Raw genomic sequence first — 53543 nt, 5'->3', positions numbered from 1 at the left:
TCTATCTCTCTTAACTTACGTCTATCTGTTTTGTTAAGTAACAAAATAACGTAAGCTAATAATTTATGACACCAACTTAAAATTTGATGGAATAATCATATAATTTTATTAACTAGTCTAGTGTCAATCAATGATATGAACATATAAAAAATATAATTATGTGTGTGTGAATATATATATATATATATATATATATATATATATATATATATATATATATATTACAAGAAATTAGGTCCATGAAGAAATATTGGATTGACAGAAGAAAAAGAGTAGGTACGTGTAAAATGGAATGAATTAGTTGGTATCTGACTAAAAAATAAAAGAAATGTGACATATATAACCAGACCAACAGGTTTCAGAATCCCTGCAATGTTTGGGAAATCTACAAAGGTAGAAAGATAACTTTAAGCATGATGATCTTAGCTTTGGCACTCGATGTAGAAAGATTGTAAAGGTAAGGGAAGGGGGTTTAACTGCAGTTCAAAAATTCTGCTTTTAGTGAACTCGACTCTCATGAATCTCATTCGTTTATTTTGGTTCCAAAAGCCTTCACTTTTGCTTACTGATGACGACGGTAAGAAGAATATATTATTTAAAGAAATAAAGATAACCAAAACATTGATTTTTTCTCGTCGCATGGTTGAAAAATTGGAAGAGCGTGAAAATGAACAAAATTTAATGTAAACATTTTTATATTTATGAAAATATTTTATATTTTTTTCCTAACATGAAATTTTGTAAAACCTTTCATTGTTTGTTAGAAGAAATTTTTGTTTTTCAAATAATTTAAATACGAAAAGGAATCATTTTCCGCAATGCCAATTTAAGCCTCACAATGTTTGTTTGTTAGGCTTAATTACTTTTTTATTATTTTGTTTATTTTATTAAATTTGACCTTTTTATTAATAAAATATTGAATCAAGCTTTTCTATTTATGAAAATAAATAATCATACGACCCTTTCAATATTCAATCAACTCCTTAATTTTTTTTCCCAAAAATGTAGCAATGTGACATTTGGGTACACTAAAATTAATAATTAATTTTATGGATTTTCATCTTGGTTACAAATTGCGTTATGCTTAAAATAATTTTATCAGTATTTATTTGTCAACAATTTTACATTAGTTGGATGAAAATAAATGGTTACTTTTTCAAAAATTGAGAAGCTTAATTGAATATTTTATTAATGGTGAAACTAAATTGAATAAAATAAACAATTGAAAAAATAATTAAAATTCTCAATCCAAAAACTTTGTTTCTTTTAAATAATTTTTTTAATGCAATTGTTATACATATATTTGGAGACAATTCTATAGATCAGTAATGGTTAAATATTTAATTATGTTTTACTAATTTTTTAATTAGAAGTTCTTAGTATACTCATTTAACTGAAGACATTTATTAATAAATTGTTTTACGGGTCTTTTAAGGAATATGACATACTTTATGGTGTCAATTTTTTCTAACTTATCTGGGAGAATATCAACAACACCTGTGTTTTTGTAATATTAAACTGCACGCAGCTAAGATTGAATCTACGAAACCCAAATTGGTATACTGATTTATTTTTTTGGTATTCGACAACGGAAAAAACAAAACAAAATTCACACAACCACAACTCCAGTTAAGAAAAACACTGATACCTCAGTATCAGAGATACAGTAATTCGGTACCATCACAATGTTACGGTTGTGACGGTTAAAAATGAAATCCAAAAGAACTTGAATCATTTTTACAATGATTTATTTACATAAGAGAGTATGTTAATATAAAAATTATAAATTACATTAATACATTAATGTATGCCGTCGTCACATTATGTTTAAAATTAAAAAAAAAAATGTTTATGAAAGTAGAATCTGTTAATTACACTCATTTAAAATAAAGAATGCCAATTTAAATGTCAATATATAATAATCTGTGCTATGAACCAAAACAACAGACAAAATTCTTTTTTTAAATTAAGATTGCACATTGTACTTTCAAGAACAAAATATTAATTTATTCATTTAATTCGAAAAAGTAAATATAGAAATATCATATAAATGAACCCATAAGTTAAATAAATTATAGTAATATCTAAATCACATTGGATGAAAAGGAAAATAAAAATGTATATTGCATTAATCATTATCTCTCCATTTGTCCTTCCAAAATTTTTGCCATTTTTAATGCCATTCATGCTATCTTACATTTGTAGAGTGAAATAATTTCGGGATGATGATAGATTACTTATTTTAATAGCCTTTCTTTTGGGATGATGTCAAATTTAATGCCAAGATTATATCAACTGTTCATGTTATTGATAAAAAAGAAAATGGTATTAAAAAGGTGTTAATTTTAATTCGAAATTTGATAATATTTTAATGTTTCATAATATTAATCAGAAACCACTTTAAACATAACTTTTAAAGAAATCGTCATAAAATGAATAACTTATGATCAAATGATAACATAAATTTCTTTGAAGTTTTTTTGTATCATATAAATGTTTCTGTAAATGGGAAGACAAACATCCTTACAGTTTGTCGGCAAGTTAAACTGTTGATAATTAATATATGTTTCAGAAAAATGATACAGTTTGTGTTGTGAAACGGAGAATGAGTCAAAAATTATATCCATGGCGATCTCCAATAATAAATGAAAAAAGGTTGTAAAAATATTTAGAAGAATGCTCCCTGCGTTGCACGGGTTCCTTGAAAAGTAATTGTCATATTTCATAAAACTTGTTTTTTTCCTTCTATTGAGTCGAAACTGTGACGCATAGTGCGCCCCATGTGTTAAACGATCATAGGAAACACCACAACAACACCATCCATCAATACATCGTAAAAGTCATCTTTTACAACGATACAAATTAAGAACAGCACTGTTTCAAAGTAAAATATATATATATATATATATATATATATATATATATATATATATATATATATATATATATATATATATATATATATATATATATATATATATATATATATATATATATATATATATATATATATATATATATATATATATATATATATATATATATATATATATATATATATATATATATATATATATATATATATATATATATATATATATATATATATATATATATATATATATATATACGAAGCATTTCTTTTTCTTCAGAAATTCTTAGATAAACACGATCTGCTACACTAGATCACTTTATCAAGTACGAGTGCATTCATGGAGTTGAATTCACAGTCATGAAATGAAAGAAATAGATTAGTATATATCTGCGAAATGACGTGTAACGATAATTAATTTTTTCTTTTTTATCTCTGCTACAGTCCAAACGAAAATAAATTAGTATTTTGTAGTTGTGGCAGTGACATAGCAACTATAGGCTTTCTTACAAATGTAACAGCTTTTTAAATAAAAAGAAAATGAATATGGGGCTCACCTCAACAGCAGCAAAAAGAAAGGATAAAAGCCGCCAATTATGCAGTTCTTTTATCTGCTTTATTGTTTTTATCTCTTTGCAACACACAGAAGGAGAGGGTCTTCACTTCTATACAGTATTCATAGATGAATTTCATCAACTACAGATACAGTTCTTTTCAGGGAACTCGTTTGTTCTTGTGTTTAACTTCATTAAATTGTCAGAGATGTTAATTAATTACCTGAATTTCTGTTTCTTAACTAAGGTTTAATCAGGCTTAGTTCACCATTTGTTTATCTAAAGTGGTTGAACTTTTCGTACTGCATAATATTGGACTAACCGTTATGTGGGGTTGGATTTAAAATGTGAAATAAATATAATGAAAGATTAATTATTATTGACAAGTTCATTATTTATAGGTGTGAATGGAAAATGCTGAATCTCGTGGTGGAGGATGAAAGCAAAAACTACATGGATAATCGGTCATCCCCACCAATTGCTCTTAGAGGAAACAAGAAAAAAGAAAGAAAAAGGGAAAAGGTTATTGGGACTCCCTTTTCTGTTTATATCTATGGTTTTCAGCATGGCTAATATCCTGTCTCATCTTGTCGGGAGCTAATGGCTTAGAAGAAAAGAAAAGAACATTAGCGTACAAGGGTACCGAAAAATGAAGTGATTAAGTTGATGGAGAGGTCAAAATATAAAGTGAGTTTTTTTCCCTAATGATTGAGGAAGAAAAACAAAATAAAGAAGCCGTGCACCTTTTGAAAGAAGACCCTGAGAATAATGAAATGGTATAATTGAGAAAAAAAAGTTGTCTAATAATAATAATTATAATGTGTAATTAAAGAAAGCAAACGTGGAGATAGCGAAGCCCCAAGAGGATAATCGCAGAAGTGGTTTTAAAAAATAATTAAATGGGAAGTCAATTTGTTGTAACGAGGGTAGGCTGGGCCATGTAAGAAAGAAGGATAAAAAAATGAAGAGGAGAAAGAGAAAGAGAAAGAAAAATGGTTATAATGGTGTGGAGAAAAAGTGAGAAGGCATGCCCTAGAAGTTGGCATTAGAAGGAAAGAAAAGTATATAATAATGGTGGGATTATGAAAATGGATGAAGAAAGTGGGTTTGTTTGAGTTTGAGGAAGATGATTCACGCCGGCAGCTTTACCCTTTCACTCTCTATCTACCCAATTCGAACTTTGGCACGCCTGCTCCCACTCATCAAATACTCCCTCAAACAATGAAAAGGATCCCTTCTCCCTACCTTTTCCTCACACTTTCTTATTTTTCATCTTTTGTCAGACTCAATTCTATTCTAAGCATCACCTACGCCACACTTCTCACTCCCTCCATGCCCATCCTTTTTTTTTCTTTTTTCTTTTATCTTTCAATAAAACAATATTCTTAACCCAACCCCACTTCCCTCTCCCTCGCACATCGATTCCACAAAAAACAACTCCACCTCATCCCCCTAAAATTAACCCACATACATATCATTAACAATTATACGTAACTTTTGTATATAGAATTTCCTTTGGTAAGTATATGTAGTGTATCCAAACCCAATCCATTCAGAATTTCCTATTCCACCGCCACACCCCAATTCCCACCGTTAAAAAACCACGTTACGTCCATTCTGTTTGGTTCGTTGGTTCGTTGATATCCATGCGAGTGTGTGAATGAGTGAGTGAGTGAATGACCAATTGATATCCATGCGAGTCAAAGGTTAATAACCTTAAATGGATACCACGTTGTTTGGTGTAGTGAGATTCCAACATCAACTCCAACCTCCTCCTCAAGGTGATCAAGATCAATCCCTCAACAACTCCACCACCACCACCAGCTCTCCATCCTCCAGACAACACAACTATCCCTACCCACAAGAAGACGAAGAATGCTTCAACTTTTTCATGGATGAAGAAGACCTATCCTCGTCTTCTTCCAAGCACTACTATCCCTATCAACCCCACCCTTCCTCCACTACACCTACCACCACCACCACCGACCTCTCCTTCTCTCCCACCCGAGACGCCGCCTTCCCTTTCCAGCTCTCCGGCAAGTGGGCCAACGACATCCTCCTCGAAACCGCACGTGCCGTCTCCGACAAGAACACCACGCGCCTCCAGCAACTTATGTGGATGCTCAACGAACTCGCCTCCCCCTACGGCGACACCGACCAGAAACTCGCCTCCTACTTCCTCCAAGCCTTCTTCAGCCGCATCACCCAAGCCGGGGACCGAACCTATCGAACCTTGGCCTCGGCCTCCGAGAGAACATGCTCCTTCGAATCCACGCGCAAGACCGTGCTGAAGTTCCAAGAGGTCAGTCCCTGGACAACCTTCGGACACGTGGCGTCCAATGGTGCCATCTTGGAAGCCTTGGAAGGCGAGCCCAAACTACACATAGTTGACATCAGCAACACCTATTGCACCCAATGGCCTACGCTCTTCGAAGCCCTTGCCACTCGAAACGACGACACTCCGCACCTCCGTCTCACCTCCCTCGTCACCGCCGCCTCCGCGCACAAGGTCATGAAGGAAATCGGCGCCAGAATGGAGAAATTTGCCAGACTCATGGGCGTGCCCTTTCAATTCAACGTCGTTCAGCACTTAGGTCAACTTTCTGACTTCGATTTCGGTGCCTTGGATATCAAAGAGGACGAGGCTTTGGCTATTAACTGTGTCAATACTTTGCATTCGGTCTCCGCCATCGGGAACCACCGCGAAGCAGTGATATCCTCGCTGAGGAGGCTGCAGCCGAGGATCGTGACGGTGGTGGAGGAGGAGGCGGACTTGGACGTGGGATTGGAGGGGTTGGAGTTCGTGAAGGGTTTTGAAGAGTGTTTGAGGTGGTTTAGGGTTTACTTCGAAGCGTTAGAAGAGAGCTTTCCGAAGACGAGCAACGAGCGGTTGATGCTGGAGCGGGCGGCGGGGAGGGCGGTGGTCGACCTGGTGGCGTGTTCAGCTTCGGATTCGGTGGAGCGACGGGAGAGGGCGGGGCGGTGGACGAGGAGGATGCATGGAGGTGGATTCAATACGGTGGCGTTTAGCGAAGAGGTGTGTGATGACGTGAGAGCGTTGTTGAGGAGGTATAGGGAGGGATGGTCAATGGCACAGTGCTCCGACGCCGGAATATACCTTTCGTGGAAGGACCAGCCGGTGGTGTGGGCCAGTGCATGGAGGGCCTTGACGTAGTGTAGAGGAGAATGACTTGACGTGAGTAATGAGTTGAGGGACTGAATCCCACGTGCTCTCTGTTCTCAAAGCACGTGCCCCTGGCTCAGCCGAGGGCTTCTTTTTTTCTTTTTCTTTAAGCTAATTCATGTCCTTTTTTCCAGTTTGGTACTTAAGACAATGGTATTAATCGGAGGGTATGAGGATGATTGCAGCAAGGGGATTTGCCTGTATTATTCAAAAAGGAATCATCAGACTAAATTTATTTTCATCATTCTCTTTTTTCACATTTCCTTTTCATTTTTCACAATTTCTGTTGTACATACTTTATATATATTATATTTATATTTCGGTTTAATTATATCTCAAGCTATTCAAGTACTTTTCGTAAACTATTCAAGCAGTACCATCCCTCTATCTATTGATCTTTTCTCTCGTCCAGAATAGAATTGAAAACAAGAAGCTGTTGCTTCGTTATTCTGGCAGATAAAATGAAAAAGAAATTACAATCACACTTGATGGCTTTTTACTTGTCTCCTAAAATCTGGGACCATTTCCAGCTAAAAAGAACGTTCTTGCGTGACCATTCATTAACTAGGAAAATAGTAATGAATTGTCAATGATTGTGAAATTGTATATTCCTCTCGAGTATTTGTTATTTTATTTTGTCATTAATAAGAAATTGCTAACTTATTAGGCTAAAATATAACTTATTGTCGCAATCCAAATGTGTAGGTTGAAGCCTATTGATTATTGACTAAGTTAAAGCAGGTGGTAGTTGATCATTGATATAAATTATAATTATATATTATCCAAGCTGGTCCAGATTTGACCAGAGATGAGAAGAAGCATAATTGTTGTGCGTTTAACTAACATAACTTAAGAAGTAGAATTCCGCGATAATCTTGTATTTTAGAGTATATTTAAGATCATCAACAGTAGTGAGACATACAAAAACATTTAATTCATGTTGAATTTGGTGGAAAAGCAAATAGGATTTGGTGTTTTTTGCGTATGAAGATGATATTGAAAGTAAAAGTAAAGGAAGATGGAAGCATAAATAAAATGAGGTCGTTATCTAGTTTATGGGAAATAGAATCTTAGGACGGCCACCAAGTTGCGTAATTGGTTGGAATATATGTCATTAAAAGGTGCATAGTCATTAGTGGGTTTAAAGGTTTTAGTGGCCAGCACGCTGTCTTTGAATTGGTCTTATTCTTTTTTTTTTCTTTCTCTGAGCCTAAACTATACTAGTATCTATGTATCTATTATCTTTGTATATGGCACCTGTTTTAACTTTAGGGTCTGCATGGCCCCCACAAAACCCTGAGGTCTTTGATGGAGGTAAGAAAGATAAGGGGGGGCTCATGAGAGAGTCCTTTTTCCTAAGAAAGCCAATAAAATGGTAAGTACATAAACAATGAAAAGGAAATAATATGAATAGTGGGTTCATCTTTTTAGGGTTGCACATCTTGAACTTCTGATGAGACTTGCCCCCTCCACGTTAACATATCCACTCTCCACTCTTTCTGCATCTTTTCCCTCCCTCATTTTAAAACATTTATAGCTTCTTTCTTTTGGTTTTTTATTAAAGGGAGTTTGATGCTGGCCCATACCTTCTTCTGCAGGTTTAAGCTTTTCTATCCTTTTCTATACCATTGACAATGACAAGCTCTTCTCTTTATGTTTTTATGGGGCCATCTTCATGTAGAATGCTAACTTCACTCTATTCATTTCAAACTCTTAGTACCTCACCATCTCTCTTTTTCTAATACATTATACAAAAATCTCATCAAACTTCAAACTCAAATTAAAAGGATTTATGCTATCTATATTATCCTACAGCTCTCCTGAATAGCAAAGAAAACAAGGATCAAACTTGTAATTAAATTAAATTAAATGGATCCATGGCATCTACATTCTAGTTTTATGTATATTTAAAGTCCACACAAGATTATATGTTTGACATGTAAGGGCCAGCCACTAGGAACTCTATAGAGTTGGGCTACAGAATTGGGCCCAACGTTAGGAAGAAGAAGAGAGTGAGCGTGTTCCAAAAAACAAAAATCATTGTAGAAAGTTCGTCCTGGAACCCCTTACGTGTGTTTTGGAAGTTCATTCTGGAATACATTACATATATTCTGGAAAACTTGTTCTAAAAAATTCGTTCTGAAAAGTATTAATATGTTTCAGAAATATTGTAACTATACTTTAAATTTGATTTTGACTTAGATCATAGTTCCACTAATAATGTTTTTATCCATCCTAATATTCCGTGAAAGAAAATAATTGAGGTAGGGATAGGTCATCTCGTGATAGTATTAAATAACCAACGTATGACCTCCACATGTAAGCATGTACGTGAAGCGATTCGAAGGTGGTAACGAAGGATCCCGACCAAAAAACGAAAATAAAAAACATGGAGTATAGAGTTGTAAAAAGTACACACGTGAAAGAATCATTTACATAAGTGAGAAATAATTACATGATGCCGTGACACAAGTGATGAACAACGCTGGATTATTAGCAAAATTCCAATGAAGTGGATAATCTTTCTCGGTATACATGCGCTCCCTCGATCTAATCTCAACATAGCCTAAATTAAAGTGAGCAAATTATTGAGACTTAGGTTTCCATGTCCGATAGTCTTGATAGAAGTGAGCTTTCCAACTTGACATGCAAAACGGGGTAAGGTATATAACCGTATATAAAATGTTTGTATATGACAATGTACAAAGAGAAGTTACATTATTAGAAGCCGCTCGAGCCGTGAGGCAATCTCCATTTTCTGTGCCAATAGATAGACACTCTCGACCACAGAGGGAATTCAAAGCTGTACTCAAGAGGGTGATCAACAGGTCCTGCCACTATCATAGGCAACCACACGTATCTGGAGTCTCTTAAGTCGGCCGGATTCCACCGATCCGCCATGAAAATGAATGAACCAGGGAAGCCAGGTAGAGGAAGCACAAAAGTGCTCTGAGCAAAGAAGGTTGTAAGCCTAAACATTTTGTTTCCTCCGATGCATGGATTCCCAATTGTTTCCCAAGGCCCCAAAATGGACTCGGCTGCATGAGCCAGCGCCTCATTTGGCGCCCATCCTGTGCAGCCTGAAGTGATCATGTAATATGTGCCCTCGTGTTTGAACAAAGCTGGAGCTTCTCTGTGTTGTCCCACAAGAATCCTTCTCATCACAGATGTCACGTTCAGATAATCTTCAGTAAGGGGTCCGATGTGCAGTTCACTGTTGTCTTCGGAGGAGTAGATAAGATATGCCGTGCCATCATCGTCTTTGAACACTGTCATATCCCTGCTTTCATATCCATGGGGTCTTTGGCTGCCGAGATAATCAAATGGTCCATCAGGTGTGTCACTGATTGCTACTCCAGCAGCTGCTTTCGTGTAGTTGGCATCATCAATATGCATCCACATCACATACTTTCCGGTCCTCTCGTTGTAAATAACTTTTGGCCTCTCAAGCACATTAGACGTGTGCAGATCATGGGTTTCATTTGTTTCATCTGCTGCCAATACAATCCCCTCATGTTTCCATGTCCACAAATCCTTCGAAGAATAGCAACCAACTCCAATAATGTCCACCTAGTGCAAAAAGGAGAAAATCACTTCACTTTGCAGATACTGGAAACTGAGATCGTAAAGGGCATCAAGAATTATTTCAAAAACATGCAGGCTTAGAGAGCATACTAATTTATAGAAGAAAGTTTACTTTTCATAAATTTCAAGGAGAGAAAGCAAAGGCACAGATAAAAACAAACCACCATCTGGTGCTAACTATATCTTTCATATCAGCATCTATCTGGGCAAGGAATAAAAAAATTCTTCATGTAAACTGACTGGTGATACAATATTTTGCCCGAGTTATTCAGTACAAGAATTTTTTCTCGGTGCTTGCGAACCAGATGTATATGTCAATTAACATGGTAAAGTCTGAAACATGTGAAGGATATTTCCCTGACTATTGCCATCACTTAAAGTCTTACCAACTGGATGAGGTAAGGGAACACAGTGTGGAAGGTAAGAAGTCTGGATCATTTAATTTCTTTGCTTTTGAATACAGGAGCCCAGTAAATTTCTGACTCTAACTTGAATAAATTGAACTATTTGGGTGAAACTTTTTCTTGGATTCCGAATTGCAGAAAAACATCGATGTTATGGAAGTATAAACTTTTTACTCAGTGTCAATAACTATATTCAGTGGATTCATGAGAAGTAGCAATAAGAATTCTGAGCATTGATTATGTAATTTCAGTTGTAGCAGGCTTCATGTTCAATAGAAGGAACCACCAAATTCCACCTTCAAATTCAAACTATTGTATGAACTGCATCTTAAGGAATCCAAATCCTTTAGGTTAAATATCAGTCAAGATGACCTTTTTTTTTTCTTTTTAAATAAAAGCTCTTAATATGTTTGTATTTGATCCAAACGGAGAAGACTCTTACATTTATTAATATCTCCATTTGTGCAAATGGAAGGACACTTATATATCCCTTTATCATAGACCAACAAGAATATGGAAATTTTATGACAACGGTAGCATATTAAGAACAAAAATGAGACCTTTGAAACATGACATTTCTCTGCCAAAGACTCCAATACAACTATTAAGGAGGATACTAGACAGGTTCAGAAACAACCGGAGGTAAAGATACATATAAACAAATACTATAATCAAACAAACATCTCTAAGCTACGGAGTTCTTGTTAACCAGCCAGTCTTGTAATTTTTCTTTCTCAAAATAAACAAAAGATGAAACCATCTAAACATTGAGCTTACATAAAAAGATGGTAGACACTTTCAGAACCACTAAATGTTCATAAATTATAATAAGCTACATAACATACTACAGCAAAGACGACAATTATTAACTTAGAAACAGAACAGAAGTTCTACTGAAAAAAAAAATGAATTACCCGAGCAGCTCCTTTCTTGTGAACTTGGTAGGTAGGTCCATCTTTATATTCACCATACCAATAGTATGTTCTTGATTTTTTATCATAGACAATGCCGCCTCCATGAGCTTGAATAGGATTTCCATCGGTATCCAACCAAATTCTCCCAGGGTAATAGTAATAACTTTCATTTGCAGGAGTCTGTATTGGATCTATGGTTTTTTTATGACCAGGAAAAAACACATGTCTAAGTTGGGAATTTTCGTCCAGGAATTCGTCAATTAGTGTTGTTGTCCGCTTGGGTCTGCGTTTTGCTGCTCGAGGAGACCTCTTTCCCTTTGGTGGGGGGATTTGAATGTTCTCCTCTTCAACCTCTTGAAGTTCAATGAATTGGGGATGATGGTTCAAGCGCAGTTGAGACTGTCCACCAGTTCTATCTGTGTGATGGATATAGGTATATAAATGAAGCAAAATCAAGCATCCTAACAAGCTCAATACCACAACAGACGTTGAATATCTGCTCCCTGCATTGCAACCTAGTATCGTAGGTTTCCTGTATTTGTTCCTCGTCCTCATTTTCTCTTCCTTTTTATATTCAAAATAAAGCGGCAGCTAATCAAATGCAACCTGTGGAAACCTGATAGATAACACGACCAGATAGAAGTTAAAAACATAACTTCCCTATACGATAACAATTTCATAAACCAAAATCAGTTCAAAATCAATTTATCCCCCCTACACACTAGGAATTTCATAAATCAAAATAGGTGCAAAATGAAACTGCAAATAACGACACCGTATATCTCCCAACTAGGTTTATCACTTTATCCCTTTTTTTTCTGCTGGTATCCTCTTTGGAAGACAATCCAGTTCTCGATGTTCAGTTGGGCACCATTTTATCCCTTTCCAATTTCATGAACTTTTACACATACTGCAATACAAAAAGTAAACTGCAACAAGTTTCAACGCTTTTGATTGGAAACAATAAATTACCCTCTCTTCCAGGTTTGTTAGAAGTTAATTGAAGTTCAAACCACTATTTTTACCCTACTCTGTATCTAAATACTATAACAACTGCCACCAATTAATCATTCTAATCAACAGAGTTACATCCTCATGTGTCAGATCCATTAAGAAGAAAAACCTAATAGTTACACAATAAAAGCAACAGAATAATCAGAAACCAGGGAACAAAGGCAAAGTGTGAGAAGAAGGTCTCTGACCTGGTACCACCCGAACTGTGGAACAAGCAAAACACCCCGTCATGCGGTTTCGTTGGTGGCTTTTGAGGGTCACAGACACAGTGGCATGACGCAACCACCGAACTGAGCTTAGTCCAAATACGAGGTAAGAGAGAGAAAGCAGGAAGAAAAAAAATGAGATGATGTTGGGTAAGGGTAGTTAAGTTCCTATGCAGTTTGGATCTGAGTTTGAGGTTATGACATTGATTTGCAACCAAAGTTGTGCTTCCCTGTGTCTTTTGGTACCGACCCCAGCAACAGTTCTATTCTAGAACTTCTCTTTTACCATAAATGTCTCATCTTGCACTTCATCCTTTAACTAATTTCCTCTCTTTCCTTATTATTACTTGTATCAAATATGGAACCATTTTATGCCATTTATGTTCAATTCTTCACAGCAAGACTCTATTTTTATTGTTCCATAGTGACACCTTATCGTTTGAATTCACTTTATTTAATAACCTTAGAGCAAAACGTGATAATGATTGGTAATCTAACTCCATTCATTTCATGCTTGAACACCACAAGAGATGTTCAATAAATTGAAATTTGGGGTGAAAATTTTGTTACGTTGAAACGTTGCTATGTGATACTAGCACTAACAGTGCTGGTAACCAATGATTTAGTAGTTACAAAAATTATGAAAAAACAATTTTTTTATTAATCTGAGATGGGCTTTCCTAGATTTAGATTTAAGTGAAGTTAGAGCAAAATTTAAAGAATTAGCAAAATACACCAAAGTGAAACTGTTGAATCTAAGGATTTTCTATTTTGAGAAATGATAACGATCACTATATTTGTGTGAATTTATTTATATACAAGCAAGAGTATTGTAACATAACATGTTCGTTAAGGGATTGTTGGTAATTCGTTAACATAAAATCACAGTACGTGTACTGTTGCTAATATTACTCATTCTCGAAATAAATAAATGCAGTATTGTCTCATGATGACTTTTTGGTATTGGTTGAAAACGCATATTTCATGTGCACTTGTTTAATCACTTGACTTAGCTGGTCTTTTCTAACCATCATAATGGTCCTGTTAGCCTGTGGCGGTTACGAAAATAAATGAAGAATTATTATAAATATTAAAAAGGAGTGTATTAAAAATTATGGAATAATATATATCGTTAATAGAAAGAACCTCGTTCTCATCATGATAATAAAAGTTGTTGACAATTATCTAAATTGTAATGCCTACTAACTATGATATTTTTGTCTTAATTATGTTTGACTCAAACACTCTTGGTTTAATAAAATATTTGTTACAAAAATTAAATAAAGTTCAACAAAATTGAAGCCGCGAATATTTTGTCTCTGGAGAAATTGAAACAGATACCTGGCGCAATGTTAATAAATCTTGAGGTTTTTTTTATCAATTTAATAACAATATTTAATAAATCAACATTGTTAAATTATGTAAATTTTGACATGATAACTAATTATCATTTAAAAATATTTTATATACAAAAATTATAATATTATTTTGATAGTGGAACTTAATACTCAAGCAATATATTACTTAAATGGATTCACTTAAAAGAAGAAAAAAATTGCATACTAATATTTTATATTTATAATATTTAAATCTAAAATTTACTTATTAATCAAAGTTTCACAAGTAAAGGTTGGTATATCTTTATCGAGTATTTCTATCTTTTATAAAAATGACAAGAAAAGCAAAACATAGAAAAATAATAATCATCTTTTTAGTAAATTAATTTGAAATAACTTTCTCACACGCTTTCTCTCAACTTTTATTTTTAATCTGTGCATAAATTATTATTTTTTACAAACTTTATAAATAGTATTTTAAAATAATATTTCTAATTTATATATAAGATCATTTTGACTTACAAAGAAGTCAGCTACAAATTGTTTTTCATATCTTTCCTTAAATTAGCGTTTATAGAAAAGATATATTAAATACTTTACGAATTTATAACTTGAATAAAAAATCATATATATAAACTATCTCTACATCTCACCCTTAAATAATAATTTTAAGGAGTTATCATATATCATTTGTAGAGTGCTGTAATTTTTTTACTTGATTTTATGTTTTTAATAGATTTTAGTGAATAAATTGGAAAACAAATGCATTGATAATACTTTTCATGCTATTAAAATACAACTAGTAATGTATACATTTTTTTTATACTTTCTTAAAACAACTTAGTTTGTAACATAAGGACAATTTATATGGTTAACTTCATATAAGTGGAGTCAATAGAATATACTTATAAAACTGGAGTCAATTTGTTTTTCAAAATTAGCAATTTGAGTTTTTTTTATATATATAAAAAGGTTATTTACATAGTTAAGTTGTGTGTAAGCATGATTTTATTTTAAAGCAGTTATTATATTCATGAACTTTGATTATGAACAAAATTCATCATTCTCTGTAATGACTTTAATATAATTAATTTTAAAGTAAAATTGTTATTATTTTTAATAACTTTAATATAATTAATTTCAAATTAAAGTTGTTATTATTTTTAATGATTTTAATGTAATTAGTTTTGAATTGGAGTTATCATCTTCTTTAGTAATTTCAGTGTACCAAAATGAATTGCACTAAAATCGTCAAAGAAAATAAAAACTTTGATTCAAAAGTAATTAACTAAAATCATTAAAAAAGATAACAACTTTAGTTTAAAATCAATTATATTAAAATCAGGATAAAATAAAGGAAAATGTTTTTTTAACAAATTTTTTTAACATTTTTTTATAATAATTTATGTAATAATTTGTGATTGCTCCATTTTATATATACTTAGTCACACATAATATCCGGGGTTCTAAAATATATACTTTAATGTCATTCAAATATAGGATAGACTTTTTCAAAACAAGATTAAAAAACCTACTGTATGTCGTTACACTGAAATATAACACTTATGTACATTCCGACTTTGGTCTTAGTGTTATTTTGTTTGATAGTTATGAAACTATAAAGAAAAAGAAAAAAAGGAAAGCAAAAAAGTTGCACCTATGTTTGACATTCTACCTTTTTTAAGTTTGAAAATTAATAAAACTTCCTATATTGATTCTGGGGTCCTAGAATATATAGAAAGTGGTCTTTCCCATTGAAGAGCCTTTGCCACCCAGGTGAATACCAAGACTACCATAATAATGGAGAGAGACAACATAGATGACCATAACAATTTAGTTGAAACTCTCATTGGCTTGCATTGATTTGAGACAATTTCAGCAACTTTGTTCTTCACAACTGTGCATTTTGACAGTCTTTGCAATTCTGGATAGATATCCAGCAAATCCTGGATGGATCTGCTGTAGGCATGAGCCATGTTGTATGAGGCTTCAGGAAGAAATCTTCCCTCTTTTTTGCATTCTTCTCCTGTGCCCTCTTCGTGACAGGTGAATTTTGCAAGAATCTACACCAAAACGCCTTTTATGAACTATGAGTGTGGTGTTGCAAAAGTAACAAGAGTAACTAGTTTAGTGAAGACTTACTTTTGATAAATCACCAATCCTAATGACATTATTAGGGCAGCTTTGTGGAATGTAGTTAAGGTTTGAGGGTCCAGGGAAAGGGTCACAAATTTTTATGACTCCCAATAGTTCTTCATTTTCTGCACTTACTCCTAAGACCCGATAAATCACCGACATATTAGAATTCAACTGTTACACAAAACATAATGTATATTAGGACGTAACGGCACGTTAGAAGTGGAAGGAATTAATTATTTCCCATCTAATTCTGAAAGAAGAAACCAAGTTTTCTACCTCAACTACAAATCTGTGGATGGTGTAGCCAATTTGAACTATCAATTTCCCAGAGAAAGATTCATTCATGCATGGCAACATTGACCCCAGGCTACTGTTTTGTGGGTCTTTTTCGAAGTCTTCAAAAGCAGTGCATGCATCTTCTGCAAAGCTGCATGCATATTCACACAGCGTCGTGAGACTTGAAAAGAGGATTCTTTTAGCCGAATCAGAAGCATGATCATGAGAGGTTAAGGTACTTACGTGTGAAGGAAGAAATCAAAGCCAGTCAAGAACCAGCACAGGCTTGTTATGATCCAAAAGCAAAAAATTATGCTGAAAATAATGCAGAAAATAAAATTCATACGCGTTACTGTTTATTAAGTGTTAGTTAAGAAATTACGTGGAAAATGATACTGTATCTTACATTATAAACCCAGGACGCCAATACAGCAGCATTAGAACTGAGTCAAAAACAGCAAATTGAGCAAAAAATTAATCGATCTCAACCAATACTGTAACGAAATTAGCATCATAACCAATTGTTTAATGATTGGTACCTATTGCTGCAACCAGTGTCACCAAGTTGACGGTTAGAACAACGAAATGTGCTACATATCTATGTCACATTTAAGATTATATATAGGAAATACAAAAAAGTTTGAATTAGGAGCAAATTAACACAATCAGCATGAATAAAATAAGAGATGCTGTAAGGGAAAACATATATACGATGTATGAGTGGCCCGGTCGAATGATTGTTCACTTCTGTCAATAAAACGGCGTATCACACGCGAGTTAGTTCTGAGGTCTTGAGTGGTGGAATTCAAACTCTCACACATTTGCGGATTGTACGGAAGCAAAAGAAGCTGCATTTGGTTCGTTGTTCTTATTACTCTGCCTAGGGTCCCAAGAGCATCTTCTCCTATACCTACCACGGATTCTTTCAGTTTTTCTGTCCTCTTTAGGGTCTTCTGACTCGTTGCCATGACAAAACTTGAAGCAATTCTGTCACACCACCCCAAAATCGCCTCAATTGGAATTTTGTATAAGAATGTTACGTGTTTGTATAGTCTCAACGGATTTTCATCACGAATTTTCAGTTTACAATAAAGAATGTGGTGGTGTTGAAACTATTGTAATTTTGGATAATGAAATAATGGCGAGTTAAGAAAGGGAGACTTACATGGCGAGAGATGTGAAGAAGAGAAGTAGAAAGAAAATGTGGAGATGGTAATGGTCCAAACTAGTTAATGTAGCAGAGCCACCGCATAGACACTTCAGTATAAGGAAAATGGCCAAAACCAACCCACATAGCAACCAAACGCAGGCGAATGCGTATCCATGGACTCCTGTAAATGCCGCAGACTGAAAAGGATCAGAAAGCAAGTGTAGTAAACATAAATATGATGACCACACACACGTTATTTGTTTTCTAAATCTAGATTAAGTTAAACATATGGCACGTTTAAGAAATAGAAAAGAGAAGTTTGAAGTGATCAACAACTACTCACAGCCACGTAATGGTTGTTTCGAAGGTCGAAACCTCCATTGTAGTCTTTGAAATGTTGTAAGGGATCGGGTCTATGGAAGGTCCTTTCATGAACGGGGGACCCTGAGGCTAACGATGTTGTTTGAAGTACGAGGAACAAGAAGAAAAGAAGAAATAAGACGCGGTTGGTTGAGTTGAGCATGGTAGAGTTAGTCTCTTTTCTGGTTTTTTAGCGAAGGGATAAGAAAAGACGACATGTGACTGAAAATTGTGACAACTTTTTGTGTGAGAAGTGTGACTTACTAGGTAAGATAAGAATAGAATAGCTTGTGGCATGGTTTAGTGCAACATTTTTGTTACGTGAAGGAAGGACAAATGGCAGTGTTAGAGATGGAGGTAACGAATCAGAAGCCGAAATAGTTGGTTCGTCATGTGCAAGAATTGACCACTTTTAACTGTTTTCCTCCACGCATGCATGCATGCTGTATTCCAGCGTTCGTGTCTTTATGTTTAAGTATCGTTAGTTTTTATTTTTATTTTCTCACCTTTGCTATCTCTATTTTCTGTTGTCTTTTTTCAACTTGCTAGTTAAAACTACACACATCACAGAATGAACAAAGCAAAGTGGTCTATGCATATATACCTTTCTTTGGAATTGGCACGAGACACGAGAATCTGACATTGCACTTCACTCCCCCTGCACTTTACATAATTTACGTAATTTAAATGTATGGAAAGTTCTACTCAAATTCTCTTTAATTTTTTTAAATTAAATAGCTTGCTTTGTGCTTAAACTTTCATAAGGATGCTTAAAACAAACAATTAATATTATTGAAGTCATGTATTGATCTAATTGGATATGTAATAAGAATATGCAGACATAAGATCTTTTTGAAGATAAATCGTGTTTTCATAAATTGAAATTAACTTATATATTAATTGATTTGTAGAAATATTTTCATATAATTTATCCGATTATTGTTTATATTATAATTTTAGTGTATGGAAAGTTAATATTAGTGAAAAATAACTTTTTATAATTATAATTCATTCTGTATATAAAGTGATGCGATATAAATGTAAATATTATAAAAAAATTTGTACTGGTTGAAACTATAATAGAAGTGGATATTGTTACATTTTTGTAAAAGAGATAAAGTTTTATATCAGTTCTACTTATAATAAAATAAATGTGGTGACATTTTTACAACAAAATTATATTGATTTTAGTTATAACCAGTATATAAAATAATTTTTTATTGTTTTTATTTATAAACATATTAACAAAGTTCTTAATGCCTTCTGTTTAGGGTTTTTTCTTCTCATTTTACACCATGCACGAGTCATCCAAGCGAAGCACCCATGTCTGTTATCGTCGTTCGTCCTCTCCAGGTCAAGGTCGTTATCGATACAACACCCATGGTTGAAATCACCACAGATGATATCATCAGCTTTGCTGGCACGAACGATGGGAATCATGACATTGAAGGTGGTGACATATTATAATCAGATCTCATAATCATATCTTACAATCATAATTAACAACAAAGCTAATATACAAATAAATTTTTCAAACCCACTGAACTCATCACGTGTAGGGAAATTTTCATCAATTGTGAAATTATCAGTATAATTCTCCTCGCACATTTCATTTAAAAAAAAGATAAATCTAAGATGAAACTATATTTTATTTGTATTTCATAAAACTTAAAGGATAATATTTCATCTTATACACCAACACTTTAACCACCTACAACATAACATGAGCATACAGGACCTCACTTTTGAATAGCTAAAATGGAGATTAACAACAAATTCATAAAACAAAAAATAAAATAAAAAAAAAAAAGTGAATAATGTGTTTTTGAAATATAGAAGATTTCTTAACCTAATTTCAAAATTTGAAAGATGAAAAAATCAGATTTCAAAATTTAGAAGATTAAACCAAATTTTGAAATCTAAAGTACTCCTAAACTAGATTTCAAAATTCAAGAAATTGTAGAATCGAATTTCAAAATCTGATATATTCATAAATCGAATTTCAAAAATCCGGATACTCCTTAACTATATTTGAAATTCGAGATTCTTATACACCAAATTTCGAAATTTGTATACCCTAAATTTCAAAATTTAATGTTTACCACTTCAAATCAGGTTTTGAAAAATAATAAATAATTACGATTATAATTCGAAAAGGAAAAAACAGTATAAATGAAGAAGAAGAAAAGTAAATACATACCTCTAAGCTTTAAAAGAAAATAAGCTTTAAAAAAATAAATAAGAAAAAGGAAATCTTTTGAAGAAGAAGAATGTCATTGAATAATACTCATGAAAAGAAAAACTACTTTGAATGCTTCGTGAAAATGACTTAACGTATTAGGAAAAGTAAATATAATACCTCGAGCAGTAAATACGGATAGATAAATAATTATATCTGAAGGTTATAATTAATTTATATATAATTTTTTAGGGTTATAATGGACATCACAATTATATCTGAGGGTGCAAGAAGAAAAAGTCGGGTACAGGAAGAAAGCCCATCTTGATCTTATCCAAACCATGTGGCATAACAGGTGTTTCATCATACACCTCCACCATCTTATCTGTACCTCCACAAACTACAGTTTTAATCTTTTAACATCTCATCTCTATCTCAATTTTTTCAAAAAAGTCATTTCTTAATCTTAGTAAATATTTTTTTAACCTTTTCTTTTTCCTGCACCACTTTAACTCTACCCTCTTTTAATAAAAGAATTTAAAACTTTGTTTCTTATTTATAATTTAATAAATATGTAATTTAATTTAAAAATATAATATTATTTAATATATTTTCATATTTTAATAATTATTAAAATATAATTTGTATTACTATAATAAATATATTAAAAAATTTAAAATAAAAAAAATAATAATAAAAATAATAATAATAAAAATAAAGAAACAAAAATAATAATATAAAATCTGATTTAACATATATAAATATATTAACTTATATTAAAATATTAAATTAATGAAATAAGATTTCGATTTCTTAATTATTATTACTTTAATTTTTATTTTTTTAATATTATTATTATAATAATATAAATTATGTTTTAATAGTTATTTAAATATAAAATATATTAAATAATATTAAATTTTTATATTAAATTAAATAATTAATAAATTATAAATAAAAATCAAATTTATAAAAACTTTCTTTTCGGAACTGGAAATCCGATAACTATGTTATCGGATACCAATATCCGATGATTATTTTTTTAAAATTTTATTTTCTATTTAAAATTTAATAATAATTTAATTTAATTTAATATGTTAATATAATTTAATATTTTAATATAATTTAATATTTTTATATATATTAAATCAGATTTTATATTATTTTATTTGTTTTTTAATTTTTATTTTTATTACTTTTATTTTAATTATTTTAATTTTAATCTTTTTAATGTAATTATTATAATAATACAAATTATATTTTAATAATTATAAAAATAATATAAAAATACTAAATTATATTAGATTTTTAAATTAAATTAAATAGTTATTAAATTATAAATAAAAAACAGAGTTTTAAAAATTTGTTAGAGGGATACAGTAAAGACGTGTATGATTACTTTAATAAAAAAGAAAAAAAGTTAAAAAGTTATTTATTAAAGTTAGAAAAAATTCTAAAAAAATTAAAAGAGTAGATGAAATGTTGAAGGTGTAAAGTAAAACACCTAAAATAAAATTTTTAAAAAATTAGAATTACATAATAGATGTTAAAAGGTTAAAGTTATAATTTTTGGAGTAAAAAATGAGATATTGAAGATGTAGGATGAAACATCTTAAGTTTTTTTTTTAGTATTGTCGTATTAAAATAAGTGAAGTCCAACTCAATGTAAATACCTGTTTCTCTGTGTCGAATAACATTGGTGCGATTCATATGATTGCTATGGACCCAAATGACTGAAAAAGAAATCATGGTCGAGAACATGTGATTTATACTAGAAATATTATTATTTAACAAATTATATAACTACTAAAGTGAAAGATGTACCAAATATAATATATTAATGTAAAAAATAATAACGATATGATGAAGAAAGATAAGAACTTAAGATATTATTCTAATGGGAAGCTTAATGGTCGGTGGTTTTAGATGTGTATTATTACTTCGTTAACAATTGTATATCAATGTTAATGTTTGATAATATTAAAATAAAAGGAGGTATATTTTTTTTCCTTTAAATTAGAAGCATCAAAATTAGTTTAAATTCATAAGTTGATTTAAATTGGAAGCATCGAAATTAGTTTAAATTCATAAGTTGATTTAGTTTATCATGTGTTGTGGAGTTAAGTTTAAAAATATTTTTTTAAAATATATGTTAAATTGAACTTAATTCACATATTAAATAGGTTTAAACTAGGTTTAAACTGAGTTGAAAGTAAATTATCTATATTAATTCTCGGTTATTTTTTTATTATAATTGTTTAATATTAATTATGTAGATTGATAATTTATTTTTTTAACTAATTCAAAAAATATTTGAGACTTGGATTTTCACTTACTATTTTTATGATAATTCGTGTTAAGGTAAGTAAATATTTTGATTATATTATTATAACTGGATGAATTTAGTTGATTACAATAAATAATAAAATAAGTTGAAAAAATAAATCATGAATTAGTCGATTTATGAGTTCAATTGTAATATAAGTAGTGTAAATTAAGATATCAAGAAATAACCAGTTTAGAAGGAATTCTTATATAAGTATAATTTGAATGTACAATTATTTATAGAACAAGTTTATTAAAACCAATAAGTAAATCAAAATGTTTGAATTGATTCATATATTGTTTATTCTATTAAATATGTTATTGTAAGTTTGAAAATATCACATTTGAAAATATTACCAATAAGTGCTTGTATGAGGATTTGAAAAAAATTAGTTTAATTGTTTTTTTTGTCCTTAGTTTCGATGTAATGTATCAAGTTGGTCTTACTTTTTAAAAAAGTTTCAATTGCGTCCACACCTGATCAAATTAGCTTCAATCAAGTCCCTTCCGTTAATTACAAACAAACGAAGTTAAATGTTTGATGATATGGCAGAAGACAATGCGAACGCATTATTCTGTAAAAATATTGGTCGTGACGTGTAATTGAATTAAAGGTTGATGTGGAAAGCAAATTATGATAGAAGATAATTGGGGAAAAATTAAACCTTAATAAAATTAGGAGTTTTATGAAGGGAAAAAAATTAGGGCATTTGTGGTAGAGCATTGTTGAGTTCGTCATTTCTTCATCTACATTACGAACACAGAGCAATCACAATTAGGGGTTTCTTTCACATAACCACATTTGGGGATTTGGACGCACATTTGACATTGTTGGTGTTGGTGGGGTATTTTGAAAAGCGAAGTTTGTTCCATTCTAAGGTATGTGTTTGATACCTTTCATTCTGTGTATGATTGCTTTCGTTGTGGTTCTCCATAGAGTTTGATTTTTGTTTGGTTTGTTTCATTATTGTCACTCATTATGTCTGTTGTTGCTTTGTTAGTGGTGCTCCATTTTCATCGTGGTCCCCCATTATGCTGTGTGAAATTATTTGTTTATGTTGTGTTTATGGTCCCCATACAAAGTTATTTAGTTTTTTATGGTGTGTTTATGGTCCCCCATAGTATTAGGGAGTATATTTTGTTTGTACGGTAGATAGCATTTCGGGTAACCATAAATTAACGTAACATTTAAGCATAGATTAACATAGTATTTTGTGTACTTTATATGAGTTGAGATGGCTAAACTAAATATAGTCTGACAAGAATATTTATATTAGTTGAGATGGTTAACTCTAATATCGAAGTGGTCTTTCACCATGGGGGTAAATTTCTGAATAGTGGGTCACTCAAATACAAGTATGGTCAAACCAGTTCTTTAAAAATTGACCCAGACTAATGTAACTACTTTGAAATTTTGGCCATTCTGAAAGAGACGAGTTATAGGAATGTTAAGAAGTTGTGGTATTCATTTGGTTGTGGTTTTGTGTTAGAAGGAAGGCTGAAACTACTATCTGATGACAAAGGTGCATGTCATCTAGTCAATATTGCCATATTAAATGGTCAAGTTCACCTTTATGTTGTACATATGGTGTTAGAGCCTCATTATGTTCATATGTTGGAATATTTTGTTGAACTCGAAGTTGAGAGACATAATGGTGAACCCCAAGTTGAGAGACATAATGGTGAAGTAGAAGTTGAGAGAGAGGGTGGTGAACCCCAAGTTGAGATAAAGGTTGATGAACCCGAAATTGAGAGAGATCGAGAGGAAGAGGATGATGATCCTATCTTTGGGGAGGGTCACAATGATGTTGGTGTGGAGACAGAGAGGGAGGGAAAGGATGATGGTGATCTTTTGATGGAGGGTGACATAAATGTTGGTGTGGAGAGAGAGGGGGAGAGACCTATGGTGTAGAGAATGGTAGGAAATTGAAGGTATTTAAAAATGACAAAATAAGAGTTTGTGTGAAATGTTGTGAGGAAAAGGTATGGTATGCTTATTGTGCACATAAGGTTGCCCAAAGTATATGGTAGTTAAGGAAGATTATCAATACCTATACATGCAGCAGATAATTTAATATCTGTTTAGTGACTTCCAAATGGTTAAGTGGTAGGTTAAAGAAGACCATAAAAGAAAATCCAAATATTAATCTGACTAACCTCCAAAACAAAGTTTTAAGAAATAAAACATTAGTGTGTCTCGGTCTAAAACCTTTAGGGCAAAAATAATGGCATACAACAAAATTGAAGGTTCTTTCAAAGACCAATATAAAAAGGTATATGACTATGCAAATAAATTGCTGAGGTCAAATCCTAGATCAACTGTGAAAGTTAATGTAGAACCTAATGAGGAGAACCCAATATTCAAGAGACTATATATGTGTCTGAAGACATGTAAGGACAACTTTATTTCATGTAGGCTTATTATAGGTTTGGATGACTGTTTCTTGAAAGAGAAATATGGAGGTGAGTTGTTAACTGTAGTTGGAAGAGATGGTAATGACCAAATGTTACCTTTGGCATACGCTGTTGTGGAAGTGGAGAGAATAAGGAAACTTGGACTTGGTTTTTAAAATGGTTGATTGATTATCTTGGTGGTGTTGAAACTTGTTCAAGATGTACATTTATTTCAGATCAACAAAAAGTAAGTTACATATTTCTTTGTTGTTTTCTAGTACCTTAGCCTTCCATCTTCATGAGTTTTATTTTAACTTTCATACTTTCATTCATTACTTTGATAGAGACTTTTACCAGAAATACAAGAACTTTTACCTGGTGTGGACCAAAGGTTTTGTGTGTGTCGCACATATGCAAATTTTAGGAAAAAAATTTCTGGCAAAAATCTGAAACATTTATTATGGAAGGCAACATTATCAAGACACCCTCAAGCATGAGAGAAATTAAAGATGTCAATCTAGATGCCTTTAAACACTTGATAGTTATTCCACCAAGGTATGTATTGAAAACTTAAAGTCATATCAATTATTTACTATTGTTTTCTTCTATTTGAAATGTTTCACTTTTTCTTTCTTTAACTAGATTTTGGTCAAAATCAAGGATTACGGCTACAATTGCTTATGACACCCTAGTAAATAATATGTCTGAAACTTTCAATAGTGTCATATTAAATGAAAGGGGTAAGCCCATCATAACAATGATGAAAGACATTCATATGTACCTCATGAAGAGGTGGACAAGAAATAGAGACAAGATAACTACATGTCAATGTTCTCTTTGCTCGAAAATTCAAAAAAGATTTGAAAATGAATTATACAACACTAAATATTGGATACCTAGGTATGATTTCAGAATATGGAGTTGTTTATGATTTCATTTGTTTACTTTAATTAGTCAATTGAATTTATTATTATTTTGTAGTTGGTCAAGACTGGAAGTATTTGAGGTGAAACACATGTCTACCATTGGTGACAAGTTTGTGGTTGACATAGATAAAGTGGAATGTAGTTATAGAAAATGGACTATAACATGAATCCCATGCCCTCATGCACTGACTGTCATGACATTTCTAAACATTAATGGAGAAGACTACATCCCACATTGGTTTACAAGGTCAACCTATGAAGAAACATACATTCCAATGATATACCATGTCAACAGTCTTCATCTATGGGAAATGACTTCAAATCCTGATGTTTTGCCTCCACCTTAAAAGGGTTTTGCTTGGTAGACCGAAAAAGAAAAGAATACTACAACCTTAGGAACTAAAGAAGGATGACACACAACTAAGACAAGGGGAAACTCGTAAGAGATGTGACATATGTAGACAACTTGGACATAAAATAAATACTTGCCCACAAGCTGCTCCCACAAACCCAACTCAATCTCAATTAAGTCAGCTTACTTAATGTCAGGTTCAAGAACCCCAACCAAGGCAGCCAACTACATCAACAACTTATAAGTGATTTAGAAGTCATAAAATGTTATTAATGCCAATATTGGTGCCTATTTTGTAACCAATTATAATATGGAACTTCAATATGTATTTTGAACTTTATCTTGGATAACACCTTTGGATAGGAACTTCAATATGTATTTTATGATGAAGAACTATGTTGTTTGTTCAATGAATATTGACATCAATATCATGTCCATTTCAACTACAGTTTGTGATTTTAGTCTCAATTTCAATGTGCTTATATTGGATTATATATTGATAATATGAGCGATATTGTATATTGAATGTGCATTTGAAGCACACTTTTTATTCTCAATTCATTCTTCAATTGAATGTCATTTCAAACACAATATGTATTGAACAATGTCAGTGAAATTGTATATTGAAAGGAGAAATTCATATTTGTCATTCATTTCAAAACATCACATTACAATATAACAAATTTGGTCTAATACAACACATCATGAAATTTTAAACAAAATACAAACAAGGATGGTGTTAATCAACCCCATAATCCATATTAACATCTTCTCCCTTTTATGACAAACCATAACAAATTTCTCCAGACTATAAATCTTTCTCTTTTACCTAGCAATAGTACTACCAGTATCATCCAAATTATCTTCATTACGCCATTTAAAGAAATTGCATTGAAGTTCTTCATTTCGACTTCGTTGTTCAAAATATCTTATCACAAACATTTCATTAATCACCAAAACAATTTATCAGAAAAATGAAACTACAACCACTGAACAAACCTTGTAATTAGGGCAGTCCCAAAATTGCTTCCCTTCGTTCTTAACAGTCTTTGCCACTCTCAAGACAACAACCTCCTCACAATGGCATATTTGGGTTCCAACCAATCCTCTGGATGAACCACCACGAGAGCTCCACAGACCACCCAACACTTCTTCAACGAACTCCCAACCAAAGAAGATAAACACTTCCTCAACTAACTCTGAAATAGGGAAGAAGACTTCACCAACCACGAACCACCAAGCTACTGCAAACACACAACAGTAAACTCCAAACCCTAAAGAAGAAGAAAACAAAAAAAGAAGAAGACCCACCGCACTACTGCCACTTATAAGCTCGTTGGGGTACTTCACTTATGGCATCCACGTACACCTCCTCCTTTGCTATGTTACCATACTCTTTTGCCACATTATCATTATCTTCTGTCATATCATCAAACGCTTAACTCTGTTTGTTTGTATTTAACGGGATGGACTTGATTTAGACAAATTTTACTAAGTGTAAACACAATTGAAACTTTTTTAAAAGGTATAACCAACTTAACACCTATAGTGAAACTGGAAACAAAGAAAGCTATTAAAAAAAATCATATTTCAATATGCTGATTACCTTTTCATGTTTGGATCGTTACATAAAAAAATATATTTAAAGAATTATCTCTTATATTTCTCACATATACATTTATTTTTGAGTTTAAGCTTACGTATTGTTTTAAAGTATTTAAAATTTTATTTATTATCGAATATCTCCTAATAAGCTATTTTATATGTCTTATTTTTATGTAAATTATCTTATAACTAGACTATCAAATTTGTATTCATTTACTAAAATAGTTTGATCAAAAGGAATGACATAAATTTAATCTATTATCTCGCATTAATAATTTTCAGTTCATTGTGATGTGAATTATTATACTAAGATATATTTAATATTTTGATATATTATTTTTCAAAAATTATTGAAGGTGAATAGCTTTTTTTTTCCTTTTACAACTAGTCTTAGATCCGTGCTGTGTGCACTTTTTTTAATTTGGATTAAGAAAATTAATATAATTATTATTATATTTAAATAAATAGTTTACTTACATAATTATATATAATATTTATATATAAGTGTTATAATTATGAAATACTTAAATAATGAATTTGATAATATGAGAAAAATAATTAATTAATTACCATTATCTTTTATAACGAATTAATTAAAAAATAAAATTATTTTAATATTTATTTCTTAATGTAAAAGTGATAGATTATAGAAAATATAGCTAATAATACCAATACTAATAATAATGGATTATACTAATAATAATATTATTAATAATGTTGTCAATATGTTAAAGAAGATAAATTGTTGATTTTTATAATGTCTAAAGTATATTGGTAAAGACAATGAATGTTAAGTCTTGGTTGATAAAATAGTTGGTAGAGTATATTAGTTATTTGTTGAGACTAAAAATATTGTAAACCAAGTTACAATGTTCTTAAAATCAAATAAATCACAAAGATAATCAATTAAGATTAGTTTTTACACGAAAATGATTCATTTCAAATTTTATACCTGTCATTGATTTGTAATAATCAATTAGCTTACTCGATTAAAATATAACACATTTACAAGTTTTTGAAAAACATTAATGAATTACAATATTTTTAAAATCGATTAATATTATGAACATAGATATTTATCTTTAGAAACCAATTTCCTTCCTTCTTAATTACAATTTTTGAAAAAAAAAAGAAAAAATGTTTGATAGTTTTTTTAGAGATTAACACAATTTTTCAAGTTTTCGTACAAATTTAAAGAAAATTTGATTGATTCTAAGGTTTTTTGTTTAGCTTAGGATTGGTGTAAAATTTACATATCATGTATGTGTATTCATTTCATATCTTTTTATTATTCATTTTTATTTCACAATGTAAATAATAAGTTAGGGTATTAAAAATTTTGAAATTTTTGTTGTTGTTCTTCTATATCCTCCACATGTAAGTAATAAGGTAATTATATAACATTATTTTAATTGAAAATCTTAGAAGTCTATTTCAAATTTTTTATATCTAAAATATAGGTTTTACATAAATGAATATTGTTATCTAATTCTTAATCTTTTAATAGAATTATAAAAAGTTACTAGAAACTGGAGATAAATTCTTAATAATCTAAAAGTATAAAATTTGGTCTTTCTTACTTTTTCTTTTCTCATCTTTTAATGTATTGATATTAATAAAGTTTCTAAAAGTTATTACTGCTTTAAATTAGTTTTAAAAATTAAAATTATTCAAACTATTGAAAAATATTAATCACAACTATTTTAACAAATAACAATAATACTAATAATAATAACAATAATATCAATACTAATTTACAATAATACTAAGATTAAAAAATAATATTTAAGTATGAGTTTGTTTGTTTTAAATTATAAAATTGAAATTAGTTGATTATTGTTACGTAATAAAATAATATTATTATAGAATTAAAATTTACAATTAAACCTCTGAATTATATATTATATTAAAATTAAGTTAAACTCTGAGTTATGTATTATATTAAAATTAATTGGATTTGTATTACATTAGTTATATTAAGTGAATTACAAATTTTAAGATTTAGTTTAAATTTAAATTTTGTAATTAAAAAACTTAAAACTTCTTTCATAATTATTTTTTATTGCATCAAATTTTTTAATATTTTGTATATATACGTATTAAATTTGAATAACTATACTTTTTTTTATAAGAAAATAACAAATATTTAAAAATATAAAGATAATATTTTGATATATTTTTTTAATTTAACATTGTCCAGTTATGATAATTTAAGATATGGGCTTCCAATGATTTTAGATATAGTTAATTCGAATAAATCTTTAAAAAATATTAAATCATAAAACGAGATATTAAAGATATTGTATGTTTAAAACTAAAGATAAAATTCAGTTGGTGTCTTTTTATACATAAGAGTACGATAAAGAGTAGAAAGGGAGGGAGGGAAGAATAGGTTTGAGAGAGAAAAGGCTAATTGGATTGCATTTCTCTCTCTTTTTGGTAGACCAAGAGGGAAATAGGAGATCTGATTTCTTTCTCCCTTTGCATAATTTTGCGATCAGAATTGTCTTCAAGAAAAACCAATGGGATTGTGGGAAGCTTTTCTCAATTGGCTTCGCAGGTAAGCTTTTTTTAACAAAAATAGTCAGGCTTTTCGCATTGATTGGCTCTTTGTATCACTCATGGTCTTTTCATTTTCAGGTTTCTGGTATTTGTGTTTTTCTTTTATAGTCCGTTGATAGTTTGTAATGTGTATACTTTATGTATGGCTCTGCGTTTTTTTTTGCTCAGAGGGAGGATTTGTTGGTGGTCTAATGTTTTAGAGTAATGATTTCCAATATTTTTGTACTCAATGCAAATATTTATATATCATGTGAGTAATGTTTCACGATTTGTAAATGTTTTCACCTTTCATACGCTACGTGAATGGTTTTGTTTCAAACGAGATATCTTAAATTTTCTAGTTATCACCGTCTTAATTTTGGAGAAGTATGGGGAACTTGTGGATAGGAAATTTATGTATGTCTGTGTGTATAATCTTTTTATTTTTCAATTAATGGACAATGATGTTTTCTTGACCTTTTGGAATAAAGGTAGATATGGAAGTCACTGGTGAAAAAATGATACAAGCTTATTGGCATGGAAGGCAAATCGCCTAATTAGATTTTTTTTGTCCTGCACTTCCAAATTCGTTTGTGTGAAACAGAATAGTGCTTTTTTAAATTACTTTTGATTGCCCTAATATCGCTTTCTCTTTTTAATGCACAAATTTTTAGTTTATGTTACACTTGGAAGTGAAATTATACATTTTTAGGTTTAGAGTCTATGCACATGATCTGAACTTCGTGAATCACTTTCATCAAGAAAACAAGAGCTTATTGTGTTGTAAATTTGTTTGCAGCCTATTCTTCAAGCAGGAGATGGAGTTATCTCTGATTGGACTTCAGAATGCTGGAAAGACTTCCCTTGTAAATGTAGTCGCTGTGAGTACAATAATCACTTTGGCTTTCGCTTAGCAATTTAGTTGTTTATCTTTAAGGTTGACTAACTGACAATATTTCTTATGCTTATTCTTTTTGGTTTATAGACTGGTGGCTATAGTGAAGACATGATTCCTACTGTAAGTTCACCAAATGCTTTTAATTATTGTTATCTCCTCCGTTTATTCAATTTTACGGACTTTTCTATATACCGTGGGCAAATGACATTCTGATCGATTCGTTGTTCTCTGATTTCAGGTGGGATTCAATATGAGGAAAGTGACAAAAGGGAATGTTACAATAAAGTTATGGGATCTTGGTGGGCAGCCAAGGTTCCGCAGCATGTGGGAACGTTACTGTCGTGCGGTTTCTGCTATTGTGTATGTAACGAACTTCTTATCTTTTTCTGAATTATTCTCTCTCCCTATTTGCTCGCGCCCTTATATGCATGTTTCTGGCAGGATTATAATTTACATGCTTATACTGATACAAATTACTGATAAATGTTTAATGTACAAGTTGTATTGGTAATGAACTTGTGTGTACAGTCTTCATGTTGCCTACATGTTTTTGATTCTGGTCTAGTGATCAATATAAGGTCAATTTGTGTTTGTTGCATTTCATGGTTGTTTGATAATCAAAATGCGTAGTTGTTTATTTGTGTTTGTTGTAATTGGGATACATCCAGAATAAGTCTTGTTTGATGGTAACTAGTGGTTGAGATTATTTTTTCTTCCTTGAACCCAAACGATGTTCTTCACATTTATCTATGACAGTGATGCAAAACCAATTGCTGCTCAGATGCCTTAGTAAAGGGCTCCTCCCTGGTGTATTTGTATTTATAAATAAATTCAATTGTCCATCCATGAAGGGGTGTACGCAGACTTATTATCCTTCAATGACCATAATTGGCCTAAAACTTTAATCTGTATGCTTTGCAGCTGCCCAGTGTCGAAAAGACTTTGTTAGTTATATTTCAATTTTAATTGGTTGTAACAATTGCTGCTGCTGAGAATTCTGTCTCTTAGATCCATTGCACTTGTATAATTGGATCGTGCGCACTTTGTTTTAAATTTACACTTTGAGCTAACAGTCTAATGCTGAATCTGTTCAACTTAGCAACTAAACATCATACCATATTTCTGCAGTTATGTTGTTGATGCTGCCGATGCAGATAATCTTAGCATATCAAGAAGTGAGCTTCATGATTTGCTGAGCAAACCATCATTGAGTGGCATTCCTTTGTTGGTATTGGGGAACAAGATTGACAAACCAGGCGCTCTGTCTAAGCAAGCATTGACTGACCAAATGTAAGACCTAATATAAGTATGAAACAATAAAGGAGTAAAGTAATTGTAGAAAGTTATAGAACTAAGAATTCATTTTCTCCTTCAATTTTCTTTTCTATGTGTTCAAACTACTTCAGTGCTGAAAAATACTATGGTGTGCAGGGAATTGAAGTCAATCATTGACAGGGAAGTTTGCTGCTTCATGATCTCGTGCAAAAACTCGACGAACATTGACTCTGTTATAGACTGGCTTGTAAAGCATTCCAAATCGAAGAGCTGAACTGCTTCTTTCTATTTTGAACTCTAGTGTAATTTATGGTTGATACATTTATGGATTTACTAGAGGCGTTTGCATGTCTAACTCAGTTGCTGATTGGTTTATTTTCCTTTTGTCAGATGCTTTGTAATATAATATCATTCTTGTCCGGTAGGTAAGTAATCAAACGGGATGACATACATGGGAAAGGTTACATTATGAGTAAATCAGTGTGTCATAGGCTTAGCCACATCATTAAAATTCATTGAACTGCATTTGCGATGAATATATGTTCTTTTATCTTTCTAACTCTGGATTTGATATTACATATTTTCTAATGATCTAATATCTTATGTTCTTATTTTAACCCCACGAGTCTATTTAACTTGCGCAAATTCAGCTGCTTTCATTGTGTTCAATTATTTTTTTCGAAGGGTTAATAACTTGGAGGTTTTTCTTATGTTTCGCTAATTTCATATTGAATGAAATTACGTACATATTCTATACCTTCCATGTTTGATGTTTGGCGCAAGAGCATGATAGCAAAATACCTAACAAATATATACTAATTACTACACCTGATCATTGAGTAGTGGTATTCATCACAAGTGTATCATGCAAGGTTGTAAATTTTGCTAATCAAACCAATATGATTTCCATTAAAAGTTGGAGGGAATTTTGCCAAGCTCTTTTAAAATTCTTAGAATTAGGTAAATCTTTTAAAAGAACCAAAAGTTGTTCTTTTCAATCTTTTAATTTTATTGCAGTTTTGACTAGTTTACAATTTCATTATAGGAGTTCTAAATTAAAATATAATAAATTATTTCTTGTTTTATTTTAAAAAAGAAACAGCTAGAAATTATATTTTCAAGTATTGTATTTTTTATCTAAAAAATACATTTATTCTGCATTTGCCTTATTTTTAGAATAATTTGTCCGATACACTGTGCATACAATTATTTGTGAATACATAAAATCATAGTTTTACCTTACCACCGATCATGCCAAACTAGAAGTATTTAAAACATTATCTTTTAAAAAAACTAATTTTTGATATAAAAATAAAGCACAATTTAATTCACACTTTCGAATTCAAGCAGTAAATTTAGATCACAAAACCAAACTCTTTGTAGAATACTAATCTAATTTAGCTTTTTCTACAAATCTCAAATAAGTTAAAAAAAAAAAGGATTTATATAAGACCTACGAGAAAGTGACACTCAATTTTGTTATCAGAAAATTCTAATAAAATCTGTATTCTTCTATTTACTATTATAGGATGTCCATCACAAAGGATCCATCATAATACTCAATCACTACTTCCTCTCTTCCACTGATACTTTGTATTCTCGCCTCAATTGTCTTTCTTCAAAATAAGGTAAAAAAAAATAATAAATAATACGCTCTTAAGGACTCCTGACAAAATGTTTCATGGATCAACCACCGCGTGTTCCAATTTACAAACCTAAATTATATACAGTAGTTGAATACATGCAGGAAGTGTAGCAGCAGAATTATGAGCTCAAACTGATATACGGGTCATATCAGCACTGCAGAAGCTGACACCATCTGTACACATTTGAAAAATCAAAATGTTAGCTACAAGAACTGACACAAACCAATTTTCTGCAGGAACAAGAATAATGTAGTACTAATAAAAGCAAGGAGAAAATCTTTTGACCCGTATTAGTTAACAAAACTGGAATCTTTTCACAATTGACAAGGTTTTTGTTGACAATTAAGATTAGGATCACTAGTAATTAGAGTCAAACGAGAGATGAGAATTTTAACTAAGATATTGTCACATGCTATTCTGAGGACAATCCTGACACAATGATGAAGTTGTCCTTCTTGACTAGTTAGTTGTGATTTCAAATTTGAAAACAGTCTCTGCATAAACTAGAAGGTTGTTAAATTGAATAAGCAATAAGAAATGGTGGGCAATTACATTGGAAATGGTAAACACTTTCCAACAGCATTCTAATTGAAAAAAATATTCTGTAAACACAAGTTTAGGCATTGATAAATTTTCTTGGTAAGGAAAAGGAAGCTTACCAAATGTGAAGCGTCTTGCATTTTAGAGCCTTTATTGCTGCTTTTGCAAACACTCGTGCAGCCTCTGCCTCGGCTTCTGCAGTGTCTGCCTCCCTAGCTGCTGCCTCAGCCTCGGCAATGGCAGCTTCCGCCTCAGCAACTGCTTTTGCAGCAGCAGCTGCTGCTTCTTGTGGTGTCACACCCTTCATTTTTGATAGCTCTGCATCAATTTCGGATTTTGAAAGAATGTTGACACCAGTCTTCTCAGTTTTTGGAGAATCTTTGGGCCTTCCTTCCAGGAGTAACAAGGAAGAACATCTTCTTTTCTCAGATATAGTTAAATTTGTTGCAATCCTGTACTTATGCTTTACCTGTCATTACTCGTTAGATATGTCTCACTCAGGATCAATTGACCAAATACTGATATTAATCACATACCCAATATTTACCTAAAATTAATTTAGCATTAGACGCAAATATTTTATCAATTCAAAATTTGAAATAGATTTATCACTCTTGCGAAAAATCTGTCAGATATGCATAGTTCAACTACTACAAGAGAATATGTCTTTTTGCATCTGTAGATACATGTAACCAGTTACTTAGGTGTAAAACAAATGATTTTTTTGTTCATAACCTTGAGTAAATAACATCAATACGTTGTTAATAATGTATCTGTCATACAATAACTAAAATTTATCCAAGCTGACTGTGCTTCATTACAAAGTTTTGTAAGTAAAAATGCTGCTTATTAGGAAAATAGGGTCCAATAATTCAAGCAAAATTCTGTCTTGTTAAGAAGTTAACTAACAATAAAATTACCTTCATTAATTTTCCACTTGCCACCATGTGCTTCAGTTTTGTTGACAGTAACTTTCTGAGGGTTGGTGTAGAACAGTATTGATCCTGATGAGGTGAAAAATTGTCATTACTTCCATGCACTGGTACTGACCAGCACAAAATGAAACTTTTAAATTGATATTATTTACTGCATTTAATAATTCTATAAGCCAATCAAGATTACAAAAAGAGCAATAAATATCAAATTACTATTGGTTGATCTATGCTAAACATTTCCGAAACATGGGTGAGCAGAAGAGTTAGTAGCTTTTAATGCTTGACATGTGAGACACCAGCTTGGACTTGGAAAAAAGAAACATTTAAAAGGTCAAAATCTTTTGATAGCCGCAGAAAGGAATTCTCGATTACATGGTTGAAATTGTTGATGGATAATAAACAATTAGCAATTTTGGTAAGACAAAATAGCTAATTACAAGTTTATTTGACTAGCTTATAAACAAGTTTTACCAACACAAAAGTGTTTGGTAAGGTACTTCAAAGTAACTAATTTTAAGAGTTTATAGCTAATAAGATAGAGGTTCCTTTCGCTAGCTTGTAGCTTATTTTATTCTATTACTATCATTTATATTTTAATACATTTCCTTATTATTCTTAATTTCTTTTTACCTATGATCACCTATTTTGAATGTTACATTGACAATTAGTCATCACAATTTTTAGTGTTTTTAGTTCAAATTAAAAAAAGATTTAACATTACAAATGAAGTAACTAACCTTTCTTTACATGATACTATTTGAAAATCATACAATGAAAATTAAAAAAAAAATCACCAGTAGTTTAAATTAAAAATTAAAATTTATGTTTTATAAGATAAATAAAAATTAAATTTCATTAATACACATTAGATCACCTAGTATAAACTAAATCCCTTTTCTAAATCCAAAAAACATATAGGACATTAAAAAAAGAAATAGAAGCAGCACTAAAATGTTTAATAAGAATTTACTTATTTGTTAAAAATCATAAAATTATAATTACATAATATATTTTTGTCTAAAAAACACAAATCCTATCTATACAATAAAATTTATGTACTTATGTTCATTTACAAGCTAACTTATCAGCTACTAAATACATCCAATATCTCACTCCATGGACCACCCAGAGAAATATTTCAAAACTTTTTCCTGAATTTTGTTGTGTACTGCAAACTAGATTAGAAAACACGGGCACATACATTTCCTTTGTCACATATAAGTAATAAATCAATCAATGCAAAATGTCTACATGGAAAGATATATTATTTGATAGCAGATTAATGAATGCAGACAATTTACTCCCTAATCTTGAATTAAATCTTTTCATGAGATTAACAGGAAAAAAAGAAGCCAACCACAAAAGAAATTAAATATTCTTTTAGAATTAAAGTTTACATGCACTAACACTTTGATCATCATTTGTTTCTTGAGATGCTTAGATTCTAGTACAAATACCTCTATATATGAAGCAATTGCTGCCCTGTCAGAACCCTTCGGCTCCTTCAACTTGATGATAGACTCTAATATAATATTATCCAACCTGACATTATTAAAAAGCATACAGCTGCTGTCATTGAAATGCATAATGTCACAATTAAGAATAGTTTCAATATTTTGACAAAATTACCACAAAATTTGACGGAATATTGTCAACAGAGATAACAACAGAAGATAACTATTTATCAATAGGCAACTGAATATCATACTTTCTGTGTATTTTTGTCTTGCTAGGTTCAAATTCATCATGAAATTAAATAAACAAAAATCAACAGAAATGAATAATCAACATACATGATTCCTCATTTCTAGAAACTTAGTTTAATTTTCTATTTATTAAAAAACCATTTCTAGAAACTTAGTTTAATTTTCTATTTATTAAAAAAATTGTATACTAGTGCACTGTATTGTGCAATCTTAAACCTAATTATACATGTTTCTTCATACAGTTTTTAAAAAATTAACTCAACTAAACCGAGTAGACCAATTACTAGTCAAGAGTAAATGGCAGATATATTTAACTGGAAGTTCTGTAGCCTTGATACTTTTTCCTTTGAATTAGGAGATATTGCACCAGAAACTGCCAGAGGTTTGGGATCTGCTGCTCCTCTGTCACGTTGAACTGCGGTACTCAAGGCCATGTGATTATTGTCAATTTTTGGGGATGGTAGTAGGTTCTTTTTAAGAGCAAGCTTTGCCTTCTGCCTTGATCCCCATATTGCTGTCACATTTATGTTCCTCCATTTGTCCTGTTTCACGGTTTAAAACACACATGATACACCCTGGTATGCTTAAAATTTAGAAATTTTCTGAAAGCTAATAGAACTCTGCAAATATTGATGCAGTAAACAAGAATGTCATTTCACATGTGCAGAGTAGTAACATTTTAGGCCGACACTTACCTTGAGATCAACATTAGAACGCATGCGCAGAATGGAACTGAACTCTGGGTCAGTAAGTATGGTGCGCCATTTTCCAGCCCCATGTTTGACAACTCCAGCTTTCAATGCCGCTTCTTCCTCCGCGGTCCACTTTTGCTTAGGAGCACCCATTAAAATAAGTCCGAAACCTTTCTATGACAGCCAAATCTCTGCTTTTGTTTTAGTTGAGGACTGTCTTCTTCTGCATGTCCATCAACCAACCAAAAAACTCTCCCTTAACTTACCTACAGGCATGAGAGTAAAAAAAAAGTTAAATAAAAATGACAAGACAGTTTCATGTTTAAACACATTTTCTTCCTCAAATATTTTCTTAAAACAAAAAAAACCGAACCCAAGATCTCCCTCATCAAGCATTGACTTCAATTTCCAATTACCTTCAATCTCATCCACAAGACATCTAACTTCTGAACAGTGGAAACTCCGGAAAGCCTAATAATCACCTTTTCATATTATTTATCAGGAAAAAGTGATATAAGTTAAACATTGTCAGAAGCATCTTGACCAGGAAAAAAAATGCACATTATTTTTGCAATGGCAATACAATTAGACAAGTCCTTGCAAAAATAGCAAAATGGCACCGCATGTCCTCATACAGAAAGAGTTACTCTAATTCTACATCTGATTACATAACTCTCATAACATTAACAACAGTGCAGAATTACCTCAAAGGGTTATTGCATCACCGCCTCAAATAAAAATCCAACTGATGCTTTTGATTCGGTTTCAAATTCATTATGCACACATAAATCTTACATTAATTAAACAAATACAATGACAAGGAAAAGTAGCCGACTCTTCAACTCGCACAGGACACTTAATAAAAGTAACAGAGAAAATAATCGGCTATGTGTAAACTATATCAGTGCACACTAACTAACCTGGAAATATAGATGGCACAAAATTTAGTTGACTTGGGAGAAAAAGGAAAGAAAATTAGCGAAGAATCGACGGAAGAAGATGTAACGCATCGAAGAAGATTCGCGGGCAAAGATGTGAATTGGGAGACGTTGGAGTACATACACGCAGATAAATGGAATTGGTACCTGTGAGGAACAGGAAAATAACAAGAGAAAAAATAATTGATGTCTTCTGGTTTATTTGTTTTAATGTTGTTTTTTCTGAGAAAAAACTAGCAATTCAATATTTTTTTAAATTTCTAGATGATCCCTTTATTGTATCCAAATTTGTTTTTAGCTTTTCTCTATAATTTTACTTTTCTTTTGGACTGGATCTCGATGCACAGAACTCCATAAAAGACCAACCACCAATGGTGGTCTACTACTCAGTTTAAGTACAATTTAAAGGTGAAAATAGAATAAAAATTAAAGGGAAAATAAATTATATTTATTTATCATTAATAATTTGTATTTTATTTATATTTATATTTTAATTACTTTATTGTAATAACAAATATAAATATTATTAAAATATTTATAATATAATAGATTATATTATAAATTATAATCCATATTTATTATGTTATAATAAATCTTTTGATGTATATTTTTTTTTTCTAATTTTATTTTTTAGACAACTACTTTTTAAATTAAAATAATTATTTTATCAATTTTACTTTTTAAGTAGTTTTTCAATTTAATTATTTTTTAACCTAAAATAGTTACTTATAAAAACATCTATAAAATAAATAAAAATTATTTATATTTATTTTTATAATTATAATAGTAATAATTTTATTATTATAAAAAAAGTGAACATAAATATAAATTAATATGTTTTCATTAATTAGTTATCTAATAGACCTAATAAGTAAATTTCTATAGAAATGTTTTCATATTTATTTTGAAAATTCAAACTCGTATATTTGTATAAATTGTTTCTATTAAAAATAACTCTTCTCCTTGAGTAATCCTGAAAATTCATTAATGTACTCTCCTCTATTCAATTTGCTTAAAAAGATCACAATCAAAAGGAATGGAAGCTTAAATTGGAAATATTATTGAAGAACAAAAATCATACCATAATAAGTAATAAGCATCCTTCAACTGGGAAATCACCATTTTACAAATTGCACTTGAGAATAGCAGCAAAGAATCATCACTATATTGTTTTGAAACCAGGAGATTAAAAACTAAATAAATAAAAAGTAGAAACTTAGAAGATAAATTCTATAGAAAAAGGGGGGGATGTGGTTTTGAGTGAAGTGAAAAAGACATAAAGTGAAACTTCAAGGGGAGTTTTGCAAAGTTGCAATTTGACATGAGTATCTCGGTAAAAAAAATTTAGCTCTAAATGACTGTTGGAAGGAGATAGAAATTTTAAATAGTTTAACTTTATTGTCAATTGGAGGATAAAATAATGTTGAGGGAACTTTACCTTGAGAAAGAAATGCTTAGAGAATCCATAGTAAGGAAAAGACAAATTAAAGTCTTTCTTTGAGAAGAGGTTTGATTAACAACCTTGAAAGAGCACAATGTCAGATATTGTTGAATTCAAGACCATGTGGGAAGATTATAAAAGAGGTTTGCTCATTTTGAAGAGTTGAAAATTAAAATTATCATGTAGATTAATTTAATTTCAAGTTTAAGCTCTTTTTTTTTATCAATTTCGTGGGAAAGGAATATGTTCAAATGGTACTTATTGTTTATTTATAGTTCTTATTCCTGTAATAGAAAACCAACAAAGATTTAGGTCATTTCAGAATTATCTCTTCAGTTGTTATATATACAGAATTATAGTAAAAATAATTACAAGTAGATAAAAAACAGTTACAAGAAGTGTGATTCATCACAGAAAAGTGCCTTCATTGAGGGAAGAAGTATATTACTTAGTGTGTCGGTGACAAATAAGTCCCTTGATTAAGCAAAAAGAGAAAGTCTTTAAGGTGAATGATGAGAAGACATGATTTCTTTTTTTGGAACTTTCTTCATCATATATATGCTTAGGAGATTGTGTTTTAGGGATAGATGAATCTTTTAGTTGAGTGTTTGTTCAGAACCTAGTTGTATATTAGTTTTAGAGAATGGAAGTTCTACTACACAAACATTTAGGCTTAAAAGAGGATTGAGACAATCAGATCCCTTGACACCTACTTTGTTTACCACAGACACCTACTTTGTTTACCACAGAAAGTTTGAGTTAGTGGTATCATGAAAAAGAGAATTTTCAACTACCTTTATTCTAGTTTACTGATGGCGAGAAAAAAAAAATGGAGGTAAATCTTTTGCAATATTGAGATGATACCCTTTTTCTTTTGACACTTCTCCAAACACAGTTTTTCTCATAAAAAAAAATCAGTGTTGAGATGCTTTGAGTAGTATTTTTATAGAAAGTTACCATTTTATAAAAGTAGTTTTCGAACTACTAGGATGATATGGAAAACCAAAAAAAAGTATGTTAATTTGTTAAACTACAAAATTTTAACTCTCCCCATTATCTATACAGTGGCATGTCCTACTGGGTGGGTAGAGTTTGCCTTTTTTTCAATTTGGTTTTATCCAATTTATTGAGATTAGAGGAAAGGTTGAATCAGAGTAAAGAGAAATGCCGAGTTCTCTTGATTGTGTTGTGAAATATTAAGTTATGCAAAATGAATGTGCTTTTAATTCTCGAATATCATTGACAAGACTATTTCTTTTGCTTGGTCTTTATTGAGAGACTACATGGATTCATTTATTTACACAACTAGTCAATGTTTAGTCTTCCCTGACATACTGTTTTCTAAAATTGTACTCAAGTTGCTATAGCTTTGGAGATAGGGTTTTTATCACTCTTTTTAGCTTACTGTATACAGGGATTAAATTTTATATTTTTATGGTTACTTTTTATTGTTAAGTGTTTCTCAGTTTTAGCCATGTAGGAAGAGTAGTTGATGCCCTTTATTAAATATATTGTTTCTGCTGATAAAAAAAAGAGTACAAACTTAATGCTACAAATGGAAGACCTGCCTGCGATATACACTGATGATCCAGATTCCTTACTGTTATAAGAATGTTTATAAAAGTACCTAATATATTGCATCCAATCAATAAGAAAAAAGACAACATAAAGTGGAGCTAACTTGAATCAGATTTTACACCAACAGTAATTCCACTTTTATTTGGCAGAAGCTTCTTCATATAATACTTAGAATTGCGAGAAAGATTGATCTTTCTCCTTTTCTTTTCAGGAATATAATCAATAGAACATTCTGAAAATCCACGCCTCACAAACCTGTCAAAAAGTTAGTAATCAATTTCCATAATTTGTAGGCATCGCAATGCACAACTAATTCTTTCAGGAATTCCATGTATATCAACGTATCAACTTCGTAATTGCACTAATATCCATTTTTGACAACATATTTTTAGAAATGGTAGAAGAAACATGCAAAGACATGCCACCAATATAGGATAACAAACAATAAGCTGTGTTCAAGAATCAGTGAGTATGCGACAAGTCACTAAAAGTGAAAAATGACACTTATTACAATCAAGGCTTACATGACATGTATCAGGGGAGTTACTTACCAATCTGCTGTACGTGTAGTTAGCAGGAAAAGCATATTCAGTCCCAGATACGATGCTTTCTTCTCCATATAATCTGCATATATTTTATAGTATGATTAAATAACTCTTCTGAAAACATGTGGCAAGCATGATTACAGAACAACAGCATCAATGATTAAAATCATGCAGCTGCTCAATAATATCAAAATCTGACGCCCACACCACAATCTTGACACAAACATGTTTAAAATTTCTAACACTCTACTTGAGATTCCTGAGAACTTAATGAGTCTTACACTACCCACTGATGTGTATATTTTATAAAAGGGAGAAGCGTATAAGGGAAGGAAAAGAAAGGAACTTTAAAAAGCTGAGCAATAGATGAAAACATCATTGTTTTAACTCTCCCCCTCAAGGTGGAAGGTATATAGATTGCATGCAGCAAGCATGGAACATACAAATTGAATTCAAAATCTTCCCAAGGATTTAGTTAAAATATCTACCCATTGATCACAAAAATTGACAAATTTAGTAAAAAACGTCCTGGACAGCACCTTCTCTTGAAGAAAGTGACATACAATTTTTATATGTTTAGTTCTTTCATGAAAGACAAGATTGGAAGCAATATGAAGACTTTTCTTTATCATCACATTACAATTTCATTTGCTGTGTTTAGCAGAATTACAACTCTTGAAGGATTTGTTAATCAATACAAGTTCACAGGTAACTAATGTCATAACTCTATATTCAGCTTATGCACCTCTATATTCAGCTTATGCACCAAACCCGGACAACAACATCTATTACTTGCTCTTCCAAAAAATAATATTTTCACCTATAAGTACACGATATTCAGTAGTAGAATGTCTATCTATAGGAAATCCTCTCTGACCGTCACAATATTCATAATCCCTTATCTAGGTACCTAATTGTTTCCCTTGTCCTCATAAAATAATCCTTCTCCAAAAGGATGTTTGATATATCTAAGAATGCGTATAACAAAATTTAGAGGAGGAGAATTAATTTGACCAATTACTCTAGAAGCAATTTTGGACCTTCTGCTAAGGTAACAAGGTGAGAAAATTTAGGTGACGGTACAGAAAAAAATAAGGAAGTCAATGATCCTGTTATGAAATTGTTTGTTAGTAGTTAGTGCCACGTCAGGAGTTAATTTTTCAGTTTAATTAGCAATTATATAAGAAGACAACTGCTACTGTGTTAAACAACTTGTGTGTGATAATTCATTTCATTAAAACTCTTCTTTGTACCTTCTTTCTAGAATAATATTCAGTTCCGGATTATTTTTGGCTAAATCCCCTACGGTTCTGTAATTCTTCGAATTGGTATTCCTAGAGTACCTTTTTCATAACAGATCCATGGACTTCTATTAGTAATTGATTGAGAAACATTGGTTGTTGAAACACAAGGAGTAAAGAATGATTGGCCTTTAATAGTGGCTTCTAAAGAGTCATCATCCAAGAATATCGTTAATTCTTCCAGTGCAACTTGAGCTTCAGCAATATAAGAAACCATATCATGATTGATTTGTTTGAGGGAGGCTAATGTGTGGGCTGCATCATTCAAACATTGAATATCATGAGAATAAATGCTTCAAGTGTTATTCCAAAAGGAGCAAGAAGTTCTAAAGGTTCTAAGGGTTCCCAAGATGTTGAGTTTCATAGATTGTCATAGCAACCCAAGAACCAAAGTTCCATAGACGCAACCCATGATAGATAACTTTTTTGTTTAGTTTCTCAGTTGTAATAGCGGAAGTCCCAAAAATAAACAAAAACAGGGTCTCTGAAAGCCATAAAGAGAAAGACAACACTATTTCCCTTTCTTTTCTTAAAGGGAAAGACTAGATACACCTGTTTTAGTAGAATGAGGATTTTGAGGTCAAATTTGGGAAGAGAAGTGGCCAATGGACCTTTCTGGGCGGTGTTCCAATGGGTGGATGACGCTGTGTGGGCTTCATACACAAGAGAAGGAACTCAACATCGATATAGTGTGACTATGATTTTGGCCATGCAACTTTTTTGGTTAGGTTGCCCTAGCTGAGGCACACAAACAATGTTAGGTAATGGTTGATGAAAGAGAAAACGGATCATATGTGCTCTTCTATCAACTTGAGATTTATGAGAAATAGTGAGTGTTACACTAGTCACTAATGTATATATTTTATAAAAAGGAGAAGTGAGCATGGGAAGCAAATGATCTATAACCTATCAACCTATCAACTTATCCTTCGAGATACATACAAAACCTTATTTACAAAAGTTAAGCAATAGATAAAAGCATCATTATTTAAACAACTTTAAATTAAAAACATTGCTCTCGTTATGAGCTATAGTTATTACTACCAACAATAAATTTACCTACGAGTTCTAAGGCCAAATCGTTAATATAAATAACGATGATCTCAGGCAGTCTTGATCATAATTTAGGCATACATAGAAAGACTTTACATTTCTACTAATTCATAAGGCCTCAATTTGTGTTTACCATCAAATGAATATACACAAACAATGAAAAATAGCCACAATATGTCAATGCATTCTGCAAGTTTTCAGTCATTCACTAACCATCAAGCACAAGAATCATCAATGATAGGCCCATCATGAACGTATATAGGAGTAAAGGGAGAAAAGGGGATGAAGGAATAGGAGAGGGGATAGATGGGGCCAAGAAACAAGGCCTGCTTGTGCATGAAAGAAAGAAACATGGAGCAGCAGCTGAGAGAAAACTTAGGAGAGACGAAGGGCATAACATAACGGCCAATTGGCAGAGAAATGTTAGAAGAGAGGATGCGTGAATCATGCAGTAAGAAGGGAGAGGAGGGTATAGTGGAAGGGAGGAACAGATTGAGGGGGGGAGGAGAATCATTTGTGAGTACAAGGTTAAATGAAGAACGGTCTACCTCTGGGTGTTTCATAGTCTATACTTCTTAATTTCAAGTTTTGCAAAGAAACTGTAATCCAACAAATTGTTCTAGTTTTTTTCATGCTGATTTAGTTCATACCTTGTTATATATATTCAAAATTCCTTTTCATTTTGTTGGGTCCTATCTATCAACCACAGAAAAATAGCATACCAAGCATTTTGTCACCCTGTCCTTGACCACGACAATCAGGAGATACTGCAATGCAAGCAACTTCCCCGCACTTCTCCTCAAAGTGAGGAAAAAGGGCAGCACAAGCAATTATGTGACCTTCTCTTTCCACAACAACGAATGAATCCAATGTTTGCAAGAGCTATAAACAGAGAATGATTAAAATGAGATATCTTGATAAATTACCACGACCATGTAAGCCACAGTATCCACAACACAAAAAAAACATATAACTAGGCAAACCTCATCATCAGTCCGCTTAACCAATATGCCAGATGCCTCCAAAGGCTGAATAAGTTGTTTTATTCCAGAAATATCTTTCACCTCTGCTGTCCGAGTGCCTTCATAAAGGTCACTGCAAAATTTATTGAAAAATAAGAGAATGAAATAAATGGAAAGGGAAAAAAACTTTATTTAGTATAATACCATTGTGAACAACATACTGCAAATAGTATAATGCTAAGTGCATAGGAAGCTCGTGATATCATAGATTTTGGAATTAATTTAATTTTGTAGCGATATAACATAAGTCTATTTGGATGAACTTCTCTATAAACACTTCTAAGAGAACAAAGTAAGAAAGAAAAATTAAATAAATTTCTCCATAACCAAAAATTAGCTAATGTGTAAATTGATTTGAAGTAGTTCTCTAATGTTATCTTCTCTAAAATCAAATTCCAAAACTTATGCATAAGCTTGTTTTAGTTTATGGATAAACTTATTTCACCCTTTTCTTCCTTTTTTTCCTATAATTGCTGATGGGGAACTTTACCCAAATAGACCATGTCTTACTAATAAATATATGAAATCACACCTATTTATAACTTGTGTACTAACACTAACATAGTTATTTCAACTAATCCTCCAACCATTTTTAACATATGGTTTCATAGAAGAGAAAAAGAGAGAATGCTCAGAGATGGAGTTCAGATCCAATCCACGTATTTCCAGCCTTATGCAATCAGAATCTCGACAAACAGCAATGTGATAATTAGCTACCCTAAGGGGTTATAAATAAACCTGAATCTCACATCTGTGGCCTGTATGGTAGCTCCAGCATAAAATCCACTAGGATGCCCACTAAACTATGGTTACCCCATACCTTACCACTTGTTTCTCTTACCAAACAGGTTACCAACTCTTGGACAAAATAATTCACACAGAGAAAAAAAAACTTAGTTCAGAGGATTTCACGAAGGTTGCTTACCTAGCCACCATTGTTCCCATCCCGTCTCTTTTAAACAATTCCAACAACAAAACTCCACTAATAGTTCCATCCAGCAAGTGAACTCTTTGAACACCACCCTGACAAATGGCAGTTGGTATTATCAGCAACATGCAGCAATTGCAATTTTAAACCATATTTTACCATTTCAATTTCCAAGGAGAGACTCCTCAAAGAATTTTGAAAGTTACTCCAAATAAACCACCTTACAGTAGCAATATTTTAAGAGAGTTCTAAGATCCTTCCATATACAATACAGTTGCAAAAACAAATGTACACACAATATGTAACTCCTGGCCTGGTCATGGTTTGAAAAATGTTTTTTTTTCTCTCAATTGCTGATATATCAAAAACTCAAAATAAGCAAAGCACGTGTCATAAAAATAAGGTAGTCCATGGACTCACTCTGCAAACAAAAGCAGCAGCAGCCAACTCTGACAGGTAACCATGCATTCGACTTAACCGCTCTTGACCTCCAATGGCAAAACCTTGCTCACTGGACTCTAAGCCATTTCCATTTTCAAAACCAACACCATTGTGGAAGGTTGTTTTATGCCATTCTGTGAAACGCCCAATAGGTGGTGGTTTGACTATTCCATTAAAATTGTTATATTCAGGAGAGTTGAAACCTTCTTCATCAACAACTTTGACATAGTTAGCAGCTACTTCACTTTGCTCAGCCCGTTTACGAATTAGCATGTCTGCTTCTTGAAGAGGCAAGAAACGAATTAAACGTCCATTCTCATCAAGTATTGGACCATCTATAAGGCATATCAACTTGTCTGCTCCTATAGCCAAGGCACAAGCTGTTGCTACTTCATAGGTGCTGGAGGAAAAATAAATCATTAATAAATATCCAGGATTCAAGCTTTTGTCGGATTCAAGTCTAGCAACTCTCACGTGTCAGCAAGCAAAAGAATCAGGTGAGGCACACATGGTTTTTGCTGCCCATTTCTTCTCTTTATTAATAATATATTTTCTGTTGTATTATTAGACCATATCCAAGTATTACAAATTAAACAAAAACATACAATAAGGGGGAAAATAGAACTCATTTGTAACACTAGTAGTATTTTGATTCACACATACTTGCCAAAAAGCCGGCACCATTAGTTTCTCAGTATTTGCTCCTCCCATCTCACTTAATAAAACCTTCTATTCAACTCCTCTTATTCTTTCTTTCCTTGAGCAACCAAAATACGTTTGTGCTTTTACAAATCTATTCACAAGTTTAATTCTTAAAAAAAGATCCTAGAAGAATTATAACTTTTAGGAGGAATGTGGATATTTGACAAGAGACCAAAGACCAAATAATCACAAATTACAAAAACATTAAGATAACAGCTAGTATTTCAGCAAGCAATCAGTTACATTAAGTTGTAGAAATCAATCATCAGAATAAAGCTTCAAAGCATACTTGCAATTTAATACTTCTCCAGAGCTGGAGTAGCCCAAGTTGGTTAAAATAACTACACAACCACCATCGAGTCTCTCACGCATGCGAGATACGTCTACTTTTTTAACTTCCCCAGTTGACCCAAAATCAATTCCATTGACCACCCCTCTTCTCTGCCAAAACATAAAAATAACAAGATGTACTAACACGGTGATAAAAACATAAAGGGAGGGACAATTTCACAAAGACCACCGTCACAGTATAGCAGTGATCAAATCACAAAATTCAAACCTTGGCTGCAAGAAAGTTACCACTGGCAACACTGACACCCACTTCATGCCATCGACTATTATCGCCATGTCGACGAATATTGCATATGGAAGGTCCAGGAGAAAGTTTTGCTTCGATCATCAATCTTATTCCCCCAGCGGCTTCCATCGCAGCTTCTAGAGATGCTTCATCAGTTATCCTATATCTACCAACATACTTAGGCTGGCACCCTACGAATAAAAGAATAAGGTCAATCGCTGAGACACCGCTCTAGCTAACAATGTCCTTCCATTTTCTCTCTTTAGGGAAAAGGATACAGTGATATTTGCAGGGAACACTACCAATGTTAAAATTAACACTGATTTAATCATTCTCACTGGTGTAAGAAAACTAAGCAACCGATTAATTCGACAAATTTAGCTCCTCTTAAAGTAATAGTAAAGTTAGCAATCCAGTTGTTTATGAGAAAATCACTACTTTATGTCCTATGACATTCATAATTTGTTATATTTGTGCAATAACATCAAAAGACCATTTTCTCACCGACAACTAAGATTACTTAGTTTGCCCTTTAAAGAGGATTTGATTACTTTAGAGGAGCCTGATCCTATTTTGACAAACCTCTCTCATTCAAAAGCTTGTCTATCTGCACATGTGTCCCCGGAACAAGAACAAACCGGATACCTAGCTGATGAAGGAAAGCTATGTCCTGCACCCACAATTAGAAAACACGCTTTCAGTTTAATGTACACTTACTACATGGGCATGGCTAGTAGTCAATGTAACAAATAAAATGCTAGCAATAAAAGATCATGATTCTGTGAAAATAAAAATTTGAAGTGCGTGCCTTGAGAATAGGATCTAGGAAAGGACTAGAAACAATTTCTCCAGAAATAATGACAACGAAGGTGCTGCCACGATAGGCCCACAAGTAAGGCCAGGCCTCGCGAAAGGAACGCACGAATTGCTTATCTTCCACCGACCCATTATACCCATCTGCTTCTATACTCCCATAACCATTCGCTCCTTCGCTCGACGCAGTAAGCTTCTTTGAACTTCTTCTCTTTCGGTTACCCAGGGGCCGCGCTTCTGGGCCCCGACGAGGCTTAAATTGCAGGTTTGATTTTGGGGAGTGGAAACATAAATGGTGAGAGGAGGAGTATAGTTTGCAGAAATCAGAGAAGGTGGAAGTGTTCGGAATGGATGGGCATAAGGAACGCGCCATTAAGAAGAAACTGATTTCACACCGTGCCGGTGATCGGTTGCGGTGGCGGTGGCGGGGAAACTCTCAAACTTTAGCCGCCAAGTCAAGGAAACTATTTGCTAACTTCACTCGCATGATGCTAATTTCTTTTTCTGTTCTTTAACTATACTTTTTTCACTCGTAAATAGTAATTCCTCCGATTTTGATAGTTTTAACCATCTAACAAAAAGATGGAGTTTCCTTCTTAAATATTAATTTTTTTCTTTCTAATTTATTTTGTAATTAATTACTTTCTTTGTTTGAATCAAAACAATACCTTTATTGAAAAGGAGATGAATAAATTAATAAAACTGTTTAAAAGGTAGTATATTTATTATTATTTGTGAAAAATCCTTACACAAATGAGAGGGAGAGAGTATGTTTTGGTCTAAACAAAAGTGCTCCTCCCTTTGAGCAATCAGTTAAGTTATTAAAAGAATACTATCTATATATTGTATTAATAATAATAATAATTAGTAATAATGCTCAGTTAAATAGATTCGTCTCTCTTTAAAATTTGTGTATGTTGTCATTATCGCAACCCTCATCGCTAAAATTATTTAATAATAATACAAAATTTTCACTTATTCATAATTCCGAACTCATTTCTGAAGTATATTCAATGAGAAATAATTGATAACATTTAGAAAGGATTTATAATATCTAAAAATATATAAAAGGAAGAATATTACGTTAAAAATATAAGAGGAATTATTTAATACATGTTTTAACGAATTGGTTAAAATTTTATGTCATGTCCCTGGAGAAACAAAGTCACTGTCGATCATTAATTTGATAAGTATTCTTATTGTACTTTATTTAAAATTATTATTCTTAATTTAATGTTAAAACATTAAACATTATAATCAAATTGTATTGATGCTTTCCTTGCATTTATTATTAAAGTATGCAATTTTTTTTTTTTCAGAAAAACAAATTTTGCATATGAACCTAAACTAAATAAACTGAAGTTCACAAAAACATATTTAAAAAGGAAACTTTGAAAGTGAAGGAGAATATCAGTTTTTGATATAATAATGTTCTATCCACACTTACGTTTTCGTGTCCTACTTGTTAAATTCGATGTTGATCATTCATTCTGATAAAATGCTATAAAAAGAAAAAGACCTTATTATTTTATCATATTCCTAAACAAGAAAGGAAAGAAGGAAAAACATTTATATACAAAAATATATATATTTTAAGTTTTCAAATTATATTATATTTATTATTATTATCTTTTGCTTGGAGGTTCGACACACATAGATCTCCATACTTGATAAGATATTGTCCGTTTTGAACTTGCTTTTAGTACACTCCAAAAGGTCTTTTATCATAAGATATTTGTCTTTTCTCCAACGTGAGACTTTATTTGTATCTCAATATCTTTTAGGATTTATTAACACTTTTTGTTTTTATTTAATTTTATTCAGTTAAACAATGTTTAATGTTTTAATTTAGTTATTAAATTAATATTTACTTGATTTATAAATATTAAACACGGATCTTTTAGTACGTAGCCATTGTTTAATGCGATGAATAATTTGCATTAATAACTAAAAAAATTAAAATCTTTATTTTAATAATTTAATTGACTGATATCTTTTAACAATTAATTTTCGTTTCTTCAGTTTTAAGGCATAACCTTTCGAAATAAACAAAAAACAACATATTACTCTTAATAAAATGAAGTCAATTAATTTTAATAAACAAAAAAAATTATCCCACCGTTTTTCTTAGAACATGGGTTGGAAACACGTCAATTCTTGATAATTACTGAGAGAGAAAAGAGAAAAAGAAAAGATACGTCATGCTTAAAGATCACCTAAAGTTAAGAAACAAAACCTATAGGATTGCATATCATGCACGTAAATTTAAATATATTTTTAAATTAAAATTACATGAAAAGAATATTTTTTATTGCCCTAAAGATTTTATATTGTGAAACTTTTACCTTTTTATTCAATATTCGTATTTTAATATTACATGCACTTTGTCCTCTCCTCGAGAAGACACGTCACTTCAACGTGTGAAGCCAAAAGTGACACGTGGTTCTTAACTGTTTCTTAAATTTACTTGTTTCCTTTTATCGTCTCAGCCTATGCTATTTTTTTCAGCTTTTGAAAACTACCTTTTATTTAAGTAATTGTTTATTTGCTACCACTAATATTTTTTTATTTTCGAAATTTTCTACGTAAAAAGCAACGAAGCCAGGAATTTAGCATTTTTGTTTCAAATCAAACTAGTTCGGTTGTTGCCTAAATTATCTTCACATGTTGAGTTAATTCTATACACAGAACATGCAAACTTCAATTTGTTCGTTGCAGTATAGTTAAAATAACAAATAGAGAGAAAAAAACAATGTTTTTTTTTCTTTGATCAGACAAAAGTGAACAATAAACAAAAGTTGACTTGAAAGAACAAAACTTAAAAAAAAAAACTTATTTGAACTTTAAACTTTTTCTTTTTCTCCTTTTTTTTCTATAAAAGATTTTACCAACATCATATTTTAATGGTATTGAGTAAGCATTGTGGGGACATTTTCAAAAAATAATCAATTGAAAAAATGAAAAAGGTTTGTTGAATTGAGTTGATTTGAGAGTGAGAGAGAGGAGCGATGTGATACCTTGAGAATGGGATCAAAGTAAGGACTGGCAACAACTTCTGCAGATATCAGCACAACGAAAACACTGGCTCTGTGGGCCAAAACGTAGGATTGAGATTCCCTAAGAACATTGACGAACTCTTCGTCTTCCTCCGAGATGCCAAGGTCTTCTCCGGCGGCGCGACTTTGGTGACAGCCGTAGCCTCTCGGTGATAACGTTGTCGTTTTGTTGTTGTGTGACCTGAAAGAACAAGAACGACGAGGAAGAGTTGCAGTTTCGAGTGGTGATAGAAGATGGAGGAAGTGGAAGTTACGAGCGGAGCCATGGGAAACGAAAGGCACAGATATGGTTGCGTTGGAAGTGGCCGTAGCCATGGTTGTTGAGCTTCGACCTTCCCTTTGTGTGTGATCTCACTGTAACTCGAGAATAAGAGACGGAGAGATATTTTCCATTTTGGTAATTAATAAGTTGTGTTGTGTTGTGTTACTATGAAATGCACCATTAGGGCAAATAAAAAATTAAAAAAAAAAGACACGGTAGTAGAGGTAGACTACGCGGCGACACGATGCCGTTCTATACAGACTGAGACAGGATAAAATACGTTCCTAGAACAAGACTAATTAATACTACTAATTTATCTATTTGGAATCCACTATTTATTAATTTTAATTATACAACAGAAATATTATTCATATGAAATGAAAGAAAAATATTATGATAATGTTAATATTTTGCTTCTAAACTGTAGCTTAGGTTGACCTAAAGAAAGGTTAAATATGGTTTTGTTTTTGAATTTTTAATTAGTAAAAATTTGAATTAACGATTTTTGAAATTTTAGATTAATTTAGTTTACTATTTTTAGAATAATATAAATTTAGTTTTTCTAATCTAAATTTATTTAAGATTTTAAATATATTTCTTAATTAATTTTTATAAAATATATATTAAATCGTATAAATAATTTAAATGTTATCATTAAAAAATGTTAAATAAATTTTTAAAAAAATAATTAAAGTAGTTAAATTTATATACTTTTAAAGTTTAAAATTGAGAAATTAAATTGAATTAAATTTTAAAAGTGCACAATGGACAAAAACCTATTTATTTTAAAATATATATTTTTAAAATTTTGTTATTTTATTTGTAAGAGTTGTATTTCATTTTGAGAAGGCATGCAGTGGTGCATGTATCGTCGTAA

General features: G+C 31.6%; 6 protein-coding genes across 11 annotated transcripts; 2 read left to right on the top strand and 4 right to left on the bottom strand.

Annotated features, from left to right (window-relative positions):
* The first annotated feature begins 4522 nt into the window (after window positions 1-4522).
* Window positions 4523-6849, top strand: LOC108335038 (protein SHORT-ROOT). The gene has a single exon (XM_017570956.2). It carries the CDS (start codon window positions 5147-5149, stop codon window positions 6599-6601), a length of 1455 nt encoding a protein of 484 aa, XP_017426445.1. The 5' UTR covers window positions 4523-5146; the 3' UTR covers window positions 6602-6849.
* Window positions 6850-9012: 2163 nt separating this feature from the next.
* LOC108334772 (uncharacterized) lies at window positions 9013-13074 on the bottom strand. The gene is made up of 3 exons (XM_017570710.2): window positions 12716-13074; window positions 11514-12129; window positions 9013-10180 (listed from the first exon to the last, which is right to left on the bottom strand). Exons 2-3 carry the CDS (start codon window positions 12066-12068, stop codon window positions 9332-9334), a joined length of 1404 nt encoding a protein of 467 aa, XP_017426199.2. The 5' UTR covers window positions 12069-12129; window positions 12716-13074; the 3' UTR covers window positions 9013-9331.
* Window positions 13075-15708: 2634 nt separating this feature from the next.
* On the bottom strand, window positions 15709-18192 carry LOC108334771 (uncharacterized). The gene is made up of 9 exons (XM_017570709.2): window positions 17979-18192; window positions 17651-17832; window positions 17197-17472; window positions 17025-17083; window positions 16892-16928; window positions 16729-16800; window positions 16486-16636; window positions 16213-16380; window positions 15709-16133 (listed from the first exon to the last, which is right to left on the bottom strand). Exons 1-9 carry the CDS (start codon window positions 18156-18158, stop codon window positions 15777-15779), a joined length of 1482 nt encoding a protein of 493 aa, XP_017426198.1. The 5' UTR covers window positions 18159-18192; the 3' UTR covers window positions 15709-15776.
* Window positions 18193-30125: 11933 nt separating this feature from the next.
* Window positions 30126-33049, top strand: LOC108335257 (ADP-ribosylation factor-like protein 8a). Its single transcript, XM_017571237.2, has 6 exons — window positions 30126-30336; window positions 31117-31198; window positions 31303-31335; window positions 31454-31575; window positions 32344-32505; window positions 32647-33049. Exons 1-6 carry the CDS (start codon window positions 30299-30301, stop codon window positions 32762-32764), a joined length of 555 nt encoding a protein of 184 aa, XP_017426726.1. The 5' UTR covers window positions 30126-30298; the 3' UTR covers window positions 32765-33049.
* Window positions 33050-33980: 931 nt separating this feature from the next.
* LOC108334614 (telomere repeat-binding factor 2) lies at window positions 33981-39148 on the bottom strand. 4 transcript variants are annotated; one of them, XM_017570493.2, is made up of 8 exons: window positions 38930-39148; window positions 38383-38491; window positions 38013-38275; window positions 37633-37859; window positions 37069-37153; window positions 35597-35680; window positions 34796-35145; window positions 33981-34309 (listed from the first exon to the last, which is right to left on the bottom strand). In XM_017570493.2, coding segments are annotated over exons 3-8 (897 nt in total). In that variant the 5' UTR covers window positions 38163-38275; window positions 38383-38491; window positions 38930-39148; the 3' UTR covers window positions 33981-34308. The 4 variants fall into 4 exon arrangements, with proteins under 4 accessions (XP_017425982.1, XP_017425981.1, XP_017425983.1 ...); XM_017570492.2 differs by having other exon boundaries at window positions 38426-38491; XM_017570494.2 differs by having other exon boundaries at window positions 38426-38480.
* Window positions 39149-41877: 2729 nt separating this feature from the next.
* LOC108335978 (probable amino-acid acetyltransferase NAGS2, chloroplastic) lies at window positions 41878-52824 on the bottom strand. Of its 3 annotated transcripts, none has more exons than XM_052869701.1 (11): window positions 52366-52824; window positions 49118-49205; window positions 48518-48726; window positions 48248-48399; window positions 47236-47656; window positions 46813-46910; window positions 45849-45960; window positions 45588-45747; window positions 43855-44067; window positions 42518-42590; window positions 41878-42221 (listed from the first exon to the last, which is right to left on the bottom strand). In XM_052869701.1, the coding sequence occupies exons 1-11, from the start codon at window positions 52717-52719 to the stop codon at window positions 42065-42067; spliced, it is 2037 nt and encodes a 678-aa protein (XP_052725661.1). In that variant the 5' UTR covers window positions 52720-52824; the 3' UTR covers window positions 41878-42064. The 3 variants fall into 3 exon arrangements, with proteins under 3 accessions (XP_052725661.1, XP_052725660.1, XP_052725662.1); XM_052869700.1 differs by lacking the exon at window positions 52366-52824 and adding an exon at window positions 49344-49873; XM_052869702.1 differs by lacking the exons at window positions 43855-44067; window positions 52366-52824 and adding an exon at window positions 49344-49869.
* Between the last annotated feature and the right edge of the window lie 719 nt (window positions 52825-53543).

This window comes from Vigna angularis, chromosome 10 (genome assembly GCF_016808095.1).
Source record: "Vigna angularis cultivar LongXiaoDou No.4 chromosome 10, ASM1680809v1, whole genome shotgun sequence".
NCBI classification, from domain to species: domain Eukaryota; kingdom Viridiplantae; phylum Streptophyta; class Magnoliopsida; order Fabales; family Fabaceae; genus Vigna; species Vigna angularis.
The sequence above is the reverse complement of the archived record's forward strand: the minus strand, read 5'-3'. Positions and strand labels throughout refer to the sequence as shown.

What these genes read in the sequence shown, in the direction of transcription:
- LOC108334772 (XM_017570710.2), bottom strand. Translation starts at nt 12,068, where the DNA reads ATGAGGACGAGGAACAAATACAGGAAACCTACGATACTAGGTTGCAAT. An exon ending in ACAAGAAAGGAGCTGCTCGG is followed by an intron (nt 10,181 to 11,513) that starts GTAATTCATTTT and finishes TTTTTGCACTAG; the next exon opens with GTGGACATTATTGGAGTTGG.
- LOC108335978 (XM_052869700.1), bottom strand. Translation starts at nt 49,721, where the DNA reads ATGGCGCGTTCCTTATGCCCATCCATTCCGAACACTTCCACCTTCTCT. An exon ending in TTAAGCGGACTGATGATGAG is followed by an intron (nt 45,748 to 45,848) that starts GTTTGCCTAGTT and finishes CTCTGTTTATAG; the next exon opens with CTCTTGCAAACATTGGATTC. An exon ending in ACAGGGTGACAAAATGCTTG is followed by an intron (nt 44,068 to 45,587) that starts GTATGCTATTTT and finishes TGAATGATGCAG; the next exon opens with CCCACACATTAGCCTCCCTC.
- LOC108335038 (XM_017570956.2), top strand. Translation starts at nt 5,147, where the DNA reads ATGGATACCACGTTGTTTGGTGTAGTGAGATTCCAACATCAACTCCAA.
- LOC108334771 (XM_017570709.2), bottom strand. Translation starts at nt 18,158, where the DNA reads ATGCTCAACTCAACCAACCGCGTCTTATTTCTTCTTTTCTTCTTGTTC. An exon ending in GACCGGGCCACTCATACATC is followed by an intron (nt 17,084 to 17,196) that starts GTATATATGTTT and finishes AATGTGACATAG; the next exon opens with ATATGTAGCACATTTCGTTG. An exon ending in TGGCGTCCTGGGTTTATAAT is followed by an intron (nt 16,801 to 16,891) that starts GTAAGATACAGT and finishes CATTATTTTCAG; the next exon opens with CATAATTTTTTGCTTTTGGA.
- LOC108335257 (XM_017571237.2), top strand. Translation starts at nt 30,299, where the DNA reads ATGGGATTGTGGGAAGCTTTTCTCAATTGGCTTCGCAG. An exon ending in TTTCTCAATTGGCTTCGCAG is followed by an intron (nt 30,337 to 31,116) that starts GTAAGCTTTTTT and finishes ATTTGTTTGCAG; the next exon opens with CCTATTCTTCAAGCAGGAGA. An exon ending in CGTGCGGTTTCTGCTATTGT is followed by an intron (nt 31,576 to 32,343) that starts GTATGTAACGAA and finishes ATATTTCTGCAG; the next exon opens with TTATGTTGTTGATGCTGCCG.
- LOC108334614 (XM_017570493.2), bottom strand. Translation starts at nt 38,162, where the DNA reads ATGGGTGCTCCTAAGCAAAAGTGGACCGCGGAGGAAGAAGCGGCATTG. An exon ending in TCAAGGCTACAGAACTTCCA is followed by an intron (nt 37,154 to 37,632) that starts GTTAAATATATC and finishes TAATAATGTCAG; the next exon opens with GTTGGATAATATTATATTAG. An exon ending in CAATTGCTTCATATATAGAG is followed by an intron (nt 35,681 to 37,068) that starts GTATTTGTACTA and finishes TCACCTCATCAG; the next exon opens with GATCAATACTGTTCTACACC.